A 72,089-nucleotide genomic window follows, 5' to 3' on the forward strand; every position below is an offset into this window, starting at 1 on the left:
TGATGAAGTAATAAGACAGACGTCTTGTTCTCGAAATTCTAAATACACCAGTGGAAATAATAGTTTTCCATGTGAGTAAGTGAAATTTCATCTAATTACTTTTCCCTGATTATATTGTGTAGTTTGTTTAAAGGAGATTGACAATGTTTCGTGATGAATTTCACTAGTTCGGACTTCCATTGTCTACTATATAAAATGATTTGAAATTTCTGAAACAACTAAAAAAGAAGAATTAAAAATGAATAGCTGAAAATAACAATTATATTGAGCAAAATAAACCTGAAATGGAATAATAGTGAAATAAAATACAAATAAAAATAGAACACTTGAATAAATAAAAAATAAAGAAATGGAAAAAGAAAATAAAAATGAAAAGTGGAGAGATTCCAAGTCACGTTAGTTCACGACGTTTCGATTGTTAGTATCTACAATCGTCTTCGTGTGATATCTGGACTGATTTCTTCAAGAGATCACTATTTATAGGTCGTTCGAGTACTTTCACTTATCCCCGCTTTCCATTTTCAGCTTCACTGGTTCCGTGGGAGATGACCGTTTGGCGGAAGTTGGCCATTTTTCGCTTGATGATGGGTTGGTGATGGTTTGATGACGTGTCATCGTTGGAAGACCTCGTGATTACAAGGACTAACTCCCAACTTCGTCACGGGTGCAGCTATAGCAACCTGCGTGACATCCGGGTCCAAGATAAATCAAACATGAAAGAAGGGATATTGAGTGGATATGGTATTATCAATGAAGAGGAATTTTTTGGACAAGCACTCATATGAAAGTGGGCAAACCGTAGACACGTGTTTCTGGCTATTTAGCCTTCGTCGGTACGGTACAGCCAAACCGCAGTTGCCCCCCTGATGGTGAATCCGCTTGTTTTGCAAGTGTCTTAAGGCGATGTTTCGCCTTAAGACACTTGCCCTAAGGCTCTTCAGTACCAAATCGGATAACATAGAAAATACACACACTTCATTCATGGATTACATGGATGTATACCAGTGAGGGTGACAGTGTTCCATGTAAGTGCAATTTATTACAATTCATTCAAAGTAGTAGATTTTTATTCCACAACGAATGTTTGAAATATAAACTGAGTAGAGAAAAGTATCTTCTGTATAATTCAGTGTTCATATAGAAGTATTTGTTTCGAAATATTTTTTTTCTTTCGTGTAATTCAATGTTTATATGAAAGTAGCTGTTTCAGGATGACTTTCTTTCAGTTTGTGTCTGAAAGTTACTTCTTTGCATGATCTATACATCCATGTATAGAGTTACTTATGTTCAAATTGATTACTTCCTTCCTTTTTTTGGAAGATTCTCTCATCCCTTTTTTGTATCAAGATGGAGTAGTAGAAAGCCAAAAACTTTCTTTCCCAAAAATTAATCACTCCTAAAAATATGACCCCTTCAATTCAAATAAGATTCCTCTTGGCTGGGATTAAATCAAATAGGTGAATGAATGTCATTACGATGTCATCGATGACATAAGCAGATCAAGCTTATTCCGTGACATTAAAAATTGTAATTCATAAATGAAGTGTGTGTATTTTCTATAATGTTATCCAATTTGGTACTGAAGAGCCTTACGGCAAGTGTCTTAAGGTGAAACATCAGTGTATACCAGTGAGGGTGACAGTGTTCCATGTAAGTGCAATTTATTACCATTCATTCAAAGTAGAACTCATGTGAATGATATCTGATTTTCATTCCACAACGAATGTTTGAAATACAAACTGAAAAAAGAAAAGTATCTTCTGTATAATTCAGTGTTCATATAGAAGTATTTGGTTTCGAGAGAATTTTTTTCTTGTGATTCAATGTTTATATGAAAGTAGCTGTTTCAGGAGGACATTCTTTCAGTTTGTGTCTGAAAGTTACTTATTTGCATGATCTACACATCCATGTATAGAGTTACTTATTTTCAAATTGATTACTTCTTTCCTTTCTTTGGAAGATTCCCTCATCCCTTTTTTTTGTATCAAGATGGAGTAGTAGAAAGCCAAAAACTTTCTTTTCCAAAAATTATTCACTCCTAAAAATGTAACCCCTTCAATTCGAAATAAAAATATAGTTCATTTCAATTGTTTGCGCGTTGCTTTTATCCAAAATGCACACAAATTCTGGTGTTTTTACCAAATCGCTTTCGTTTTGTCAAAAAGTCTATACGTGGGAAAAAATACTAACTCAACTTTGTACACATGCTGATAAATGGCAAGAACCGAAATCTATTGTGCGTATTTTAATCAAAACTGAAATTTTTGGACAATGATGGTAAAAAAAATCTTCTCCTGATATTACTTCATTCCGAAACGTACAAACTTGTTATTGTCAAACTATGTCACTCAGGTTGTACTCAACACCTTTATGAATCAAATGCCGAAATTCTTTCAATATCTTCACTATTTCTTCATTAGAAGTGCCACAAGACGAGGGACTGACGTAATTACACTAGGAATATTATATGCATCTTGCTTATATCTATTCCTTTCTTTATGGGTGATGTGATGACGCGGAACTCTTTTCTGTTGAAATTAGCGATTTATTCGGGCATTTTTGTCAAACAATGTTGTCAACAGTACATAGTATTCATAATGTTACTTCTGGAAAGCACTGTCAACAAAGGAGTGAACAAAGAATTTTTCATCAATTATATTCAGCTAGTACGGCCCTTTGAATGAAAACAGTAACAATTGCTTTCGGTGAACCCCAGGAATGGTCTCCCCAATGTATCGTGTAGGCACATTGTTAGACAGAAGGAAAACTAATTTGTCGCATTCGTCCCCAACTCCGGGAAGTGACATGATCCAGCTAGCCATGAAACTGGGAAGTCAAATTAGTGGGACACGTTAACTTAGGAATAAGGTTTGTTAAATTGAACCCGGAAGTTAACCCAATTGCTAAAGGTTCGGAATCGATATTCGATCTCATTCGAGTTGTTCGTTCAGTTAGAATATTTTATTGGCCCAATTCATGTTCGGGCTGGTTCAGTTTCTATGGCATTAAAATAATGTGTGAATTTCATGTGTACTAGGTTGACCACTTATTTTAACTAGAGAGAAATTCTCTCGTTATCAAATTTAGGAAGACAACGAGTAAGTAGATCAGAATGAACTGAAGAGTTCTGCATTGGCAGCATATTAGAATGAAACAATGCCCCAATGAAACCCAAATAATGGTTGAGATATCAATTTGAAAAAATCTGTATTTCCGTTTATCAGCTGTCGCCTCCATACGAACGACAACTCTCAGAAGTTGAGAAACTTGTGCGAGCTAAGAACTAACAAGGTCTTACACATTTTCATCATTTGGCCTTAGAGAGGTGAGGATTTCCATCACCATCCAGCACAAATACCTATCAGCGCTAGTCAACACCCTCATATCCAGATCTGAAGGTGTAACAGTTGAAGACACAGGAATTAGAAATGAAAAACATACAAGAAAATCATACCATTATAAAATAACACACCAAATACAACATTAAAACAGCTTACAAAACTACGAGAATGAATGAAAAACCCAAAAGACGAAATCAACAGCTGATTAATGGAAAAACAGATTTTAAACAGATTTGATATGTTGTCCAAACAAATAGGCGAATAATACATAATAAATGATTTGATATGAAGCGTAATTGTGAAAATAACGTCCTGAAACGAAGAAAAAACAAATATGCAATATATTTTGAACAGAAATGAGAAGTCATTATTTCACATTGCCTCGATGAAGTGAAACACATTTTTAATGAGGCTCTGAAGCAAGGCATTTTGCTGATTATTGGAGAATCTGTTCATCTACTTTCAAAATAGCTCTGCCTACCTGTTTGTTTCAGTAACTTACGCCCAATAAGTAGTTTAACGGCACTTACATTTTTTTTGAAAACATCACAACAAATCAATTTCTATTTGGTTATAGCATCTCGTTTCCAACAGAAACACGGCACCAACACACTAGTTTTAGGGACAAATAAGTGGTCTCAATCTCGGTTTGATTGATGAAAATATTGTATATCAACGACTTATTGGAAAACACCAAGGATCCAATATGTTGTTTTTCTGACGACAGCACACTTGTCTTGTTATTCCATCTGAATTCCAGGACATCGGTTGCGGATGCACATCTTCACCTCCAGCAGGAGGTTGGATATCTTAATGAGGATCTCGAGGTGATTTCGAATTGGAGTGAAAGTAACTAGGTTTGATTGAATGTCACGAAAACCCAGGCATTGGTTTCCTCCAAAAAGATAAATGTATTCGAACCGGAGATGAAATAATGTCAGGACAGACAATTCCGCTTTCTGCTTTGATAAGTTTGTTGGCGGTTAAAATGGACACCAATCTGTCTTGACATGATCATGTCCCTGGCATTGCAAAGGCTTGCTTCACAGAAGCTTGAAATACTGTTTCGAACCAGAAAACTGTACACACCTCAGCAACTTTTGATCAGACTTTCTTTGGAGTATTGTTCTCGTGTATGGAGCTTCGCCCTTAAGCATAACCTGAAGCTGCTGGATTCCATCCAGAAAAGGCCATTCGTCTGATAGAAGACACGAACATCACTTGTAACCTTGATAGTCTGGAACATTGTTACATCAGTGCAACGTACATTCATATGATGTCATGTCAATCTGATAATATCCTCTACAGTATCACCAATGTGAACTTGGATTTGAAAAATATACTTTTATTTTCCAAGAGTTATGGTCTACCAATAAATCTGCATATAAATTAGTTCTTTGCTTCAAGATTTTTGACTTTTTGAATTCATCTGGACCTAAAATAGCAGAATAATTATTGAAACGTCCGAAGAATCGAAAAACTTCACCAATTAAAACAAATTAACGACGTTTGGTTTGTCAGGTTATAAAAGTTGTCATGGTGCGCTCAAAAAACATTGAGGTTATGATATTTTGATTGTGCGCCCATGAATAACTCTTTTAATACCGATTAGAAAGTGACAGTATATCATGATTAATGCAGTGTATATCAATGAAAAATATTTTTTTCGGATTTTTGTATGAATCTACGGGCATTATCGACACTGTACGTGTTGATAAGGCCCGAATTTGTGCTTCACAAACACAATATTGGAAAGATGGTTTGAATCAGCTAATGGCATAAAACAACAATTCTGGGTCAGGTGGTATATATAATTTGTGAATCATTTCAATGTGGTTGTTCAGAACTATCTGCGGACGTCTTATGAAAACTATATGACTGATATTCTAAGAAAACAATGTTTACCGGGTAAGCACCTAGCAACTGAAGACAAAGCAAAACGAAAATGCAAACCTAGCCTGCTTGGCGCATCGGTTGGTCAAGCTGCTCGAATTTATTTTCTCGTGCGATAGTTTTAACTCTGCGATAACTCGTAAGATATTAATTTGAATTTTATAGTACAAAGGGCAAGTGTAATGTGTATGAAATGCTCACTCAATACAACTAACGTAATTATTTGCTAGTAATTAATATCGTTTTCGACTATACAGTTTTCCAATTAACACATAGGACTATTTTGTAGACCTATGAAAGAAAAGTTATGAGCAGTGATTTGCAAATGATTATGTCGCGTTTTCAATGAAAGTTCGTATGGAATAACACAATTCACACAAAAAATTAATGAATAACACACATAAATCTACCTCTTGAATCACTTTTTAGAATTGTTTGAAAATTTGTTGGTTAGTTCTCGAGTTTATCGGTTTCAGATATACAGAGAGGATGGCTTTAATTTATAATATTTATGTGTCCAAGTCTGTCATTTCAAAAAAGGAACGATATTATTGATGATTGATTGTTTAATGAAGTGTGATAGACCTGGTGAATGCATTGGCTTTTAATTTCTTTGGTTTTACTTTGTGGGATCTCTTTTGAAAATCTGTTTTGAAATCTGTTTTTCCGATAATCAGCTGTCGCTCCCATACGAACGACAACTCTCAGAAGTTGAGAAACTTGTGCGACCTAAGGACTAACGGGGCCTTACCTTTTAACGTGTGATTCCAAACACTGTTGCAGAATCATTCCAGCTTCAACTAGATAAATTCTCTCGAGAAAAATACGGTCTTCCGATCGTGAGTCGGGCGCACTACCACCGCGGCCAATTCCAGTTCTATATATTTCTCAAAAGAAAAAGTTACCCAATAAGTTACAATAAACTTCAACGAACTCTTTCCCTCTAACAAGAAAACTACGTTACGACAAAATACAATTCACTTCATAATTGAATTTTCATGCGGCACGGGAATATTCAGATTCAATAGAAATTAAGCGTTATGTCTTTATAAGGGTGCACCAGTGACGACATGTTCACTAATCAAATGAAACAATTTCGTTGAGCCCCATTCACGGCTTCAAATTCAATTTCGGAAATGTAATTAAATTCTCAGGTGATTCAAAAGACGATTCCAATGTCTTAAATTCGGTTCTGTGCTCGAAATCAGTATATTGTCAGATTTGCATTCTGTTAGTGAAGGTGAGTTTGCATGGTTTCTGGAAATGGAGGTACATAAATACTCAACCAAATAATAATGATAATAACGTTAATTTTTCAACAATTTACAAAGTGTATTAGAACAATAGATAGAAATGAAATAGAAAATAAACATGATAAATCACTGCAGCTTGAAGCTTGTGTGTGACAATACCTTGATAATAATAAACTAATACCTACTATATAAAGGAAAAAATGCATGTACACACATAATAATTCACTGAAGTGAATGCGCTTAGAAAGGTCCATTTTAGTTATACTGTTCTAATCTAGTTTGGTTAAATTTGACATATTCTAGCATTTGGGTTTCGTCGTTTCGGGTGGAGAAAAGTGTATATTCTTTCATGTGGGTAGTTTTCAATTTGGGTAATATTATTTGGGTAATATAGAGTTTATTACAAACATTTAAAGTCGATGAGATTATCAAAAAGTTTTCTCTCAGTGGTTGTTATCCACATTTCAACATGATGCTTGAATGTTTTGTAATTTTTGTGGTCTTGAAACTGACCGGTGGTAAATTGTATAAATTAGTTGCCAGAAATTCGACGGATCATTGACTGACGGTTTTTTATCGGTTTGGCACGATTGTGGATCATATGGGTATACAATTAGTTGCATTTTCATTTAATTTTTATGGATATTTCTCAATATTCGATGACAGAACAATTGCCTTATAACAAAAATAGTAATCTGAGTATAGCGAGAATCCATTTTTGTACAATATTCAAATTATACAGATTACTTTCCATCACACTTCCCCAACCCAAGATTCCATAACTCAGCTGTGATTGTACGAGAGCAAAATATACTGTTTTCAGATTTTTCCTTTTCAAGATTCAGCAAGATATCTGAACTTACTCAGTAGAGCCCTCAATTTATTTTTACATTCTCAATATGATGGCAGATACTTTGATCAATCTTTTTCTTGTATGCTCGTGTTATTGTCTATTATGAGAGGTCCCCTAGATTGGGTAAGTGATTGGAATGAGAGATGAAAGGAAGATGATACGTTTTTTGCTCGTTCATTGTGGGATTATTGAATTTTAACCAGTCACATATGTCTCTTGACTTTTGTTCTGCTATTGCCTTTGAGCCAACCCAGGTTTTCGCTCGTCCAAAATAATCTCCAGAAAATCAATGAGTTTGTTCCAAAATACCTATTTCATTTTGATGTTTTGTGATTTGATATAATTGAATATCAAGTTCTTGTTACGATATTGTATGATTTTGAGTAATTTTTGGTGTTAACAAAAAATAAAAATAACTTTGCACCAAAAACTTTGAAAATTATTTCACTCTTCAAAAAAATTTACCGTGGTTAACACTATAGTTGTGTAATTCGTAATATTATATCCTGTATACGACAGTATACATCCTGTATACTGTCGTATACAGGATGCTGTTTATTTATCGATTTATCATTTTTTTTTCGTAGTCCCCATTAATAAAAATGGGTCATGACTCAAAAGGTTATGACTTCAAATCTAGATGTATTTTTCAATGCTGAACAAATTTTCCAAATAACATTTCCCAAAATTTTCCAAAATAAGAGTACATTACTCCTATCTCAAAATCAAATATTTCAAGGATACTCGTATATTGAGTGTGTTTTAGGTACTATATTTTGTTAGTGCATGTTCAGTTTTAGGGAATGCACAAACTTTCATCAGAAATAACTTTTTGTCAAAAAACCCTTAATAATTAAGTTTCCAATATGGTGCATACTTTGGGAATGACACTCTATATAGTGGCGAATGTTCTGCAGTATATACAGGCCAAACCAGTAGAAATTTTGACAATGTATGAACATCTCCAAAAATCAAAAATTAAAAAAACAAAAGATAAAGATAACCTCAAAATCCTACACAGATGTAATAAAGGGCGTTTTGGATATATCCGACAAGTGTCAGTGCAGGATTCTCAACTGAAATTATTCCTGCATATGCTGTTGGCGATACAACTGCCGCAATAGATTTTCAATTATTAGAACATACGTGCAGAGCAGTTTCGGGCTGTTTATCCACTTGTCAGTGTCTATCATCAACATATAGGCGATGATGTCCGATAATTGAAAATCGAATTTATTCGGAGTATCATTCCTTGAACTAGGCTGAAGCGAACAATAAACAACAGCTTTGTCTTCGTCACATCTGCCTGTGAACGAGGTAACCAACCGCATATCCGAAATTTGCCCAATTCCTTGTAGGAAAGAAAACTTTTCACACAATAGCATACTTGAAGACTCGCTATGAATCAAATCATCTGAAGAAACAATTCGTTCAGGCCCGTTTCAACTATCTACACTGTAGGTTGATGAACTGACACCCATCAGAAAACAAATACTCCCCTGGCTAATTCCAATAATAGAAAATCTATTGCTGTAGTTGTATCGCCAACAGCATATGCAGGAATAACTTCAGTGAAGAATCCTGCACTGACATCTGTCGGATATAATCCAACGATCTTGATGATATTAGCTAGGGGAGTAGTTGTTAACCTACAGTGTAGGGAGTTGAGACTGGCCTGAAAGAATTGTTTTTTCAGATGATTTGATTTATAGCCAGTCTTCAAGTATGCCCCCTGACTATATGTGACCGTTGAAAAATACATTGATGAAGCATTATAAAAAATCTTGATCAATCCGTTCTTGTTCTCCTGTGTGTTGACATTTTTCAAATATATTTATTAATGTAAATCATCACTATGTAGCCTTTGGATTATCTCCATCCTTAATCGCACTCTTTCAGTCCTATCTACGGGATCGAAAACAATATGTTCAGCTCAATGGTTTCAAATATACCGACAATAGTGCTTCTTTCAAATCAGGGACCGTTGCTCTTCAATATATTCATTAACGATATTGCAGATGTTATAGATGTGTATTTCCTTTTATATACCAATGTTCTAAAACTATACTGTCTCGTTGAGAACATAGATGATTATGTGAATATCTCAGTAAACGTAGGACGGGTTGTAGAATGGTGTTATCGAAATAAATTGTCACTGAACCCGGATAAATGTCAGGTCATGTTCTACAGTTTGAAAACGAATATCTTGATCTTTGATTATTCAATAGAAAACGTTTCACTGGTGAGACCAGAAACATTTACTGATCTTGGCGTCACATTTGACACGGCACTATCATTTAATAGGCATATCGATAGCGTTGTAACCTCCTCCTGTCGTTTGTACGGATTAATTGCACGTAACAGTAGTGATTTCAAAGAAACTTCGACCTTAAAAACTTTATTCTATGCTTTCATAAGATCAAAGTTAAAATACACCTCAGTTGTATGGAGCCCCTTTTATCAATATCACATTGATAGAATAGAATCAATTCAACGACGATTTTTAAGACTGCTAAGCCTAAAAACCAATGGCATTTATCCTCCAATAGGAACAACCCACTCTGAATTGCTACAAAAGCATAACTTTTGCAGTCTCGAAAAAAGACGACAATATTATAGTGTTGCACTAACCTATAAAATTATCAAAAGCATAGCTGACCGCCCAACATTATTGTCCAACATTGCATTTCTAGAATCTGTTCCAGACACCCGAGTACTTTCTATATAAAAACATATCGCACAAATGTTCTGGAGAATTCTCCGATCCATACCATGTGTAAAGTGAAAAATTCTGTTAGCGATAATTTAGATATATTTAGTTGCAAATTGTCGAATATAAAATCCCACCTCCTAAAAAAATTGTTTTGTCACATATGATGAATATAAAATGTGTAGTCTTTATAGTCACTTGTTTGTATTGTTTGTAGTGTTTGTAGACTTTACAGTCACTTGGTTGTGATGTGTTTATTATACTCTGTTATTTCCTGCTTTGTAATTGGGCTATGTCCTGTAGATTATTGTATTACAAATAAATAAATAAATAAATATGGTATGATGTTAACATATTATAAATCATGTAACCGGCTATCATAACAAATTTTTAAATTGGGAATATTGATATTCGTGTTGAAAACTCTTGTAAGCTAATCCTAAAACTTTTACAGGAATTGATTTCAATTGGACGAATTTCAGATTTAACTAGAAAACAACAAAATTTCCCGTACTATAATCAACGTTATGGAAAGTGGATAACTCTATTACGTAATAGAGACAGTTCCATTTGCAATTATTCAAATCGAGAATTCTTGTTCGCATTTCCATGGTCACATTATGAGAAAATCCGGTTATGTTCAAAGCGAAAGTAATCGAAAAGTTATCAGTTCTGCAGATTATCAAGAGATATCGCTTTAATTTGAATATATGCATGTGAAATAAAATGGGGTTCTCTTATGACATAGTTACCCAACGTGTTGATAGAGTTTGAATTAGGAAAGAAAACCCGGGAGAAGTTCTCATAAATAAATATTTCACAACTGTGGTAGTGAGAGTATAGTACAAGAAAAATTATAAGTATGATCCGTTATGAATGCGATATAATTATTGTCATGAGAAATTCGACATAGAACTTGAAAGGATTTTTTGACAAGGTTATTTGAAAATGAATTTCAATCAACACTGTGACAAAAAACGAATACACAATCCATGAATATAATCTGAAAGCTCATTTTTTCAGTGTATGGAAATATATTTATATAAAAAATATCAGAAGAAAATTAAATTATTGAAACGTGGGAAATTAATTTACTAACAAAATACTCTACTCTTAACGGTATATCGTACTGGGAAATATATTGAAGTGTGTACCTGCCACATTTTTCGTATAATGTAGGAGAAATACAAAGATAAAACATTTTTGACAAAAATAAATGTGTTTGAAATTGTTCGACTTGGTAAATTTTTTTGTTATTACTCAAATTGTATGTGTATTAATATGATAATGTAAGGAAATGTTATTTATTAATGAAATCTTTAGTATGATGAATTTACTTTTTCATTATTACAATATGTTAAAACAACGATAAAAATAAAATAAATACAACAATAAAAATTAATTGGCGCTCCGGGGCGACTTCATTGATTCCAGTGGCGCATTTGCTTTTTCAGCTGCAGGAAAACCCGGAAAAACCTGCAGCACCACATCATCTGAAGATCTTGATCTAACAATGTCCTCTCTCTCATAAAACAAAATGTAGGGTGTATCCAGAGGCTCCAATAAATTCAATGCATCACCAGAACACTTCGTGACACGACTATCGTCAAACTTATACCAGGCCGTTTCTTCTTTGACCAAGGCGTAATAATGACCACATTCAACGCCAGAACCACAGTGAACAATGACTGCATGAATATTATAACAGTGGTCTGCTAGGTTGAAATGTTCATCTATTTCGAACCTTCCAAAGAGTTTCTTGCTTCCGTTAGAGGTTGAGTCTTGTTTGAAAATCATCAGTGTTATTATTAGATTGACTGGTGCCTCAGCTATATTTGTTTCCTTATAACAGTCAGTTAGTTTGGCGCATGTTTGACAATACAGTCGATCATCGCCTGTTAAAAATTCCATTTTCAGATGATTTAACAATAAGCTTTGCACGAACTGGTAATTAGTCGTATTAGGAAAAGCTAGATGAAGTTCCAGAAATTCACATAAGTTTTCAGTTCTTCTTGAACATTTACCACAAAGTAAACAACTGAGGATTTTTCCAGCAAAAGATTTACAAACACAAGACGAGATGGGTTGTACGGAATCATTCAGTCCAGAGCGGCTGGGAGTATTGATTTTGCTATTGTTTTGCTCACGAAGAGTATTCAACAAGAACCCCAAGAATTCGGAACAATCCTCTTGTTGTCCTAACGAGTATTTAGTGGACTTCAAAGACTCCAGGAAATCGGTTGGAGGGAAAGATGATATTTTCTTACGAAACTGCAGCTGCATGAACAGTTGTTTGAGTTTGATGAATAAGCAGGAAACATTCTTTTATTGATTATTTTGTATATGCACATATATATTATAGCTACAATGAGCCAATTGTTGCTTTCATAAGACTAAATAACGATACTAAAATGTACACACACAAAACTAGTATCATCATTTTCAAACCACGTTCCACATGCTGGTTAGATTTTTTAATACTGTCAACAACATATGTCTAACGCACATTAAACACTGAGAGTGTCCGGCGAGAGAGGAGGGATTGACAGCTGGTTAACGGAAAACAGTTGGATAAACTAATGAATATTTGTTCATTCAAGGGACTTCTGACGTGTGTGTGTGAGAGAGAGAAAGGGAAACGAGACAAACTAGGGCCGTTACGCGTTAGGTAACGAAGCGGGTTACCCTTCCATAAGGAGATACCACTTCAATAATCTCTTCTGAAATATTTCATCGTATTGAGAGTAAAATTGTCTTCTTTCTTGTCCTAGAGTCCAAACTTCATGGAAGAACTGAATGTTGAAGTTATTCAAAAAGTGATAATGAGGAGATGAAAACAAATATGTTTTAACAATACGTTGAAGTACACCAAGAGTTCAATCGTTTTCCAGGTATGTGACATTTTATTTGAACCACGTTGTGTAGCGTTCTTGTGAGTGATATCGTCAATAATCGAATTGAGAATATTTACAGTAACTAACGAAGACAAAGGGAGTGTTGTTTTATAATTTCCACGGTCCCGTTGAAGTATGAATATACTCATATGTACATGTTTTCAAAAAATTGCTTAATTAAAATTTGAATTGCGAAGGAAATACAGTGTTTCACAAAATTATGCTTTGAATACATTTTCTATAAATTACTGATAGTTTTGTCCTCCCAAATCAATCATTTGCCGGCAGAGTAAAAGTAACCATACATTGGTTGGGCATGTTAACTTTCCATGTATGAGTTTATGAAACTAAACAACATACGGAAATATAGAAAATATAGCACATGGTTTTGTTTCATGTGCTAAGAAGAACTATATTAGAATGAAATAATCGAATCAAACTGGCGAATTCACCAATTTTTAGAATAATATTTATTGATTAAATTTTCTTTCAATCTAGCTTCACTACACATTTCAATATTTTTGTTCGTTGCTCAAAAATTTCTGTTGCCTAAAGAAATGGAGACTAATGTTCCATTTTTAACATTTATAATCTTGAAACCGCTATCTTCACACGCACTGGCACCTTCGCCATTCATTCGCCATTTATTCAACATTCAGTTTGCAATGCTAATTGAAAAGAAGAATTTATTAAGTCAACCATCAACTGTAGCACTGAGTCATGAAAACATATACAAGTATTCTTTTCTCTGAAGTGAAGCAAGTGATGTCTCACTAGATTCCCATGTCATTGGCAATGAAACTTAGGTACAGAATTGCCAGTGATGTTGTAATTGTTTACATTTCTATTTGTTCGGAATCCTGATAACGATCGATATTCTTGTTATTCTGATGTGCTTAACGAGAATCAGTGATTAACGTTTCGAAAAATCTCGCAGCATGCAAAGTAGTACAAATATTGTTTGTGATAACTGTCCTTTCACAGGATCCACGAAAAAAATATTAATGAACAAGCGAAAAATTTGCTATTCTTCTGAGTCCATGATCCAACATCAAAGTCTGAACTTTTGTCAAAAATTTCAGTTGGTGTCATCCAACCACAAACTCATGAATGAATTTCTAATAAGCATTAAAAAAAGCAACGAATGTATGAAAAACTTGCAAATATGCCAAGTATAATGCAGAAATAGGAAGTATGTCAAATTTTGTTACAAATTTTATGATCCAACAAGTGGTTCTGAAGTAATGAAGGTCATTTTATCAAAATCATCATCGCTTTGTTTATTCTCAACTAATGTAAAATAGAAATAGATGAGGAAATACTCTACAACCAGACAGTTATAAATAAATTGGTGATCAATCCCAGGAGCTATAGATCTTCGTTGTCAGCTGCCAAAATCGCTAATGAAATTTTATCGAATTCAATAGCAAACTGAAGAAAAACCATTGAAGTTCAGTCTATACCCAAGCGATTTTTTTTCAATATTCAGAATGCATCAATACCTGAAATGACCATCACAAGCTGAGATCAGCAAAATGAACTTGGAACGAAGGCGAGCTGATCAAATTTTGATTTGTCAGATCGAAGCTGTTTATGGCTTTCCCAAAAAACGAATTCGATAGGTAGCTATTGATGAGTTTGTCTTGTTCACTTTTAACACTATCACCTTCGATATCTACATCGTCAACAACTCTATATCTAATGTGCATTATGACTTTTTGGAAAAGGTGAAAAACTAGTTTTGCTGATTTAATGCAGCATCCTTGACTTTCCAGTTGAATCTTCAACTTTCAGCCGCAAATACACATTCTCACAAAAATAAAAGTGTTTCATTCAAGCTTTCAAACATGACCTTCAATATTTTCCATTTAAACAAAAGCATGTTCACAAATATTAATTTCAATTTTGAAGTAGATGGGTATCTAATCCACCTAAGGACAACACAACAAAAATGTGATTTCATTTCCGGAATTGACATACTACGTGAAACAGAATAAACATAATTGCAAGCTTTCTTCAAAACGTGTGTCGCACCGGTGTATGAGGCTGCATGAATCCATTTTGTTCTGCGTTAGTTTTAATTTTGAAATAACTCATGAGATATTTCAAATTGTGCGGTGTAAAGGACAATCATAATGTGCATATAATGCTTGTCATTAATGAGGATTGATATTGTATTTGTCCAAATAGTTTTCCAATCACCAAACAATATTAATTCAACCTTTCTTGCTGATCATTTTCAGAATGTTTGCTTTAAATTAGCTACTGATTGAAATGTTATAGAATATGAATAATATCCGTATAGGGCAGTATCTAGTTCTAATCAGTCTCGTTCATTTGACATTTTTAGTATAGAAAGGTATTTTTTAGGTTAAGTGGAGGATCAACACAGTAGCATTTCCTGATTCTGAGTTGAATTTTGCCCTTAATCCAAAGTCTTACTGTTTTCCAAGTATGTCATGGGTAATAATGAATATTATTATCATAATTATTACATGTGATCCTATCTTCAAACTTCAGAATGTGTTCAGTTAGCTATTCTTGAAAGATAGAATATTTTGTAGACCTATAACAGAAAAATAAGTCAATTGTATTGTTACATCACAAACCGTATGAAAATCCATTCGATAGTTTTTGAGTTCATCTTGGAAAGACAGACAGAGAGTAAATGGTTATATATAGTGATGAAAAACATTCATCCCATCATGACAGTATTTAGAATTCGATACCAAGAAAACCCAGGTATCAGTGCATCTATCATTAAAAAAACGATGAACAAAAATTCCGAAAAACTATAGAGAATATACAAAGTTGTTTTCAAGTGCACTTTTGTGAAAAAAAAATGAAGAAATGGAACGAGATCAAATACATGAAAATTAGTATTGGATGATGAATGAAAGTAATTTTCTTGAAGAAAATCATCTATGGACGTTTCTTCGGTATTTTTACCTTCTATAATCTGGAAAAATATTGAAACTGTAATGAAGAAGTTCATGCAGTTTTTTTGAACGATTTTTTTGTGTTTATAACCTTCCACAATATGAAAAAATGAAAAATAATTCAATAGAGAATTTGCTTGAGTGTAGTAAAAGCCATACTGAAAAGTTCACCCCAAAAAGTTACTGCGTAATATAAACTACTAGGAATTCCAATTAGTCAGTAACTTGTCGTATTCATGAGTTTTAGCCACAAATTGAAAAAAATCAATTGAGAAAATTTAATATTTGATACTTAGCTTTCTTAAGTAGTTAACAATTTGGAAAACAACTCTTTGCTGTTTTTAAAACCTGTATTCACAATGAAAATCTCGCTTGAAACTGTGATATTTCTAATTTCTTCTAACAAAAGTCAAAAGAGAGACTTTCATAGTGAATACAGGTTTTGAAAACGGAAAAGGATTGTTTTCCGAAACGGTAACCACTTAAGAAAGCTATGTATCAATATTTAATTTTTTCAATGGATTTTTGCAATTTGTAGGCAAATTTATGAATACGAAACGTTACTGACTAATTGGACTTTCCAGTAGTTTATATTACGCAGTAACTTTTCGGGGTGAATTTTTCAGTTTACCCTTTACTATACAAGCAGATTCTCTGTTGATTCATCTTTCATTTTTCCAGATTGTGGAAGGTTATAAACCAAAAAAAAAACAGTATGAAATATTAGTCCTCCACAAAAATGTTGTTCAAAGAATATTCATGCAGGTATAGTCAGGCGAATTTTAAAACAGCTCAATATCAACAAGGCATCTGGTCCTGCGCAAAATACTGGTGCGCAAAAAAACTCGCACCAGTATTTTGCAGACTTTTCAACCTGTCTTACAGGAAAGAGGTTTTTCCTTCGTATTGGAAGATTGCTTGCTCCCCAAAAGGGGAATTGGCTGAACGCCAAATAACTATAGATCAGTCGCTTTTCTATCAGTGATATCAAAAATCATGGAGAAAGCCGTAAATCATCTTATCCTCAAATATTTGGAAGGCTCCAAAATCTTGGGCGATCATCAATGTGGCTTTAGGAAACAAAGAACAACAGGCGACCTTCTATCATATGTCACCCACATTTGGAATAACGCAATCGAGAAACATGGAGAGTCAAGAGCTGTTGCGCTCGACATTCCTAAGGCTTTTGACCGTGTGTGGCATGAGGGTTTGCTGGCCAAACTTCGATGCTATGGCTTGTGAGATCAGTTTTGTGTATGGCTCTTTAGCTTCCTGAAAGAACGTTCCCTGCAAGTGGCCGTCGATGGATATCTTTCGAATACTTTCACCATCAACGCTGGTGTTTCCCAGGGATCCATATTGTCGCCAACCTTTTTTTTTATTGTATATCAAGAAAAAAAATGAGAATCCAATAAATTGCTTTGCTGGCTACAGCACACTTGTCTCGTCATTACATTTGGATTTCAGGACATCGGCTGCGGATGCACATCAGGATGTTGAATAACTCAATGGGGATCTAGAAGTAATTTCGAATTGGGGTGAAAGCAACCAGGTTCAATTCAATACCACAAAAACTCAGGCATCGAATTTCTTCGAAAAGATACCCAAATGTATTCGAACCGGATATATTAATGTCAGGTCGAACGATTCTGCTTCCGCTCCGATAAGCTTGTTGGGGTTCAAAATAGATACCAATATATCTTGGCACAATCATTTCGCTGAAATTGCAAAGGCTGCTTCTCAGAAGTTTGCAACACTGTTCCGAACTAGAAATTTATACACACCTCAGCAACTTTTGATGCCTCATAAATCTCAAATCAGACCTTGTTTTTGATGTTGTTCTCATGTATGGGTATCAGCCCATACATGAGTACACCACGAACTTCACAGAGAACTTTTCCATTTGGAGAACGGCGTTTATGTCGAATAAACTTGCTGAGAACGTTTTTTCAAATGAATTTAATCTCCAGCGATTCAAATCCAATGTGAATCACTACTTTCGCACAGGCACCGCTCTAAGAGCACTTTTAGGATTTTTCTGTAGTGCTTCTATTTCGTCCTTGAAAAAACTAACTTCTCAGTTAACTCCAATAAGTTACTGCGTGAATTGTGAAAAATACTTTGAAATTACGCAGTAAGTTATCGGGGTGAACATGAATGTTTGCGTGTTTGAAGTTCTTCATTACAATTTTCATATTTTTCAGATTGTGGATGGTGAAAATTCCCAAAGAAGATCAATAGTATTGAAGGTAATTTGAACAGTCGATATTTCCGAAATGAATAGAAACATGTGATGGGATCGAACGTGTATCATAATCATGAAAATGAAATTAATTTTGAAACCTGATATGTTGAGGACAAAACTATACCTATAACAATTTGATCCAAACGTGGTTTCGATTTCACAAGAAATTAGATGTGCACTACAGTAATGGAATTATAAGTAAATAATTGATATTCATTCCTTTGTGTACCACGAAACAATTTGACAGGCTACAACGATTTATACTTACTTTGATTGCGAAAATGCATTTTGGTTCTTACTATCTTTCCATCTTGAATATTTGAGATATTCATTATATCGATTCAGTTTTTCGAATGAACTGAAATTAAATTGTTTCATTCTGAAAATAGATTGTGAGTAGATTTTTAAAATGAATTATTGAGGAGGGTGGATTTTTCATCAATTATTTGGATGTGCTTTCAACAATAATTCACAGTGAAAATTATGCAAACCTTTTGAAAACTATGGAGGAAAGTTATAACTGAAACAACTTCTCTTTATGGATATTGAATATGTAAATCACTTTATTTGTTTTTCTAAAAATTCATGTCGATATCAGGAACGAATATCATCAGTCGAATGTAAATATCACAAAACAATCTGTTTGAAATCTATTTTTCCGTTAACCAGCTGTCGCACCCCTACAAAAGACAACCCTCAGAAGTCGGAACTTGTGCGTGCTAAGAATTAACGAGGTTTTATCTTTAAACGTGTGATTTCTAACACGGGTTGGACGATGGCAAGTGAAAATCGATCGTTCAGACCAGGGCTTGAACCACCGACCAACACGGCAGTCAATTCGTATGAGTGAACAAAGCAACCACGTCGAATCGCTTTGCTACCGACCGACAAAACTCAAAAAAATCTGAGAAGATTTCGAGACAATTCTAACAACTGACAATATGGATATCAGAAGTGTATCTGTGGCGTGAAAACCATAGTCCGGAATTATTTTTGAGGGTAGCTGCTGACCTCGCAGGAGTGAAGTTTCATGTATAAAATAAAAATTGACGTGTTCTTTGAAATTTCTGATCATATTTTCATTTCTGACTCACAGGGGTGGGGTGAAGTTTCCGTTGAAACGTCCTGTACATTTAAATGATACAATTTACCTATTCTGAATTGAAGTGCATGTTCAACATTTGCATTCGATAGAGTCTATAATTTTATGATTGAAAAAGCAGAACTAGTTTTTTTGACATTGAATGAAGCCCCTACAAATCTCTTGACCATATTTCTGACTGGTCAGTCTCGTCAGAAATAAGATGTCTTGAGACAGGGTTCAAAAAGAAGAGAGTGGCTTAACTTTGACCTTTTTTTTTTCAGAGAGAGGATCGTTGTCAAAAATTGATGTATGTGATATTCTGATATTCTTTCACTATTGACACTACCTCGACCAAAATCATTTTAAATGTACAAATATAACAAAATAGAAGGCCTCATAATGGGTAATCCACTAAGCCCCCTCTTGAAAGAAATTTTCAAGGACAACTTTGAAAATTATACAGCGTACATTTTTCTAAAAATTCACCTACTGGTATGTTGACGAAGTGATAGCTTGCTTCACAGGAACCAGTCGATAATTACAGTAATTTTTTCAATACAACAATTCTACTCATGAAAAAACATTGAATTCATAAAAGAACTAAAAACCTATAAACTTTTTATACCTCACAATGACAAAAATCAATAAAAAACACGATTTCGCAATTTACCACAAACCAACCCATACGGGCACAACTATCAACAATCATTCTAATCACCCACAATAACATCAATTAGAATCTCACCTAGTTTAATACACAGACTCCTATACACAAACTCAGCATACCAATGTCTTCAATTAATGTAAATAAGGAATTAATGATGAAACAAATTGCAGTAAATAACAACTTCAACCCTCAACCCACTTCATCAGATACTTGGTATGAAACTTTTTGAAAAAGCCATTAACGGAGTATACTTTCACATTGAATATAATACTGGTACCTTATAAACACTCATATATACTGGAAAAACATCAGATAAAATAAGTATTAAGTAATTTAAATATTAACGTAGCATATAAGACCGGTAACTTCTTGAATAAACATATAAAAAAAACCAGTTACACATTTACAGTATAATAGATCAGGTGTTAAATGCGGATCCTATCCAAAAGTTTATACAGGAAAGATTTCAAGACATCTTTAAACAAGAATCTCCGAACATAAGAGTTTCGAACTGGCACCTATACGTGCCATTTTTTGAAGATAGATTACGATTTCAACATCAATGACGATAAACTCCATACAGAAAATGAAATATATATATCAAACGTGCTTTGAGCGATGAACCATGAAGTTAACCTTTTACCATTGTTAAACCCTTCTGTATCTGTATCTGTAGAGTAGGGAGGGTGAGTGTAGGCCCACATAACTTAGGCCACATGTGACCTATTGTACATACCCCCGAGGAGTTGTCCTCCTAGGTCATCGTCCTTCCTGTCCTTTTCAGGAAAGTGAACAGGTATCTGGGAGACATCTCCTTTATATCGGCAGGTGTAGGCCAAGACTCGTCGAACACACACTCTCTTATTGACGATAACTCCGGAAATTCGCATAGGACATGCTTGACAGTCTCATATTCCTGTTCACACATCCTGATGTGTCCACTTGCCCCATATTGTTGTGGTGTTTCCTTAGTTGACAGTGGCCAGTCAGAAATCCTAGTATTAAGCGTAGATTTTTTCCTGGTCATCGCCAGATATTTCTTCGGCGCCAGGGTGATCCTGGCGAGATTGCATCCTTTGATTTCATCCCATTCCTTTAGGGATTGAGCATGGGAATGATGTTTGGCCTGTTCCGCAATTGTCGAAGTCATCAGGCCGTAGGTGCTACTAGGTCCTGAAATTATTAGTCCAGCCGTTTCCTTGGCTAAAGAGTCGGCAATGCGATTACCTTTACTCCTGTCGTGCCCTTTAACCCACTTCAGGATAATGTTATTATCTACCGAGGCTTTGGCTAATTCTCGGTGGCACTCTAGTACTAGTCCTGAAGTAACACGTTGTCTGTTCAAGGCTAATAGGGTTTGTCGACTATCAGTACACATTGTTATGTTTTTGCCAGAAATTCCTTTTCTGGTTATTTCTTTTGTGGCGATTGAGATACCAGCCAGTTCTCTTGGTACCATGCTGGTATTTTTCCCATTCCCCACTTAATCCTTAGGCTTAGTGATCTGGAGTATACTACATATGGAATAGCTTTCATTTGTAACCACTCAGTAATATCTGCTTTCTTCCAACACGACGTCGGCAGCTTCTCGACTCGTCTACTGTGATAACTTGCGTTATCCATTACTATTACGGATCCCTGCGGAAGTTTTACAAGTATGTTTTTGATCCATTTTTCGAATACTGTGGCATCCATTCCTTGATGATAATCCCCATTTTTCTTCGATTTAATCCATCTTCGAATCCTTCACCTCTGCCCATGTGAGTGATGATAAGACGACGACCTTTGCCAACTGGAATTTTCAAACCAGTGGACCAACCTTCCATAAAGGCTTGTCTTTTACTTCTGATGTTCTGATCTTGCCAAACCTTTGAGACGGTATGACCCTCATTGACCCATGTTTCATTCAAATAAAAAATAGATTTACCTAGTGCTCTGACTTTCTTTATTTCTCTTAAATAGTTTCTTTTCCATTCTACAATCTCTGATTTTTCTGTTAACATGCTCTTTCTATCTTGCTTTCTGAAAGTGAAATTCAGCTCATGTAATATCTTCCATAATCAAGTTCTTCTTATATCAGGAAAAAGACTGTCTTCATGAATAACTGACAGAACTTTATTTAATGTTGGTATTTCGTTTTTTATGTAAAAAGAGTGTACTGTTCTCCTAATAAAATTCTTCACGTCTTCATCGATAACCAAACACTCTCTATTAGTGGATACTTTTGGCTCGAAAAAGTTGTTGTTTTTCTTGAGTTCCTTGGGAATTCTGAAAATTGTCGATCTATTGACACCGGTCATACTCGCGCATTTTTGCACTACTTCCTCCTTACTTTTCATTTCCGGCGGATATTGTATTCTTAAAGAATTATATACAAATGTTTTTTCATTTATATTTAATGTTGACAATTTCGGACGATTCACGAATCCCGAACAACTAGCTTTCATGTAGTATAACTGTTTATTCAACGCGCTCCCGAAGTAAACTGAAGAATATCACGAATAACCCCGCTAAATGGGTACGATGTGTCTGTTGACAGTATAATTCGAAGGAATATCTATTTATACCGCCTTCAAAAAAACAATGTTTTTTCAATCCCTTTCAACTGAATACCTCTATTTCTTGGAGAATGTCTTGGTTACTACTGGACATATTTTAACTTTTGTCATAGTACATTTGTTATTTTGTTTGTTATGTATGATATTGTTCAAGAATAAATATTGTATTTTCGTCGTATAAATTCATTTATTCAATTCGTTGAGAGCAAATAATTTGAATGCAGTACGCCTATGACACTAAAATATATACATAGATATACGGCTGTAGTCTCTCTCATTTCTGAACAGATTAATTGATTTTATTTTCATTATCATCTATTCTCAATAGGATTTATTTTTGTATTGTTACTCTATGTTACGTACGAGTTAATTGTAGTCTTACAGTAAGTATACTTGATTGTTACTGTACTAAGGAATTTGTGGTAGCCTCCGACTAACATTTCCCCTTTTGTGTACAATTCAAAGTGGGTGCCGCGCGAGCTCACTGATGATGATTGTGAGAAGTGTTTGGCCATGTTTAAACATTACAAACCTGAAATTTTGCGTCGATATGTGGCAATGGATCCATCATTTCACTCCAGAATCAAAACAAACGTCATCTTAGTGGAGAGCAACTGGTGAATCTCGTCTAAAGCTCCTAAACGCACAACAATCGGCTGGAAAGGTTATATCCTCGGTATTTTGGGATGTGCGTGGTGTATTATTCATCGACTGCCTTGAGAAAGGAAATACCATCAACAGTGAATATTATGTAGCGTTATCGTGGCGTTTGAAGGCCGAAATTGCAAAGAAACGACCGCCTATGGCAAAGAAAAATATTTGGTTTCATCAAGACAATGCTCCGTGTCACAAGTCAATCAAAACAATGGCAAAACTACATGAATTGAACTTCGAATTGCTCCCACATCCACCGTATTCGCCAGGTTTAGCTCCTCGCGACTACCGACTGTTCGCAGACCTCAAAAAAAATCCCACTGGTGAGAAATTTTGCTTGAATGAAGAGGTTATTGCCGAAACTGATGCCTATTTTGAGGCAAAAGATAAATCGTTTCTACAAAAGTGGTATGTATTGAAATGTAAGAGCGGCGCTGGAATGATTGTGTGGCTCTTGATGAAGATTAGGTTGATGAATAAAGATAATATTGAACAAAAAAGGCGTTTTCTTCCAGAGGCCCGGGACTTCTAAGCCCATGTTTTACAACTGTATAAGTCAACAATACCTTTTGTTTCACTGCCCAATCTGAACAAATTTGAGGTAACTTGTGATATATTCTTGGAATCAGCTCTGCAAGAATGCTAGTTTCTTATTAGTCACGGGGATATGCTTGAAGACTGGCAGTAAACAAATCTAAAGCAAATGAACTTTAAACGTTCAAGCCAGTCTCGATATACCTACACAGTAGTTCATTTGCTTTAGATTTGTTTACTGCCAGTCTTCAAGCATAGCCCACTGACTAATAAGAAAGTTTTTCTTCCTTATTCAGAAGAATCGGGCAAATTACGGATATGCAGTTGGTTAGTACCTCGTCCACTAGATGGAGTGACATTTTGTGATGTTCGCTCCAACTCCGGAAGAGGAATGAAATACTCTGAAAGAATTCCGATTTTTGGAATATTATTGACGTTAGGTCGATAATGGTCACTGATGAGTGGCTAATAAGCCCGAAACCTCCAGAATTGAAGGTCAACTCTTTCAGTTGTATTGCCAATTGCATATGCAGGACATTTTTGTAAAGATTCCTGCACTGACGCCTGTCGGATATAATTCAACGCCCTTCGTGGTATTAGCCAGGGGAGTAGTTGTTTTCTGATAGGCGTTAGTCCATTAAACCTACTGTGTAGGTATATCGAGACTGGCTTGAACGTTTAAAGTTCATTTGCTTTAGAAGAATGGTAGTATTCATTCATTGGGAATAGATAATACCTATGTATCCAATGAATTTCGGTATTATCTAAGGTGTTTTTCAATAATGAAAGATAATCGATCATTTTATTAACTTTCATCTTTTTATCACTTCAATATCCGTATAAGATTCACTGAGTTTTACTTCAGCAAAATAGTTCAGATGAATAAATGTGAAACTATAAAGTGGTTGTCACACCCAGAAAAATTGTAAAAACATTCCTTCCTATCGAATAAACCTCTTAGCAGATGGTCGGATCATTCAAACGATGAAAACGGTGCTTTGTTTTGTTGAAGTCAGAAACATGAATTATTGACAGGCGACGCCGGCAAAGGACATTTGTCTCCCTCAGAAATTGGCATAAAAAGTCGGAACATCTGGTTTGTCAAAACAAATCGCTCTAAGCATTTTTGGGAGAATCTCGATATATGTTCAGTGTATGGGCACGTTCTGAGTAATCCCACGTCTAACGATAATATTTACAGAAGTCGCACGTTTGTAACAAAGTATGTGTGATATTTCAACATGCGTTAGAAGAAATTTGAGAAAAATTTCAGTTATTCAGCTAGAGAAAACAAACACTCATTTTGTAACACAAGATATCATCCAAGAAACACACCCATTCCTGAATATCCTGTGTTAGAGAAGACATTATTTTTTGAAACATTGCAGGAGCGGATGCAATACCATACGGCAATCTTTGATATTGCAAAAGATCCTTATGAGTTGAAATAGAAACCAAAAAAGCAAGAAAATCAAATTGAAAATTTTGGTTGCTGGGCGAGCGGCATGTTTGAAATAGTAGGAGAGAAGTTTATTGTGAAAGATTATCGCGAAGTAAATGAATTTATTTGGATACCAGCGGTGGTGTAATAAATATAGTTCAAAAAACTAAAAAACACGCTTTTAAAGAACGTCGAACTGAAAAGTTATTTTTTTTTTTCAAATAAGCTCAAAACAATAATGAACGGAAAATACTAGTATTATTGTAAAAAAAGTGTGGGCGCTTTGTGCCATATTTTTTGTATATCAAGCGCCTGTCGCTTTTTTCACAATAATACTAGTATTTTTTGTTCTAAACCTATTTGAAAAAATATTTTCAACTTTTTAGTTCGATGTTCTTTAAAAGCATGTTTATAAGTTTTTCAAACTATATTTATTTTCCATTATTTAGTATCTTATGCTAAAAAGGGTGTTTTTTTGTCTTTTTGAACTATATTTATTTCATCTAAACTTTGGAATCAATCAGCAGTATATTGGTTAGAATAAATATAGTTTGAAAAACTAAAAAACACGCTTCTGAAGAACATCGAACTGAAAAGTTTAAAATATTTTGTCTTCAAATGAGCTAATTACAATTATGAACGAAAAATACTGGTATATTGTGGAAAAATCGACGGGCGCTTGATATACAAAAAATATGGCACAAAGCGCCCACGTTTTTTCACAATGATACTAGTATTTTTCGTTCGTTATTATTTTGAGCTTATTTAAAAAAAATTTTTGAATTTTCAGTTGAATGTTTTTTAAAAGCGTGTTTTTTAGTTTCGTAAACTATATAATTGTTTTCATTTTTCAGTTTCGTATGCTATGGAAGCGTGTTGTTTAGTCTTTATAAACGAAGTTTATTTAAAAAAAAAACTAATTAATTTAGTTTATTGTATGATTTTCGCGGTTTTCTAAAAGCCTTTTTAGTGACAATCATACAATAAACTGTATTAATTAGTTTTTCAATATGGATTTTCATCAAGTATCGATCAGTTCTATTCAATCATACCAATTTATTTTGTCCAAACTTTGGGATCAATCAGCCGTATATTGTTTAGAAAAATAACCATTGATATTTTCCGATTCCGGAGAGGGAGCCTGAAAATCAGCTATCAAGCCCAAGGCACCAGGCTTGCAAAGGAGGGTTCCAAATAAGGCAGCAGGCGCGCGTGTTAAATAACAAAATCCTTTTTTCAAATGAAGAAATACATGTAAAGTGAGTTCAAATTATATTAAGGAGGTTACGTTCGTACAGCATCATATGCCGCGAATAGATCAAACAATAATATTGATATATCAAGGAGTTTACATACAGCGCCATCTATCCGCGAATAGATCAAGCAATAATGCCGATAATTCTGTCAAATACAGATCCTGAGCTTGAGAGTTACAAACAAACAAACATACATACATACATACAGGTGAATCTAACAAAAGGGTGTTAAAAATGACCATTGATATTTTCCGATTCCGGAGAGGGAGCCTGAAAATCAGCTATCAAGTCCAAGGCAGCAGGCGCGCAAAGGAGTCTTACAAATGAGGAAACAGGCGCGGGTGTTGATAAAAAAAATATACTTTTTCCAAATGCAGAAATATATGTGAAGTGAGTTCGAATTTTATCAAGGAGGTTACGTACAGCGCCAACTGCCCGCGAATAGATCAAGCAATAATGTCCATAATTCTGTCAAATACAGATCCCGAGCTTGAGAGTTACGAACAAACAAACATACATACAGGTGAAGCTAATAAAAGCGTGTTGAAAAAAATTATAGGAAAGTGTACATACATTTTTAAAATTCCTGAACTTAATAAAACTTGGAAACGTCATACGAATTACATCGGAAAAATAAAAAGTCTTTCGCAGTTTCCACCGAGAATAACCCATCATTACTGATCGATCAACCATGTACTTTATCTGTTATTCCTGATATTTCTAATGATGTTGAGTCAAATATTTCAAGACATGTACCTAGACCTTAGAGAATTGTAAAACCCCCCGATCGTCTTACATATGATAAGTAGTTTTATGTATACAGTTATTGTAATATGATAGAGTACGTTATATTGTAATTGAGAATATTACTTTTTTTGTAATAGTATCAATTGGTGTCGGAGAATGTGATATATTCACGAGTTTTTTTAATTCAATAAAATCTCGCATACCGGAGTATAAAAAACCCGAATGCCATTCGAGGTCATGTTGCTAGCCACACAGAAATAAATGTTTAAAAAAAGCGGTCACCGTTTCATTTTTCCCAATCGGAGTATACGGCAGTCCATAAGTGCCAATTCACAACAGTTCAGTTCGGTTTCACATTTATTATGTTTGAGGTACTTTTGATTTGTGTTTCCATTAAGAGTGAAATCTTATTCGAGCCAATTTGCACAAACAAATGATTCTGAATTATCGATAAGTACTCAATGGGTGCTCATTTTTTGGAAATATCTCAAAAACTGTTGAAGGTATTGAAAATTTGGATAAAGATCTTCGAAGAGCAGATAATTTCAGAAAAATTAGTTTGAGCTTCTGGAACTGTAGCACCATAAATAATTTCAATTGAGCAGTAAAAGTAACGGTGAAAACGAGCGGTTTCTCTCATTCTCCAACATAAAAAAGTTCTTTTATCAAATATGATGAAATCAGGTACAAGGATAGTTCAATGAACAATATTACTTATGGCAATTTTCTTCTCGATAGAACTTTTGTTAATTAATATGTTATGACAAGTGGAAGGTTTACATAAAAACCTTGATAATTTTTGAAACCTAAGTATGACTTTTTCCTTAGCGGAAAAGTTGACACATTTTGATTTTCCATGACTTAATTGATTTGTAACCTCAGGGATAATTAGAATTATATACAATAAAAAAATTACTAATCCGAGTGACGCACTGTATAGAAAAAGTCAACTTTTCGAACCAAGACAACTCTTCTGTCTGAAAATTATAATCAGTATCCACCAAAAAAAAAGATACAGTTGATCCCATCAAACATGGTCATTGTACTCGAAGCAGTGAAAAGAAACTTTTATATAAAGAAATGGTAACGACATAGGGAAATATATGTAGGACACAATATAGTTAACAATAAAATATACAAGAAATCACTCTCAAGTACTGAATAAGTTCAACCGTTTTCTGAATTTTGTATGTTACTAGTTATTATAATGTGATATTTTTTTTCAAAGTGCTTATCTACATTTATAATTATCTTTGCTCGTATTTTATATGTTATTATGTAATATATATTTATCTCATATTCTTTCAACTTCTACATTTACATTCTTATAGTATCTTTTTTATCAGCTTTTATATTCTATACTCACGTTTTCTGACGTTTGTATTTTACTAGTAATTATTATATGATATTTTTTCAAAGTGCTCATTTATAATTAATTTTATATTATGGTATTATGTAATATCTAGATTTCATTTTCATTTAACTTTCACAATATTTTATATTAATATTTTATTTTATATTCCTTCAACTTCTATTTTTCCACTAAGTCTATTTACCTCTCAAGTTACTTCATACATTACATCAACATTACGCACAAGCTGTACCAAATTCAGCTTCAGTGATTACCTCGTTTATTCATTCATATGTATATGTATGTTATATGTGAGAAATATGTATAACTCCTTTTGTATTTGGTGAATGAACATTACATTACATTGATGAAAGCTTTCAGAATATGACATATTTTTAAATGTTTCATTCTCATTGTTAAAAAAATTAGTGGACAAGAAATCTAACATGAAATTTTGTATGTAGGTTCGTTTTATATTGTAGATGTGCAATTAGAAAGGCTTCTTGAATAGTCCAACTGGGGCTCCCCCTGGGTATAAAAGGGGGGCGTTTAGAAATGAAAATAACTTTTCCATCACTGTTTCTCCGTACCACTATATCATTTTTATATGTATGTAGGTTCGTTTTATGTTGTAGATGTGCAGAGAAAAATAGTGTTTTAATATTCCAACTGGGGCGCCAGCGGGGAAAAAGCCGAGTTTATAGAATGGAGTTATCTTTCATCACTGTTTCTCCATACCGGTATATTTTTTTAAAACTATTTTTTCACCACTTCTTCTCCATGCCCTTTAATTTCCGGTGCGTAAATTCATATTCAGTATCAGCATTGCACCCGTGCAGAGCCGGCGCGTGCCGGTAGTATAACATACAAGCCTTTTTGTGCGTATTCGAATAATTTGTTTTGAAGTGGTTGACAATGTTTCATGGTGAATTTTACTAGTTCGGACTTCCATTGTCTCATATGATTCTAAAATGATTTGAAATCTCTGAAATAATGAATAAATTTGAAATGAATAGAGCCAAAATATCAATTATATGAAGCACTGAAATGTGCAAATAAATAACAATGAAACGAATAAAATTTAATTAAAATGAAAGATGGAAATGACAACAGATTAAAAGGAAATAAACTTGAAAGGATCAAATGGAATTGAAAAATACTTCAAACCAAGTTACTGTACTTTTTTTGTGAAGTGTGAAGTGGAGTAACTTGGTTTGGAATCTATTTTAATTTTGATAATTTTTTGTTCATTTTTCATTCACTTTGTGGTAACTTTCATCTTTTTTCTTGTAATTTCATCCAACTTTCCAGTGCCTACTATAATATTCATTTATGATATGAGTTTTAAAAGCAAGGCTTTATTTTGTGAGTGAAAAAATTTCACGAAGGAAATAAAACTCAACAGTCAACAAATAAAACTCACTTTTAAGACAAATATTATACAAACTTTTTTGTACAACTGTCCTGGTTTCATAATAGAATAGATAAATTTAATATCTTCATAAAAACACATTTGACATCTCTTCTCAGTTAACTATTTTCATGTTATCGCATTTGCTGTGAAGTGGCCGTGTCAGGTGACGCCAAATCACCTGGTTACCAACAAACAGTATTGTTTACAGCTCACGCGTTTTATTTGAAGTCACATTTGAGTTCTTGCTGGTGTTCAATGTCTTGCATGATGAAGAACAATAGTGAGGAATTGTGTGTTCCTGACGATATTGAAGAGGCTGCAAGAATAGTTTCAAGTGAATTGTTACCAAAAAAATTGGGTCAGCAGCACGACATCGCATATTCTAATTTTCTTGAAAACGATGAAGGAAATTTCAGCAAAACCGTCTTCTTAGCCTATCTAGAAGAGAAATAAAAAATATGGAACTCGTCAACTTTGTGGACCAAGTTTTCAATGATAAAGTCGAGTGCGCTCGTCGAAAATGAATACAAGTAAATATTTCTAGGTAATAGTATTCTTAAAGCGTAAAAATGAAAGTTATAGACCAAAAAAATCAAAAACTCTTACGTTTGAACAAGTGCAGAGGTTTATAGTTTCTACTATTTTCGGAATATATGGAGCCTGCCTGCATGAAGAGGTGTGACATTTATTAATAAAAGACATTAAATTAATGGATAAATCATTGATTGTTCAAATTCCAAATACAAAAACAAAAATAGGTCGTTCTTTTTGCATTATTGGAAAAAACATTGACCATTTTAATAAATACGTTGCATTGCGTCCTCCTGTTATCAATCATCCCAGATAGCTCGCATATATTACAAGGCTCTTCAACATCGCAAAGTATTATTATCAGCAGTTGTTCTAATTGTACTTTCCACATTAATGTTCATAAATAATAATAATAATGTAATTAATGTGTATAGCACATTTGTAGCAGAATGTAATTGTATCTATATCTGTTCATAATAAAACTTTTTTGAATACTTTCAACACTAGTGTTAACAATATTTTTACAGCCTAACATCATCTTTTAATACTCTTGACAACCATTAAAAGTGTTAATTTAAATGACAGTTGTAGAAGAAAAACATTTTGATTTCATTTTTTTCCAGAGATTCCGAATCAAATCAAAATCACATTAGATAATGGAAGTCCGAACTAGTAGAATTCAAATTATTTGATCACGAAGTTACTGATGGTGTGTATTCACTTTCAATCAGGCTGTATAGTAGGTAAGAGAACTCCAAATCATCACCTAGAATATTTCAGAAAGGAAATTCAATCATATCAGATTTTGTACGTCTTTGAAATTCCACCTGACAATGTCATGCCACTGGAATAACTGAGGACAGACACCGTATTTCCCACCGGATTTGCATGGAGTAATATTATCAGCTTTTATCCAGACTCCGAGTTTTGCTACTCAGTCGTAATGGTTTTTCCGTTCGTAGAAAAACATTCAGTGAGGAGACACCTTTTCTCGTAAAACTTAATCTGTTGCAAGAGCAGCATGCAATTTTCTGCAATTCAGTTTCATATTATTACGTACTGTCGTTTGGAAAATTTTACTTAGTTTTGATGGTGAACTCATGATGAATATCAGCAGTCAACGAACTCTGTTCAGTAATCTTGGGCTGTTCCAGATAGGCATGTTCTCGAGAAAACAATCGATCAAATTAGAGAAAGGGCTATTTACTAGCCTATGTATTATCCATCAATACAAATAAAACGAAATACAATATTTTTCAAGCATAGAAGTAGAATAAAAATGTTCTCGACTCAACATAAAAAATAATAGGTTGCTACGAACAAATGAAATGAAATATTTCTTATTCCTTAGCTGAAATAAGCAAGTTGTGTACTTAATATGACTGGAGATGTTCACCAACACCAAACCGTTATTTCAACACGTATTTCGATCACCAAATGATCATCTTCTAGAGGACAATTAATCTTCCTCTTGAAGATGACCGAAGGTGGCCAAACAGTGTATCACAAGTTGAGTACTTGACGGAGAAATTTTCTCCTTCAAAAGTCTCAAATCAATAAAAAAAAACAATGCACACATATTCATCTGTACGTTGAATAACTTCGACAGGATATACACTAGGTATGCAGTACATTGCAGTTAGAAAGAGCTACTCTATTTGAGTCATTTTATGTTGAATGTAGGGCAACTTGCGGAAGAAACATAACACTGTATCGATAGTCAAACTCGATTCTGAAACCCGGAGAGCTTCAGCCGAAGAATAACATGGTCAAGGAAAGGACATTTGTTACGAATAGATAATGTTGCACGAGAATGCACTGTTCTATTCAAGTTATTGAAATCTATGACACATGAGATTTGTTACGATCTATTTTGTGAATATATTTCCACTGAAATTAGTTTTACAATATGTTAATTACTAGCTGTTCCGCCTTAGAGGCAATAAAAAGGCACATATTTTATTTTATTTTATTAATTTAATTTTTTTATCAATCAAGTATTTCAATTATTCTTTATTAGGTTGCACCCTTCAGTTGAGTACCTTGTGATACAAGACATTTTTTTGTTTTATTATCAGGCGCAAGTATAAACGACGCGTATGGTCTTCCGATCCGTGAACATGCCACATATAATTGAACATGTGAAAAAAATTGATTTTCCAGATTCAGACCACAAACTTTTAAGAATTGGCTTCGTGATTTGTTAATGGTCATGGCGAATGCAAGACGAATTGGAAATTGAAGTCTTTCAAACTAAAACGGCATTTCGGTTGCGATCCTCGGAATGAGAACTTCCTTACCCTCGAATTTTCCTTAGAGTATCGTCGCGTAAATCACATTGTTCATCAATTTACATACCACCAAACGTGTACCTTTGCAAAGTTCTGTTGGGTTTATGTTTCGAAGCATGATTACTACGAAGCCAACCTTCAGGCGTAAATTGTACGGTGGTAAGCCAGGCACATCCAAGGAGCTTAAAAATTCAAATGGCTAGTGGGTGGCTTCATCTTCATTTGTTACACAGTCAATTGATTTGAATGAATGCATTGTTTCACTGATGTCATTCTGTATTAGGTAGTTTAGGTCATCTACATCTTTATTCTTAGCCGCTAAAACTGCTCGCTCACTCAATCATTCATTATTTCTGTAGTTAGTAATTATGTTTGAGAATACTCTGCTGATAAAATCGTCTTTCGTTGAGACAAAGTTACAGAAATTCTGAGGAAATGAAGTCAATCCGCTCGATTCGTCGACCGGTACTCGACCATTACCGATAGTCAGCAATTGCTCAGAGAAATCTTCAGCAGATGTACCAATAAGCAATGCAACTCTCATGTTTGTTGTCAGCTGAAGTTTCTTCATATAGCGCCATAGATTCGATGATTTTAGGCAAGCGTTTATTTCGTCGGCAGCCGTTGATCTTGGCAATACTGGCAGTGTTTGGCGGAAATCGCCAGACAGTAAAATCATTGCACCTCCAAAACATCTCGAGTAATTGCGTAGATCTTGCAATGTTCGGTTGAGTGCTTCTAATGCACGTTTGTGTGCCATTGTGCATTCGTCCCTTATGATGATTTTCTATGCTGATAAAAATTTGGCCATTGCGGAATTTTTTGAAATATTACATGTTGGTTCTTCAATAGTTTAAAGATTTACCGGCAATTTTAATGCTGAATGAGCCGTACGGCATCCTTCTAACAATGTGGCTGCTATTCCAGAAGAAGCAACTGCAAGCGCAACCAGCTGTCGCACTCCTACAAACGACAACCCTCGAGCTAAAGAATAACGAGGTCTTACCTTTTAGCGTGTGATTCCTAACACAGATTGGACGATAGCAAGTGAAAATCGATCGTTCAGCCTGCGGCTTGAACCACCGACTCACACATCGGTCGATTGAGAAAGTGAACAAAGCATCCAGGTCGAACCGCCCAGCTACCGACCGAGAGGAACCAAAAAAAGGAAAAGCAGAAGTATTATAGAATTATGAATTCTATTTTTTTCTTTTTTCCTTTCTTTTACATTTACATCGCTTTCATCATTTTCAACTCTTATTAATGTGTTTTACTATTCGATAGTTTAAAAATGAACAGAATTACAACAAATCCGTGGTATATACCCACCGGGAAAACCACTTTAAAGAAATGCACCTATGGATACACGTATCATGACGACTACAACTCTTCCAACTTTTTGAATCGTTATATCTCAGAAACGGTGGCTCTTAAGATAAAAAGTATACGATAATTTTTCATAGATAATTCTCTGATCTACAATATTTTATCTGAACTCATTTCATGATGAAACTCACCGTTTCGCTAAAAATCGCGAAAACCTCAGACCTTGAGTAAATTTTTTCCAGGTATGGGATTGATGAGGAGTTTTTAGATTTCATTTATGATAGTGTTTTGGATAATCCTACCAAGTTTGAGCTGATAAGAATTTTTGTACCTTCACTTCTGTTTTTTTAGTCTAATTTGACCGGATTATCTACAGTACACTACATTATCTTATGTTCGTGTTGTTGTTCCAATGGAGTCTAAACTTTTGACTGTTAAGGCAAATTCAGATAAAAGTCTTATATTTTTTCAAAATAACTAGAAATTCTAATAAATATCTTAGACACATCCTTATAATTATTTGGATTTCATGAGCTTGTCGCACGAATTGATAATGAAATGAATATTTGAATACCTACTTTTGCAAATTTTGTAAAATTAACCAGTACTGATATATCTGAATATACCAGGTGTCAAGGAATATATATGACAAGTTAAGACTTTTAGAATAATTGGTAAATCCAGGAGTTTTTTTAAAATATTTTTCACTACTTTTTACAGCCGGTTTCAACCAAAATAGTTCGTGTTTTGAAGTTTCAAATGAAACACCTTTCTGATTTTTAACGATTTTGGATCAGAATCCGCCATTTCTGAATATTTTACGCCTTCAATTGATTCAACAAAATCAGCGAAAAGTTTATTTCGTCAACTAGTAGGTACTGTTTTTTCCGAAGTCCTCAAATTGATTATTCACGTCGAATCGTGATAGCCACATAGATGCAGAATAAAAACGATTCTCGAAAAAAATAAAGTAGACATGAAAACTTTCGGAAATAACACATTCTGATCCACAATTGTTTCAGAAATACAAAAATGGTAAAATATACAGGGCGTTTATTTAGAAAATTTAAAACAAGTCATTTCTCGTGAAATGAAAGAAGTGGCAAAAATGAAAAACTTCTCTATTCGCATATTATCCATCACATATTATCCATCAGTAAAACAACAAATGATATACAGTGTCACACATAAAGTCCGCATCAAATGGGATTTTTGTTTTGTTCATCTCTTCAAGCAACTTTTGATATCTCCATAAGGTTGTGCTTTAAAAATGATGGCAAATGACATGCATATGACCGATCAAGTGATTTTTCTTCCCAGAAAAGCAGATATTGCTCGAAATTTCGAAAATCGGTAAGGAGAAAAGATGATTGTTTTTTCATTTTTTACCCATATACCAATTTTTGACTCTATAGTACAAATTTAGTTTTTTTACAGTTTTTCGAAAGTTTGACATTTGCCGATTTCTCAAATTCAGCCAAACTTCAACAAAGTTAGTGCTTTATGCCTAACACCAGAAAAAATTATGCCAAAAATGATGCAAAGTTGATACAGTTTTTAAAAACAGATAAATATTTCACTTTATTTCTACTTTTTGCGAAATAGCTTGATACATAAGCATAATTAAAAAACAATATCAATGAAAAGTCAATAATTTATTCTTTACTGCACTTTTCAAACAGATAAACTTTGATTTACTAATTACGAAAAATCACAACGCAATTAAACTAAGAAAAGGAATTATACGAAAGTAATTCACATTTACTAAATATCTTTTATGAGGTATGAATGAACAAAATTACTTCAGAAATCAGTTTAGATTTTGTTGCCTAGAAAACTAATCCGTAAGAAATTTTAACAAACATCTGTTAAAATAAAGTTATAATTTAAATTAAGAACACTAAATCAAATCGAAACATATGCCTAAACCATGTAAATACCAATAGAAATACAAAATAAAAAGTCACATTTCGGTGTGCCCTCCACTACGTTCAATGTAATCAATTGTCCTTTTTAAAACATCTTCAACTGCATTCTTTATACTACGGGTTTTGCGATTACAACACATTCTCGAATAACTGCCTCTAAATGGTTTATATCTCGAAAAGGTCTTTGCTTATACACCTTTTGTTTTAAGTAACCCCACAAGAAGAAATCTAGTGGGGTTATATCAGGAGATCTAGGTGGCCAAAAGTGTTCCATATTGCGACTGATTACTTTGCCCCTAAATATTTCCAAAAGACGCTCTTTAACCACCCTTGTAGTATGAATAGGTGCACCATCACACTGATACCACACAACATTTCTTACTTGAAGGGGCATATTATCCAAAACTTCGGTATTCACAAAGTGTAGGTAGTCCGCAGAATTTAAATTATGTCTAAAAAAGTATGGTCCTATAATTTGATCGTTTAATATGCCACACCATACATTCGTCTTAAACGAATATTGATCTCGACATTCGATTACGAAATGTGGGTTTTCTTTTGCCCACCACCTGCAGTTTTGCGAGCTCACAACGCCATTTGAAGAGAAGGGCGCTTCATCTGTCCAAAAAATTTGATAAGGAAAATGATAATTTTTTTCTTTTTCCCTTGAAACGAAAAAGAAAAATATAAGCGCATATCGAAGTCCCTTTCTTTTAATGTATTGATAAATTTCGGTTCATAAGGCGTAAATTTATTTTTGTGTAAATACGTCGTACACTCTATCGGTTAACATCTGTTCTATCTGCAATATCTTGAATACTTGTTTTTTTATGTTTTACGACATCCAAACATATTTCAAATTCCACTTCTTCAGTATGTCTAGAAGGCTGATGTGCTTTTCTAAAATTACTCTCAACCGAGCCAATAGATTTAAACTTAGCTATTATCCTACTAACTGTTGACTGATGAATATTTCTTGCAGGATGTCTGGCATTGAAAATATCAGCTACTTGTCGGTGACCGGTATTCTCGCCGCATATTAAAACGATTTCAGTTTTCTTTTGAAAATTCAGCATTTTTAATAACACACTAGACAACGAATAAACTATTTTGAATCTAAAACTGATAAACACTATTTTGAGTTATTCAACAAATGTCATATGACAATAAAATATTTTGCTCATTCAGTTCAGTTCAATTGTTTCCACAGTACCCTTAGTTTAATTCCGTTGTAATTTTTCGTAATTAGTAAATCAAAGTTTAACTGTTTGAAAAGTGCAGTAAAGAATAAATTATTGAATTTTCATTGATATTGTTTTTTAATTATGCTTATGTATCAAGCTATTTCGCAAAAAGTAGAAATAAAGTGAAATATTTATCTGTTTTTAAAAACTGTATCAACTTTGCAACATTTTTGGCATAATTTTTTCTGGTGTTTTAAATTTTTGCGAAATAAGTTGTATTTAAAATTGCAATTGGTAATAAAAATGCATTGAAAGAATAAATTAGGCATAAAGCACTAACTTTGTTGAGGTTTGGCTAAATTTGAGAAATCGGCAAATGTCAAATTTTCGAAAAACTGTAAAAAAACTAAATTTGTACTAGAGAGCTAAAAATTGGTGTATGGGTAAAAAATGAAAAAACAATCATCTTTTTCTCTTTACCGATTTTCGAAATTTCGAGCAATAACTGCTTTTCTGAACATTTTTTGGAAATAATGTCAAATTGGGCAGGGAAGGAAAATCACTTGATCGGTCATATGCATGTCATTTGGCATCATTTTCAAAGAACAACCTAATGGAGATATCAAAAGTTGCTTGAAAAGATGAACAAAAAAAATCCCATTTGATGCGGAATTTATGTGTGACACTGTATATCTGAAGAATATCTGAAGAGAAACAATAAACCGGGTAGGTATGATTTTTTTGCACTAAAAACCTCTTCACTGGATTAGCTTATTACGCATTGATAAAATTCGTTTTTGAAATATTTTTACTGTAATTTTATAACTTGTAATTCTTATTTGGAGACACTACAGTTATTGTTCCGTTTGACTGATTTCAGTTGACCTAATCATTCAACACAAATGCAGCTCAGCTCAACATGAGCCACACCGTATATTGATATCACAATCTTGTTTCAATAACGTTTATATTGTTTCAAAACGACTGGTGTTCATTGCCCAGAACGTTGCTGTCTGAATGGAAAGGGCACACGCGTAATTCTCATGTGCAAAAGAAAATGACAGACTCATGCATCCGTAACACCACCAAAGCTATTGACTTTTAACGCTTCCCTGTCTTTTGTTGTCGAGTACAAAGCTAAATACCGGACAAAATACTGAAATTTGGCTTTGTTGGTCCCATATATATGGCTTGTCAAGACTTTTCACCTCTCCCGATTGATAAATGGTTGCGGAGACACTGTGTTTATGGATTGAATTTGGGTTTATAGTAGCTTTTGTGGAAGATACTGAAATGCTTTTGTTGTGACAACTGGAAGAAGAAAATATCACAAAGAAAGTTTGAAGAATTATGTGGGATTGTGGTTTATTGTGGTGACCACCTGCGAGAGATGATATATGAGTGGAGTAGGACTCGGAACAAGATTTATTAAAGAAGGTTGCATAATTTTGTTTCACGCAATCTCATTATTGAGCACAAAGTTACATAAATATTCATTAATAACACCAAAAAATTTTGAACTTCGGTTCAAATATTTAAACAATAATAGGAACAGGCACATGAATATAATTTTGGAATGAAATAAACTGTTTGAAGAAATATAATTAATATTTTCAAGAAGAAACCTTTGACTTCACAGCTATTTTTTGAGCACGGTATGTTTTAAGTACAGTCGTTGATTTCAGGAGTACATGTACCATAAAAACTTAATAGAAACATAAGTTCAAAGTACTGACATTTCTAGTGATGCTAGTGATATTCATTCAATGAAAAGTTTTTAGGAAACATGAAATTTCGAAAAATGTTAAAGATTGTTTGCAAGTGCTTGTGGGTGTTTCCAATTGTTTGCAAACAGATATTCTTGATAATTTTCGTTAATAATAATAATAACAATGATCAGTTAGTTTTTATACTCGATAATGGGATAAAAAACCGGCCGTTAATGAAATAACTAGTTGAAATTAGACAAAAGTGTTTTCATTCATTACAAAGATCATGAATTTTCACAAAATAAAGAAGTCATCAATTGCACAAGTCATATCTTTTCCTAAGGGGGATAATCCTAATGATCCATGAAACCTAAGACCAATATCTGTACCAGCAACTTTTGCAAAGTTGATTGAAAACTTAGTTGAAATAAGACTTAATGATGATTTGAATATAAACAAAATATTCACTCCTTATCATTTTGGGTTTCAGGAAAACAGAAGTACTAATGACGCAATACTTAGTTTTCTCCATAAAGCATACGGCAACTTGAATGTTGTTGTTGCATCATTATGGAATTGCTGGAAACTGCCTGAAATGATTTGAATCTCATCTTGCAGGACGTAGATAATCAGTAGTTGTTCGAGTGAGAAAAATGTGAAAGCAGGAGTGCCCCAAGGATCGATCTTAAGACCTGTACTTGTTGTACTGTATATAAATAACCTGGCGTATCTATGGTTGTTTCACCATTTCTGCAGATGATACCTCACTTTTGTGGCATAATCAAAATCAACAAAACTTATACTAAAGCATCAGTAATCTCTTCAATCTGTACAAGATTCTTGAGAATTAATATCGATGGGTGTCTTAAATTCGAGAAGCCTATAGGAATTATGAATGAGAAACTCTCTTCCGGATGTTTGGCACTCGGAACAGTTTTAAAAGAACTACCTTACCATAGCATCTAACTCTCTGCGGAGAAAAGTGGAATAACCCATGCAATCCACTATTTATAATGCATGGAATTTTAACTGTGACTTCATTGTTTATTCTTGAATCAGCATGTCTAAAACACAAAAACAAAAGTACCTCTACTTCTCAGCCTTACCACAATACTAGACAGGCTTGCCAATTGAAGGTTACTATTCCAACAACTAGTCAAATCAAGAACTGAATTATATACTGGAGTCAAACTATACAAGTTATAGTTGAAGTAAACGATATTATGCATACTTAAAGTTGTTGGCACTCTCAAAGGCAAAAAAAACAATACATAAAAATGAACCGGTTGCGAAGTAGTCCACATGCACCGTAGAATTGACGGTTCGTATTGGATAAAATTTTTACTAACCGAGTTTTATGATTAGCTGAAGAGTTATAAAATTAAATTTGAAATCATGTTACGGTGACGAATAGAAATTGGGAAAGCGGGGATGGTTATCGCCGTCATGTTCAGTTCAAGAACTTATCACGACTTCAGTGTTGAAATTTGATATTGGTGCAGTTATAATTACCTAAAATTTTTGTTTATAATGTAGCGTTCTTGGACAAGAACTAATAGTAATAACGAGTGTGATAACAACGCCAGACTTTGCAGTGATTCCAATAGAGATGGTGAACAATGCGAAAAAGAGATACGAGTGAATAAGATTCGGATGCATTTGAATATTGAAACACAGAGAGTATGTTTCGATGTTTCGAATCTACATCTCAAGTTTGGTTTCGAGGGAAACAAACTAGTTCAACAAACAATAAATTTGACCAAAATTCCTTTCTCAACTGTACGTAAAATAGTCAAAAACAAACCTTATGAACGCAAGACGAGTTGTTATACAGGACTACCAAAACTTTTAGATAAACATCTAATAAAATTATTTAAAAAAAAATACAACTGTTACAAAAGCAATGAGATTCCTACAACTGAAATCATAAGGAAGAAATTGAATACTTCCGGCCATAAAGTGAGCTGCTGCGTCAAATTTCTTCAGAATTGGATAAAGAAACTAAAACACAGATTTAAAATAATAAACAAACGTCAAGCAGTTATGGAAAGCAGAAGGATAGTGGAATTGCGTAACAAATAACTAAGGCAAGAACAAGGCAAATTTTCTATTTGGACGAAACTTGGAATGACACTCACGACACAGTTACGAAAAGGTGGACTGATGGTTCGAGAATGTTTACGCCTAACATGCCTGCAAACAAAATTTGATAAGAAGATAAGACTGACAGAAAAGGAATAAAAAAGTAATTTCAGTTAAAAAAAACTATATGGAGATTGGACACTTCCTAATCAATGGTGGCAATAAATTCATTATAGATTTAAATGACGACAGTGATAGTGAAACAGAGCATATGGAAGGGGTTGCACTATATCGTTTGAACTACACCTAAAACGCTACTATCCTCTAGGAGAAACTTTATTTCATTTTCACCCATGTAAAAGCTTACATTTTACCAAACATACTGTTTGAGTATGTGCTCATGTGTGTATATATGTGTGTACATATATATGTACTTGTTAATTTATCAATATTATATAGTTATGTTTGTCGACAAGATTTATTTCGTATGACATTAAACTATATCTCTCCTAATTCGTTGGGTTGTCCATGAATTGTTTGCCTTTCTTTGTTCCAATGGCTCACATTCGCATATAATATGAAGAGATGTCCTTTGTTGTAAGCCTATTTCGTTCAGGTGTCCTCTTGATGGACAGTGTCCAGTGATAAGCCCTGAATTTGTTCTAGACCAATCCTTCCCGGTTTGATTCCGTACCAAAGCCTTTGGTAGTCCCACAGCTGGTTCAGGGACTATATATGAAGTTGATGTGTGTCTGTGTCTGGCATACTCATCAGGTTTTTCGTTGCCTACGATGCGCGAGTGTTCTATCCGCTAGTTTCCTTGGTACTTTGCGGCATTTCTAGGCTAGCAGCCTAGCTGTACGTTGAAGCCTCAAATTGATGTTCCTTTCGCATTGCAGGATTGCATATATTTCAGCCTGAACGACTGATGTGCACTTATCAAGTGGCTAAATGAAATGAAGATTTCTTTCCTAACAGAAAATTCCAGCTACCGTTTCACGTTTGGTTTTCGACCTGGCTTCATACCAGGTGTTCCTGTTGAACATGTTCCAGTCTGAACTAGGACACATTGGTCTCTCCCACTGTTACAAGATGTGAAGGAGAAAGGTTCAAGAGTGTCTCCAATGCAGCTGTGTGAGTAGTTTCTATTGCTTCCATTATTCCTAAACATGCAAGTCTTTGCACCATGCTCAGTTAGTTAATAGCAGTCGTTTGTTCCATATTTGGGACCATCATTGCTACTTTCGACATTCTATTAATTCTTTCTAGATGTTGGTTCCCGGTTAGTTCACTAGTTCTTAATGAACTTTTTTGTTCAGATAATGATGAGTAGACGCGTCATTTTCTAGAATCACTTTATTATTCTGAACTCTAACTTCAAAAATATAACCAAAACTGAAGGTAATTCAATTCTGCAGCTTGGTTTGATACATTTCTGATAAGTATCCTATGAACAAAATGAAAATGAAATTGCATTCAAGACGGGTGAATCGGTTGGAAACCGAATTTAATCTGTCTGGCATTCTTGTCGTTTGCAACCGGGATGCTTATCAAAGTTCAGGAATATGCCATATCAACGTTCACCCAGATGATTAAAGCACTCATATCGAGGTCACATGTGATGTCAGGAAGATGTTAAAGTGAAGAAGTTGGCTAACGAGAGCCCCCGTCGACCAATCCTGATCCTGTCAACCGATAGTGAGATTACCAACACGTTTGACTGTCTGGGTTTTGATTTCCGGTACTCGTAAACTGGACTCAGCTTGAGATATTTCAAAGGATAAGTACGGTACACCCAAAAATTTCACACTAAATTATCAAACCATTCATTAGGACTCTGTTTTTTTAATATTCCTAGAGAAAGGTCATAGGATAAGAGAGAATGTATAGTAGGTATGGCGTCTACTTTCTATTAGAAGTTCAAGGTGAAATTAAGTTATCAAAAATGTTTCACATTAATTTTGTTTTATATTTTCTGACTTTATTCAAGAAGATACTGGAAAACAAAAAAAAACATTGTCATCGCTAGATGTACAAATTGCTTTTCCATATTCGGAATCAGATGTTTCGTCCTGAAAATATCATGGATTATAATTTTTCATGTAGACTGGAAAAGAGAGTCACCCAGTATAATTTAAGGTTTCTGGTGGAAACTCAAATCGGAATTTTCTAAATTTCGAAAGTTGAATATAAATAAACTCTGAAATGCGCAACTTCTTTCTAACTCAAACGACTTTGTATTACTTGCAGTGTCAGACTTTCCAATTTTGAATAGTACATTTTATTATGAGCTTATTCTGGAAAGTGTGGAATTTTCATTATTGAATGAATATTTTTCTAATACCTGGTTTACCAAAAGCCGAAAATGTTTTTTTCTCAACATAAATATTGCATAAACAATACTAGAGCATAATCAACTCACGAAGACAAATCTCCCATATATTCAACATATTTCAATTAAAAAACTACATTTTTTCTTGTGAAAATTATTTTTATCACATGAAATATTCACAGTTCAAAAAGAATTTTTTTCCCATTTTTCAGAGGATCGTTCAATTATGTTATTTTGTAGACTCTAAGTTGTGCTTTCATAAGAAATTAGTTAAACTAATTACCTACTAATTACCTACATAATACCAGTATGGTTGGTCATCTAAAAATCTTTTGAATTCCCTCAAATTCATAACCCCCAGAAATTGGTATATAGGCTGGAAAAGTTTGATGTAATAAAATAATTTTTGATACAATTTTTGTTATAATCAATGAACCTTTTTCCTGAAGTACGTAAAATCACTCATTAGCAGCACTAGTAGTTCGGTAGGGACAAACACTGCCTAATCCTCATATAAACATATGGTAACGTACAATTAAAAAATAATGTTTTTAACAGAAGAAAATGTTCCTGGAGTAAAACTAAAATTTGCAATTGTGAAGGATAACAATGTTGTAACAATAAAACGTTGGCTTGCATGCCGTAATTTAAAAGTAACTGAAAAGAAAGTGAATTAATAGACAGGTTAGTATGCAGACTCTAGTAAAAGAGTAGCGGTAGATTCAAACTGTGATAAAAGAAATTTGAAATAATTATGAATTTCAGATTTATTTCCGAGTGAAATATGAATCAAAAATAGATGGTAATGAAATGAATTCAATTAAATATAATAAATGAATATAATTTAATGAACGATTGAGGTTATATCTCTTTCTAATCAATGGTGATTAACTAAGAAAAATTTACTATTCATTTCATGTTTAGAGCAGACATATGAATATTTATTTATTTTTTGCACTGTTAAATCATCCACTCTCTATCATGTATCCATTTCTTACATCTAACTTCATTGACATGAGGTTTTATAAAATGGTATAAAAACACTTCTTCTTCCGGATATCGATTATCCGACGTACAATTCGCAAAACAGCAATGCTTTTTTGGCATTATACTAGCACAAAATAATTTTTTATAGCAGATTTATATTTTTAAATAATAAAATAAACTAATATTTCGTAAATAAAACTGTTTTACATGTGAATAGTTTATGTTTGTCCCTACTACTAGTGCTGCCTCTCGTGACACTATTCTCAAGAAAAAGGCTCAATAATTGTTTATATCCAGCATACCAGATATTCTCAAGAAGTCCTCTTCGAAAGTTCACGCAAAAAAGGAATTAAGGTTTGTTTCATTTGATTTATCACTCATATGAAAATAAGTATTTGCCAGACTGTTCCTATGGACATGTCGAAGGATTTTTGGTTGAACTTGGGGTTTACGGCTCAAACAAATCCATTGAACTTATGTGATGATTGCCAGACCAATGATCACTTATGGTGCAATTGCCTGTAGGCCGAAGGTTTCACAGAAAACGGCAAAGGTGAAGCTCTCTGGCTTACCGAGACATGCTTGTCCGGCCATTAGTGGTGTTATCAGTACCACACCGTAAGCGGCCATGGAGATCCTTCTAGATTCTAGATCTACCTCCTCTCTTTATTTTTCTGGAGGGAGAGGCTAGATGGACTTCATATAGACTTATGCACATTACCAATTGCACAATCAATTTAATGCAGAGTGCAACAGAGTACTGTTCCCGAGTAGAAAACGCTAAATCCATTGGTAGGAGCAAATATCAAGAGCAGATATTTGTTGGTTCACAAATGAATCAAAAACACCTTCAGGTTCTGGTGCAGATTTTTCAGTCGTAGACCCAAGACAGATCAACCTGCCTAGGAACCTATGCAACTGTAGTTCAATTCGTGCTATCGAATTGTGTGCAGAGAGATTGCAAGAATTCAACACCATAAACAAGTCAATTGAAATATTCTCGGACAGTCAAGATGCGTTGGAAGCTCTTGGTTCCTACAGAGCAACGTCTAAATTGGTAGCAAATTCCCAAAAACGACAACAGATTGTCTCTGGTTTGGATTCCTGGCCATACTGGCCTGGAAGGCAATGAGGCTGCTGACTGCTTTGCGGAGGAGGGTACTGGAAGCAGCTTCATCGGACCAGAACCTGTCATTGGCATCACTTCAGGCTTTGCCAAAGAAATATTGAACACCTCGATGGCAAGAATATTTTTGGACAACTGGCAAAATCTTCCAGGATTGGCTCACTCCAAAGCGTTTATTCACCCTTTGAAGCTTGATACCAAACAGTTGTTGGACTACAGTAGGATGAACTATGAAGAGACTATGCATATGTAGAGACTCTGTGAGGAAAATGATGATCAGGTTTTCAGAGTTTGGCAGAGCCCTACTTTTACCATCTGACCTGAAAGACCACTAACCATACAAAATAATCGGCTTCTTTAAGAAGCTGGGTTTATTTGGTCGTCACTTCTATGATTTCGAATGCAGCAATAATAGCTGTGGAAAAGTATTCCTGCTTTTAAGGGAGAAAGAACTGTGTAGCTGAATGAAAGTCTTGTAACTCGCTTCGAGTACATTTCATTATGAAATGAAGAGATTAATACTATTTCTATTTGAATTGAAGGAGTTATATTTTTAGGAGTGATTAATTTTTTGGGAAAGAAAGTTTTTGTCTTTTTGCTACTCCATCTTGATACAAAAATAGGATGAGAGAATCTTCCAAAGAAAGGAAGAAAATAATCAATTTGAAAATAAGTAACTCTACATGGATATGTAGATCATGCAAAGAAGTAACTTTCAGACACAAACTGAAAGAAAGTCCTCCTGAAACAGCTACTTTCATATAAAGATTGAATTACACGAAAGAAAAAATATATGAAAGTAGTTGTTTCAGGAGGACTTTCTTTCAGTTTATGTCTGAAAGTTACTTCTTTGCGTGATCTACACATCCATGTATAGAGTTACTTATTTTCAAATTGATTACTTCCTTCCTTTCTTTGAAAGATTTCCTCATCCTTTTTTTGTATCAAGATTTGTATCAAGAGTAGTAGTACGTAAAACAACAAAATTTTCAATTCTGCATTGAGTTCTGTCCACTCTTCAAAAAACAATTAACGGTCTCTCATCGAAGTACTATACATATCGATTTCTTATACTGCAGTGATAAAATCAGTATGCAAAGAAGCAGCTATGACCCCAATAAGTAAGTAAGATAACACCCATTTTCATTATGAAAGTTACAGAATTCTTTTGAAAATTAATCAAAACTTGCAATTCAACTTTGAAGTCATTTTGTCTTTCCTCATTACACGTGTGCGAAATTTTTTCAATTATGAACAGAACAAAAAAAAGAACAGAATGATATTCCTCTTGCTTCCCTTTAATTTAGTTTTTTAATTTCAAACTTGGTGGTGTTTTCAAAGTTCAATTGTCCATTGTTTCGGCAATTCTCTTAATTGGTTGTTGGAGTTCTCTGCACTTTTGCGTTTTTTTGACATATGGCAAGTCGCTTAGTGTTAATAACAGACTTTCGGTTCCTAACATCTGCGAAATGTTCACATAGTTATGGAGACTCGTTGTTTTCACCCTCTTATTGGATTATGTAATTGACTTTACTTATACCTATAATGGGTTTTCGATATGACGACGATTATATAATTTTTTGAGTCCATTAGCGTAAAACTGGTTCCGGTACCTACACAACAAATATAAGGGTGATCATTATGCCTGAAAAAACCGCAAGGGTGGCTTATTTGGAGGGGAAGAGAGTCAACTGTAAATATGTTTCAGCAAAGGAGTTTCTGGATAACAAGAAATGATTTCAACTCTGAAACTTTTTGGAATCTAAATCAATTTCTAAGTGATCGTTACAATATATTTCTTCAAAACAAGCACTATTCCCAATAATCAGAAGTGCAATAATATTCTCGATGTGCCTTTCACCAATCGAGGTTTTGTGTGTTTTAGTCTAGTTCACATGTACTTTTTTTTGTAACATTTTTCAGCCCTGTCCAAAAATTACGACCAAGGTGTCATTCGATTCGTATTTTTGCCTAGAAAGTTTAAGGAAAGGTCCGAAAACGCGCCGATAAAAATTACAAAAGTTATAAACAATTAAGTGAAAAAAGGGGCTTTAGTTTTTTCTTAATATTTCGGAAAATTCTCAAAATTATGGAAATTTGAAAAAATATTTGAAAAGACCAATGAATTTGCGTAAAAAAAGTTTCGACACCCGAAACTGTATCTCGATTATTTATAATTTTTACAAAGCCCTGAAAATAGAGCCAAAAGCGGGTAGTCTGGCTTCCGCGCGCCTTTTGTCACTCTGACATGAAAACAAAAAAAATTATTCAAACATATTTAATGTAAATATTAAGAAATGAAAAAATTCATGTAATGTTGGGATACATCAATAAAAAAATATTCCGCAGTCAAAAAATTTTTTACCCAAAAAAATTATTATTTTCTATTTTTTTATTGACAATTGAAAATTATAATTTTATAAAAAATATATTACAAAATTTTTTGTCCTAATTTTTTATTGTTTCAATGTCTCATGACTAACTAATAATTTTTTTTTAAATTTTTTACAGCTATTGTTAATACATTTACTATAGAGATAGCTGTAAACCGATATTTGTCAGAATGAAACTATTATCGGCACCATCAATTTATCTGTTCAAATGTGTTAATTTTGCGAGAAAAAATCTGTCCACTTTTGCAACCAATGTATCATCCCACAATCATAACACGCGGCATGGTAGCTTATTGAGAATACCAGCCCACACCACATCTAAATTTAAAAATTCTCCCCAGTATAGTGCTATTACGTTTTATAATAAACTACCCAACTTTTTAAAAAACTCCAAATCAGACAATATTTTTTATAAAAGTACTAAGGAATTTTTTATTGAAAAATGTTTTTATACTGTACAAGAGTATCTGGATGGCAACTTCAGCTGAGTTTTATTGTATTTCGTTTAGTATACTAACAAACTCTCATTGAGATTTTAAACTTTATATCTTACTTACTTGCTATATTTTAAATGTATATGTTTAGTATAAATAGTACCTGTGACATACCATATGTACATATTGTACCTCAGTGGCTAAATAAATTATTATTATTATTATTTTTTTTTTTTTCACCGTAGTGTGCGCTGGTCAGGCCCTATCCCCCGAAGCCCCGACACATTCGGGAGGGCGCGCCAGCATAATCAACCAATGACCACTCCCCACACCGTGGGGTAAGTGATCATTGGGTCCGAGAATCATGTGCCCTGAGCAAACGCAGTGAGCCAAGAATGACAGCCTTCTGCATCTGTGCGGCTAAGATTTCTGCCTTAGTGCGGCAAGCCGGTATGATTTTTAGATTCGAGAGTAGAGAAGACATCATTCCACCAAGGACTTCAACAATCAGAACGACCATCTTGACAGAGTGATCTGGATAGAGTCTGCGGAGTTCGAAGAGAAAATCTCGATATTTTATCCGTTTTTCCTCCTCTTTTCTGACGATATTCGTCTCGCCAGGAGCTGAAAACTCCACGACAAATATCGTTATGTCGATGGATATAGGCCGAGACCGCATATGCTGGACATGCTGATAGCAAGTGCATTAGGGTCTCAGGCGCCTCGCGGCAGGCCCTGCACCTTGTGTCAGGAACCTCTATACCCATCACGCGACTGCGGTAGACTAAGGTGTTATTATTATTATTATTATTATTATTATTATTATTATTATAAACAAATACATTGTTTATAAGCAATTCGAATTTTTTTTGCATTATTTTGATGGAAAAAAATCATAAATTTTAGAAAAGAAATGCTTTTTAAAAAAATTTCTTTGTTGCTAAAAAATGCGTCTGTTCGTTAACAATCGTTTTTTGCAACTAAATATTAAAATCAAGGAACCGTTTTTTTTTTAAACAAATTTCATATATTTTTTTTCATGCCGATGAAAACAGCGGAAAAACTGGCGCCTGACGACTTACTTAAGCTGGTTAATTGTGCCTGCATAAAAGAGTGTAATAATCGATGTGGATGTGAAAAAGCTGGGCTTCCTTGCTCATCTTTATGCAAAAATTGTAAAGGTGAAACATGTTCTAACAGTACAAGGCCATCACTTGATGATGACAATGATGATACTGATATCATGATCGGTCGATTAAATGCTATCGATAGTTATCCCGATGGAAATGAAGACGACCTGAATGATTATCAAGATTTTCCAGTAGGAGTTCAAGACTACTGTGAATCGATATTTGAAGAAGTCGAAGAGAAGGAGGTTCAAGGAACATCACGACAAGAAAATACAGAAGAAACCATAGATGATGAGCCGCCGCCACTAAAACGATCTAAAAGATTACAAAAAAAATTATAAATATTATAATATGTTTTAAAAATAACTTTCAGTATGTTTTTGATTTAGTAAATTCCCTGAAAACTCGAAATTTTTCTTTTTTTAATAAATAACGATCAATAATTGAATAACTAATAGGACTTGAAGCATATTTATCAAAACTGCAATAGTTTGAAAGTTATTATAATTATAAAAGCGAAGGAGCGAATGAAAAAGACAAGTATCATCACGATATTAAAAGTTTTATAAAAAAAAGAAGAAATAAAAAAACACATTGTTAATTTTATTATAGAACAAAGTATTGAAAACAATTTAGAAAAAAAATTGTTTATAACAAAAATTGTTTATAACATTTTTTTTCAAATAAACAATAAAAAAAAATAGTTTTTTCAAAACCTTAAAGAACAATAGAATTTATGATTTAAAAAAACGGTTCCTTAATTTCAATATTTAGTTGCAAAAAACGATTGTTGATTAACAAACGCATTTTTTAGCAACAAAGAAATTTTTTTAAGAAACCATTCCTTTTCTGAAAATCATGATTTTTTTTCAATTAACATAATGCAAAAAAAATTTTCAAATCGCTTATAAATAATGTATTTGTAAAAAATAAATTTATTAACAATAGCTGTAAAAAATTTAAAAAAAAATATTAATAATTAGTTTTAAGCCATGAGACATTTTAACAATGAAAAATTTAAAGAAAAAATTTTGTAATGTATTTTTTATAAAATTATAATTTTCAATTGTCAATAAAAAAATAGAAAATAACAACTTTTTTATTTCGGCAACGGTAATCCATTTTGTTGCCTATTAAGGATAACTTCATCAAAGGAAAAAGATGCCAGGGTTTTAGTTTAATAATTATAGGGATTTTTATAATAACTTTCAATTCAGGAAAAGTTATTAATTATCAAATTTATAATTGACGTTAAAATTGGCATAAATATTTTTTGACTACGGATTATTGTTCATTGATGTATCCCAACATCACATGAATTTTTTCACTCCTAAATATTTACATTTGATATGTTTGAATATTTTTTTTTGTTTTTATGTCAGAGTGACGAAAGGCGCGCGGAAGCCAGACTACCCGCTTTTGGCTCTATTTTCAGGGCTCTGTAAAAATTATAAATAATCGAGATACGGTTTCGGGAGTTAATTGTTTATAACTTTTGTAATTTTCATCGGCACGTTTTCGGACCTTTCCTTGAACTTTCTAGGCAAAAATACGAATCGAATGACACCTTGGTCGTAATTTTTGGACAGGGCTGAAAAATGTCACCAAAAAGAGCTAAATCGAGTACATGTGAACCATACTATTTCGGATTCATTATACGCCAGAAGATTTGAGTCTTCCTTTCGAAATGTCTCCCGTATAAATTCTTGTTATTCAATAATCGCTAAAAGATTCGTCAAATTTAAATAAAATCATGCCCTGTAAGAAGTATCATCATGAATTTATAATATTAGATTTCTCAGCATTTACGCTCACATGGAATCAAGAAGATGGTTTGGAAATTTGATGGAAACCTGCCCTTTGAAAGTGAATTGGAGAGTAATGCTTTGGGGAACTTCCAGGTCCCATTCCCGACCATATTAAACCAGATTCTATTTTTCAATCATCACATTTATTAAGAAATCGTTTCTATAACAACAAACGTATGGATTCATGAACAGAAGCAAATGATTGCATACAAATACATTTTGAATGTTTCATAGCCATTTTTCATTTCTTTAAAACCATCACTGTTCATCAATAGTGATTTCTGCTCTTCATTTAATATTTGGGAACCATATGAATATTATGAGTTATCTATTTTTTTTAAGTCTTAAAAATTATTGCATTCTCATGGACTCATTGTATTTTTCTCGTGTTTTCCTGATGCTTACTTCAACAATATTTTTTTAAGTGTACTAATTTGAATAGATTGATTCTTTGTTAGTTTCAAAGTGTCAGATAATGTTTCCTACTGAATTTCATAAGTCGGACGTTCATTGTCTAATATGATTCTACAATGACTTGAAATCTATGAAAGAACAAATGTAATTAGAATGAATAGCTGAAATTTCAATTGAATTAAACGAAAAAACGTAAGATGAAAATACACTGAAATGAATAAAATATTGAAGAAACAAAATGACTATGACCACAGTATAAAAAAGAACTGAGAAATGAAAATGATAAAATTAAAAATAGGGGAAAAATAAAAAAAAATACTTCATGACGTTTAGATTGCTAGTATCTACAATCGTCTTCAGGTGATGCCTGGATTATTCCACTATTCCACTATTTATTGGTTATTCAAGCGCTTTCTCCTATATCCTTTTTTCTCTCTTCACTTCACCGGTTTAGCGTGAGTTGACCGTTATCTGCTTGATTACAGGATTTCATGTGTTGCGTTTTTCTACGCTAGCTTGGCTGTATGTGTCGTAAGGCAACAAATAAGCAGCTTCTTTGAACATCCACTCAGCAAGGGACCACTTGATATTATGTTGATGAGTCCAAACATGCTCTGCTATTCCCGATTTGCTGTTTTTTTCTCGCTGAATGCTTGTGGATTTTTTTAATTCACCGATATTGGATTTCCGCACTCACAGGGTATCCGGTAAATGCAATTCATGGAATCGCAGTCCGAGTTTGGTAGCCTGGTTTTCGTGAGACTGCTACAAATGATGTTTCCGGATCTGAAGCAGTTCTTGGATCCATTTCTTTTTATTTTTTCCGATAATCCTCTGCGTAGGAAACTACAAGCACGATCCACTAGAGTTTAGATGATTCCTCTTTTGGTAGATTGATGGTAGTTGAAGTCGTGATCCAGATACTGTCTCATTTGAGTGGGTTTCTTCACCAATACATCTGAGAATGGCAATTCGTTGTTGATTTCCTTCTCCATTGTTGAGGTGATGGAAGGTCTGAAGCTGTTGAACAGAAAGATATCTAGTTCTATATTCCCATGGTTCCATACCATGAAAGTGCTGCCAACGTATCTGCACCAGACTCGGGGCTTCTTGTGATCTTCTTCAATTGCCAGAGTTCCAAACCAACTAATTTTACTTGTTCTGTGACTTTGATTGCTACTATTAATTCGACAAAATGCCTTATATTCTTCAAAAAAAATGAAGTTTTTTCTTGTAGTGAGTGTATAATTGAAAGTGAAAATCTGGGCTAATTTTGAATAGCTGAATCTCTGGAACTGATGATCTGTCTAAGCGGAACATGTTTTTGGGGATTTTGGGTAGTCCACATAGGTGAGGGGGCTTACTGTGGTGTGTAGTTAGCGATGATCTTTCCTTTTCCGAAAAATATACTTTGGTGTTTTTTCAAAGTCTGGTACCACTTTTTTTCAATTGATGCAGTAGGGAACCGTGTCCTCGTGTATTGCTCTTTTCGAAGATCATATCGATCTTCTGTTCGTCACAACAGTAGCATTTCCCTTATCGGCAGGTAAGATTTTGATGGTGTTATCTCTTCGCAGGCAGTTCAGATCTCTTCGGTCTTCATCATTGATGTTGGATGTTAAAATTGGTTGTCGATTCAGGTGTTCTCTGATTTTCTCTCTAAATTCTTCCGCCTCGGTCTGATCCATAACTAAATTGGTGGATTCCACTGCAATGATTATTTCTAAGGTGGGCACAGATATTGGCGTAATGCCGATGCTTAAACCTTTCGTTAACAAGATTTCCTCTATATTCCTCAGCGGGCGGGAACTCATGTTGACATTGGCGGCTTGGTGATGATATCTTCGGTTTGGTAGTCCTATTTTTGGTCTAAATTTACCCACTTTCTGTTGTGGAAATCCTTCATGTCTTCGTGGATCTTGAAGCACGTGCTTTCAATATTGGCAAAGATTGGTCCATGATCCTCTTTCATGGTCTCTCTTCTTATTTCTTCAAATCATTCTGTGGCATCCTGCATCAGAGTTGACCTCTTTTGTAGTAGTTGTAGTAGTTTTGGTGGTAGTTGATTTGAGACCTTATTAGTGCTCCTCTGCCACGTTCCACCAGAAAAACTTTGGAGATGATGTTGTTGTGTTGTCTCTCGCTCTGCACAAGAAACTGAGTTGACTTATTTCCTTGGTAAGCTTGACCATTTTGTTCACGTATCCTCGAAATAAGTCGCTGGTACTGGGTGTTCAACGTTTGTTTGAAAGTGGGTAACAATGTTTTATGGTGAATTTTATTAGTTCGGACTTCCGTTGTCCAATATGATTCCACTATGATTTGAAATATATGAAAGAACACATATTCAACACATATTGACGAACAGTGTGAAGTACTTTGTAAAATATATAATTTACTCCCGCTCCCCTCACTCAATGCATGCATTATTGAAAGAAACAAAATATTCAATAGTCTGATTTGAGTGGTTGAGAAAATTAGTCTCTACCTGTTTGAGTAGTTTCTAATGATACATTTTTCAAAGGATCTAATTATCAACTTCATAATTAGTAATGGTCCTGGATACTTGATATCTTTTCAAGGTCGAGTTAGCCTTAAAAAATCGCCGTCCGGCGAAAACTCACATAAATCATCTACAAGTAAGATGATTGCTGTTTGCGATGCTGCCATCCGAAAATAATATATCAATTCCGAAACGACTCATGATAAAGGTATAATTTGGAGAACGTCGTGTTCCGAATAATAAATGTGCAGGTAAACAGGAACCCGTAATTATCGGGTTTAATACCGAGCGGGCATGGCACACCGCGACCAAACATTCAATTACACGGACCACCCACCTGAGTAAATCACTATACATTCACGATGTCCCTTATTTTGCTCTGTTCGTGCTCGCTCTTAGGTCAGTACATCCCGACTTGAGCAGGAGAGTCCACGATTTGTTGAGCGGTGGATAACTTTTTTGAAATAATATTAATAAACCAGAGGAGTAGAAGAGACAAAGTATAACCCAGTTGTTCCATTGGACTCATTGAAATGAGGAAATTTACAAGAAAATCAACCCGTAATCACTAGAGAAAACTTTTTGGGTTCTTGATCTTCTTCATAATAATAGGTACAAAAAATATGAAGAAACCTTTTGAATAAAGGAATTTTGTTAGATAAACTTCTGTGCAGGATCTACACATATTTGCAAAAAAAAATTTATTGAAATAATCTAACTCATTTCTTTCTACAAAACAGCGGATCTTATTTCGGGCACTACGCTTCATTGTAGTTATCAACATATATCACAAAAAACTAGAAGATCCCAAAAACATCACTCCCTTGAAAATACTTCCTTTCTACTTTCAATTTACATCACAAAAAATTGACACTACTGTCGAATGGAATTTCAAGAACTGCTGTAGCAAAATCAATATGCTTCTCAAACAGAAATGGTATTATGAAACGAAATTATCAGAAAATCGAAATAACTCTAGGAATTGAGAGGAGTATACTATTAGGAGTGATCCATTTTTAGTAAAGGAAGGTTTTGGCTTTGTACTTCTCCATCTCCATACAAGAAATGTGTGAATCTTCCAAGGGTAGAAAAAAGCAATTGATTTTACAAAGATGTGTAGATCATGCAGAAAAGTAATTTTCAGACACGAACTGAAAATTGAATTTCACGAAACTTCCGAAACGATCATATATGAACATTGACTCATACAGAAAACACTTTTTTCTTTTCAGTCTGTACTGAAACAACGCAAACAACGCGATATGGAATTGAATCAGATATCATTCACACGACTGCTACACAATAACGTATATGAAAGAAGGAACATTTCACTTACTGGCATAGATGACATGAGTGGATTTGACTCATCCATGTAATGTTAACCAGAGTGGTGTTGAAAAGGCAAGTGTTTTATTCCGAAATAGAGGATGTTCGCCAGTAAAGATGTCAGTTTTTCATGTAAGTGAAATTTTACCCCTTTCATAAACTATCTGTGCTGAAAAGATGGTGCTAGTCTTATTTTATTACCGTTTTTTCAGTTAGTACTAATTTTTATAAGGAAGCTATTGACATTTCATGATATTCTATGCATAAGTTTGTGAGTTATTGTGCTAAGAGTGACACTAATTTTGTTATTTTCGAAACAATGGATCAAAAACAATTTCGTGTTTTGATTTTACACTGTTTCTTGATGGGAAGAAATAAGGACTCCGCTCCCTGAGAAGCAACAATTAAACGTTGGTTTGCTGACTTTGAACGTGGTCGTAGAAACACCGATGATGCAGAACGCAGTGGACGTCCTAATGAGGCAGTAACACCAGAAAACAAAATAAAATTCACAAAATCGTTCTGAATGATCAAAAAGTGAAGTTGCGTGAGTTGGCTGACATTGCTAGGATATCAAAAAACGTGTTTGCTCTATTTTGCATGATCATTTGACATGAGAGAGATCTGTTCAAAGTGAGTGCCGTGCGAGCTCACTGTTGACCAAAAACAAGAACATCTTCATGATTAAGAAAGAAAGAAATAAGAAAACGATTTTTTTTTGTCGATATGTGTCGAAATTATCAAAACGATCGTTATATGAGTAGAGAGCAGCTGGTAAACGTCGTCCAAAGCGCCCGAAAGCACAACAATCGGCTGAAAAGATCAAGGCCTTGGTATTTTGCGATGTGCGAGGTGTAGTATCCATCGAGTATCTTGATAACGGAAATATCATAAACAGTGAATATTACATAACTTTATTGGGAAATTAACCGGCCGAAATTACAAAGAAACGACCGCATTTGGCAAAGAAAAAAATTGTTTTATCAAGACAACGCACCGTGCCACATGTTATTCAAATTAATGGCAAAACTAAATGAATTGAACTTCAAATTACTTCCACATCCACCATATTCGCCAGATCTGGCTCTCAGCGTCTACTGGCTGTTCGCAGACCTCGAAAACATACTCACCGGTAAGGAATTCTATGCCAATGAAGAGGCTTTTGCTAAAAATCAGGTCTATTTTGAGGCAAAACATAATTCGTTTTACAGAAGTGTTATTGGAATGTTGAAGGGGCGCTGAAATGATTGTGTGGCTCTTGATGGAAATTACGTTGATGTATAAAACTAATTTTGAACAATGAAAACGCGTTTCCTTTCTTAGACTCGGAAATCTCAGCCAATGTGTTATTGTGTAGCAATCCTGTGAATGATACCTGATAACGTATGCTTGCAGTACCGACTGAAAAGTGTTTTTAATATAATTCTTCAATGTTCGTGATAGCAAATGTTGCTCCTTTAACGCAATTTTTTTCAGGAACTACCAAATTACTTTGAATTTTTCTGTCTGAGGGATACCGAATTAAAATTCAATAAAAAATATTTACTATTGGTGCGGAATCGACTTTTTCAACGAATATTTTTCGATCCACATTGAAAGTTTCAATTTATAAAACTCGTTCATTATCTCGTAGATAACATTTGCTAGACACGGGTTAATTCAAAACTGACATCACCTTTCTCTAGGCGGAGCCGAGTGAAAAGATTAATGACAATTTCTATTTCAGTCTACCCCCAATATGTCGGAGAGTGGTAATTAATAGTAAAAATATTTGTTTTTGAAATTACGGACATCTGCTCAGTGGATACATTTTCACAACCCCAAACCATTTGTATGTTGAAAATTCCGAATTCCTACTCAATTAACTAGAATTATATGGAAGGATACGTAAGAAGATTACCGACGGCGATGTGATTATATAATGAACTAACGAGCCCACCTGGACATCAAGAGCAGGTTAGTTATATTAAATTATAAGATAAGAGAGCGGAAAAATTACTGCTGATTTATTTTTTATGGTGAAGCCCTCATAGCTCATCGAGTGAACTGTTTCAAGATATACACCACATTTTGTTGTTTTGTGATAAAATATTCTTCGTCTGCATCCTCAAATAGAACTTTGAAAATATGAGGTAAATATAGTGGGAGTTATCGGTCTATGTAGGTAATAATCTGTATCTCTGTATCTGTAGAGTAGCGAGGGTGAGTGTAAGCCCACAGCACTTACGCCACATGTGACCCATCCTACATCCTTCCGAGGAGTTGTCCTCCTAGGTCGTCGTCCATCCTGTCCTTTCCAGGAAGGTAGACAGGTCACTGGGAGACATCTCCTTCATATCGGCAAGTGTAGGCCAAGACTAGTCGAACACACACTCTCTTATTAAGCGTAGATTTTTCCTGGTCATCGCCAGATATTTCTTTAGTGTCAGCTTCCCAGGGTCACCCAAGGTGATCCTGGCAAGACTGCATCCTTTGATTCCATCCCATCTCTTTAAGGATTGACCATGAAAAGTAACATTTGGCTAGTTCCGCAATTGTCAAAGTTATCAAGCCGTAGGTGCCACTTGGTCCTAAAATTCTTAGTCCAGCCGCTTCCCTGGCTTTAGAGCCGGTAATGCGATTACCTTTACATCTGTCGTGGCCTTTAACTCACATCAGGATGATGTGAGTTAAATGATGATGTACCAAGGCTTTGACTAAATCTTGGTGACACTCTAGTACTAGCCACGAGGTTATACGTTGTCTGTTCAAGGATAATAGGGCTTGTCTGCTGTCAGTGCAGATTGTTATGTTTTTGCCAGAGATTCCTGTCCTGGTTATTTATTTCGTGGCGATTGAGATACCGCCCAGTTCTGTTTGGACCACGCTAGTTTTTCTTCCCATTCCCTACTTGATCCTTAGACTTAGTGATCTGGAGTACACTTCACATCCTGAGCCTTCTTTGGTTTTTGGGCCGTCTGTATTTATAGCATCTTACTCTGTGTTCTGCTTAATTTGTATTTTGTAGGGTTTATTAAACACAAACCTGGGTTCAATTGCATCACTGGTTGCCTACAGCAGAGGTTGCGCAGTAAGCGCTTCCTGCCATAGGCCCAGCCTCAATTGACCCATTCCTACTTCGAGGTTTACACCAGCCGTGCGCAATCGTACTATGGCCATCAACGCAACCTCCTCAACGTACAGGTCCAGAGGGGTCAGACCCGTAATTAATTCCATTGCCGCGGTTGGTGATGTTCTCATGGCTCCTGTGATGTTTAAACAAGCGAGTCGCTGTATTTGATACAATTTTTAGTTGGCCGTTGCTTTTAGAACTTTCGGCCCCCATGCAATGGTTCCATACGTTAACATTGATCTTATTATTGTAGTGTAGATCCAGGTGATCACACGGGGTGAAAGACCCCATGCGCGTCCCACTGTCCTCCGACATTGCTCATAAGCCACATATGCTCTTTTTGCTCTGGTCCATGTTAGCTTCCTGTCGAGGACAGTACCAATGTATTTCACCTCTTCGGAGAAGTTTAGTTTGCTTTTGAAGATTTCAGGAGGTTTTAAGCCCGATGAACTTCTTTTTCTGGTGAAAAAGACCATCTCAGTCTTCTTGGGATTGATCGACAGTGAGTGTCAAGAACGGGTCACTCAGGTCACATTCAAATTTATATAATCTCTTTTCCTCAATGAGCTAATATATCATATATCTGAATGTCACCAAGTCATTGAAACAACTTCCTTCGACGATAACGAATATTTGCGTTTCAGGATGTTTTTTGTTCACTATTAGTTACCGCTTAGTATTTTTTTGAACGTTACATGTCAATGAAATTTATATTTCTCAAGGGCGGCGTGGCATAACAAACTTGTCTTCCCTAGTGATGGACGTGATATTGTGTTCGGTGGCGTATCATTCAACGGAGGTGTCCTAGGTGCATCACAGAAAAACTCATTTGATAATTTGAAATATGTTGTTTGGATCACTATGAGGTCACAAACAAAATAAAATGTGAAAAACAGTTTAATTCATAATATTATACGCAAAAAAATAGAAAAAGCTTGATGACTTCGACAATTGCGGAACTAGCCAAACGTCAAACCCATGCTCAATCCCTAAAGAGATGGGATGGTCTTTAGTAAATCCCGAAATCGCCGCTTGGGCTTCCCTATTACAAAGGATGCAATCTTGCCAGGATTACCCTGGGCGACCCTGGGAAGCTGTTGCCAAAGAAATATCTGGCGATGACCAGGAAAAATTTACGCGTAACAGTAGGATTTCTGACTAGCCAAACCTCTGTGCAGGATGTGTGAACATGAAGATAAAACTGTCAGGCATATCCTATGCGAATGTCCAGAGTTATCGTCAATAAAAGAGTGTGTGTTCGGTGAATCTTGGCCTTCACATGCTGATATAAAGGAGATGTCTCCCAGAGACCTGTCCACCTTCCTGGAAAAGAAAACATTGACGATGACGTAGGAGGACAACTCCTTGGAAGGATGTACAATGGGTCACATGTAGCCTAAGTGCTGTCGGCTTACACTCACATTCCCTTACCAAAGACTTGCTGTCGGATTTCTTCTTCAGTTGAGATAATGAAAGAATACACATACATCATCAGTTTGTTTTGTTATACAGTTTAGTAAAAATCTCACAATGAAGTGAATTGAAGAATTTGTTTTGGTATCGAATGGAAGTCAATTATTGAGGAGGAAATGAGAGTTTTTATCAATTATTTTGGGAAATTTCACCTTCCACAATCTGAAAAAAATATGAAAATTGTAATGGAAAACTTTATAGAGGTGTGGAAAGGATAGGTCGATGAAAAAGTAACTAATCTTCTCAAAAACTCATCAGGCGTAAAACTTTACCTTGAGAAAGCTATTGTATAGCGAAACAAGTGTCGCGGTTTTTGTAAAATCCTCTATAGTGAAAATCATAAAATAAACGGTATTAATGATTTTTTAATATTACACAGTCACTAATTAATCTCTTGACTGCATTTGATTTGACCGTGCATGTAAAATCGGATACCAGAATATCACAATACAATAGTACTACTATAGATTATATTTGTAGTAACTCAGATACAGAGCAAGTCACATGTTCGGTTGTATCTGCAGATCTTTTTGACCATGATGCTATTTTCTGTACACTAGGTAACATCGATTCGAAATGTAAAAATGAGAAATTAAGATATGGTAGGCTATTTACTGCATCCAACTGTAATAGGTTCTATTTGAAATGTCAGCAAACAAATTGGGAACCAACTACAATAGTAGAAGAAAGATTTCAAGTCTTTCACAATAAACTCCTTAACATTTTCAATGACAGTTTTTCCATTCAAAAGATAACAAATGAAAGAAGCAATGGCCAACAAAAGGATTGAAAAATTCTGCGAGAAATTAGAGATCTCTTATTATATAAGAAAATATACAAATGCAGATTTTTTCATAATTACTACAATAAGTACAGATCAATATATCGAAAGATTATAAAGTTAGCAAAGGAAAATTATTATAAAAATAGCATAGATTGTTCTACCAACAAAAAGGAGAGTTGGAAGATAGTCAATGATCTTTTAGGAAAGAATTCCAAAAAGAAAGTAGATTTGGAGTTGAATCCGGATATATTAAATGAGTACTATTCTTCAGTTGCACATGAATTGACAAAAAGAATAACCGTAGCCTATGACCTACTAATAAATCTAGCAAACATGAGTGTTAACGGAAACTTAATCTCCTATGAGACTAATATTGATGAATGGAAAGAAACGTTACATGATACATATTAAAAATAAAACCGCAACTGGATTTGATGACATTTCTAATAGGATTTTTAAAAATCTTAATCTTCCCTCATTCCCACGTTAGCGAAAATTATCTAATAACTCGTTAAGAGGAGAATCTTTGACTTTTTACAGTCGCGTGATATATTGAGCATGAGATAATTTGGATTTCAGTGCAATAAGAACACAAAGTATGCAATATTTTCACTGTTATATGAACTGTATACTGGGATCAACGATGGGGGAGTTGCCGCGGCTGTATTTTGTGATTTATCGAAGGCTTTTGACTGCGTTACGGATTTCGAAATGAAACACATATTATGTTCACGACATATTATCCGGCCACACACAAGTAGTTGGGACAAAATCATTCTCAAGTTTAGGTAATACACATTGTGGTGTTCCGCAAAGATCCAATGGGTCCAATTTTGTTTTTACTATATGTTAATGACCTGACGACGCTTGACATTACAGTAAATTCTACCATGTTCGCCGATGAGCAAGCCGATCTTCATCATATTATCAATTCAGATATAATAAAGGTCAAAGAGTGGTGCGACTCCAAACTTTTATCCTTCAACATAAGATAGTGTCCTTCAAGTATGCAGTTCCTGATATTTTTTTTAACCACCAGATTATTTAAAACAGTGTTTCTTTCTAAATATATAGGACTATACATCGACAACGGTCTCAAATTCAATGAACATGTCAAAAACTTGAATAAAAAATTGTCCTCTGGTTGTTATGCTGTAAATATGGCTGCAAACGAACTAGGATACCCAACCCCAAAGACAGTATACTACTCCTTGATCTGTTTAAAAAAAACTGTTTTGAAATCTGTTTTTCCGTTAACCAGTTGTCGCACCCCTACGAACGACAATCCTCAGAAGTTGAAACTCGTGCGAGGTAAGGATTAACGAGGTATTACCTTTTAACGTGGGATTCCTAACATGGGTTGGACGATAGCAAGTGAAAATCGATCATTCAGACTAGGGCTTGAACCAGCGACCAATACGGCAGTCAATTCGAGTGAGTGAACAAAGAACCCACGTCGAACCGCCTGGCTACCGACCGACCGAGTGACCGAGTCACATTTGCGATACAGTATCACATTATAGGGAGTGTGCAGTGGTAATGTTCTTCAAAGTGTTTTTGTCTTACAAAAAAGAGCCATGAGATACCTCTGAAAACCAAAATTTCGCGATTCGTGCAGGTTTCACTTCAAGTAACACAACATACTCACTGTAGTGTCTATATTTATACTTGAAAGAGTGTGTCTCATAAATAAACACAAACACAATTTCATTACAGGGAATAGATACGCCACCCGTCAAAATAACCATCTCAGACTCCCATTACCATCTTCCACTCTCGTTAACGATTCAATTATATATAACGTCTGCAAAATGTACACTCACCTTCCAAATAATATTAAAGATATACCGTCCAACGCCAGCTTCAGAAAAGCAGTAAAAAAAAATTCTTTCCGATAGAACCTATTATAGTTTGGAAGAATATTATGTGGATAGAATAGAATTTATAAGTAGACCAAAACTATACACTTTCTATACACTTATATGCACTTTGTATATACTATACATCTTCTATTGTTTGTTATATTTTGAATTTCAAATAAGTCACTAATTGTTTTCATTTAATTCAATTTTATATGATAGTGACTATTTTCATACATTTATCAAATGGCAACAAGATGTTATTATTTGATATCAAAGCATATTTTGATTGATTGATTGAATAATATGGATATTCATCAAGTATCTGTCAGTTCTATTCACTTCTCAAAAACATTCAAAAAGTTCTTACGAAAAGGTAGTGGTGCCTGAAGAAAAGATTAATAATCTTACAGGGGATGGTTGAAAACTGCCTCTATCTGTCTACATAAGGTAGGTACAAGAGGGCTGTCCCACGAGTTTATATCCAAAGGAAAAATGAAGAAGATCATTCTCAGTTGAAATAACCATAAGTTAATGAAAAATTCTGAACATAATTATTGTTTTCAGTTGGAACAATTGATTTTTCAACATGTATAAGTTCGACATTGAATATTTATAGTATCAGGTATCTCTGGTACAGTACACACACAGTAAAATGGATTAACGAGGTCTTTCAGTCAAAAAATCAAATCAAAACTCTTACAAGAAGGTGGTTGACAATGTTTCGTGGTGTATTTCATCAGTTCGGACTTCCATTGTCTGATATAATATAAATTGATTTAAAATCACCGAAAAAAATTAAAAAGATTACCCGAAAATAAAAATTTTATTAAACAAAAATTGTAATTACAAAGAAATAACATACAAGCAACAACCAGAAACATAAAAAATTGAAATATTAATAAAAGCTGAAAATTAAAAAAATATTATTAACAAAAATGAAAAATTAAAATTAAAAGATTCCAAACCAAGTTATGTCACGACGTTTCGATTGTTAGTATCCACAATAGCCTTCGGGTTATCACCCGAAGACGATTGTGAATACAGTGATTTCAAATCACTGTTGAAGAAGCTACTATGTTAGCGAAACATGTCGCGATATATTATTCAAATAAAGTTTGTGGAGATCAAATCGTAAGTTGTAGTTTAAGAAAAAGTCTTACAAAAGTTTCAGTGTCTTGAGTATCATTTTGTTCGATTCGATAGTTTAAAATGTGAAAAGAAGAAAATGAAAAATTGAAACATCGCTGTTATTTTCATGAAATTTCCACACGTGTATACTTTGCAAGGCAATAACCTTTTTTATATCAAATGATGATTTCCTTTCTAGTCATGTACTTTGGTAACAGCTGCATAATACTTGACAAGACTGAAAACGTAAAGCGGAATTTTCTTTCAAACTCGATTTTATGTGCAGGGAGAGTTCGGGACACGAGGCACTCGGAGTCATTGAACTTTTGCGTTTTGAGTGGTATGAAAATTATTTGTAGGTAAGCAGATATTCAATTCAGCTTTGAAAGTGTATGAAAATCAAAATACTCAAATTCATGAATTGCAACTGCCAAATTATTGGACGGCAGTTGGCAATAATGATCTCTGTAGGAGAAAAATCAGGGCAGGTTTAGTGAAAGAATATTTCAAATTGAAAATTGGTTGGTAAAATCTGGATGAATGATCTAGTTATAACAGTGGCTGATATAAAAAAGGTTTTCTCTCTCTCTCTCTATTTTGAATGGTCGTTGCTTCCTATCTTCAGGCGCATTTGACCAACGGTCCTCCTGTTACGTATAACTGGCTGTTACATAACAAAAGTTTCGTCGGGGGACAAAGACTGTCTTGCAGTTTGCAAGTCTGTGTCCGAAATGAGGTCTACTGTTCTTGGAAATAAAACTATTGTTTTCTTCATAAAATAGTATTGTTGCGATCCCACTCCCACGTGGACATCCGGTCCACCAAGGCCTCCAACCGGCGTGAATGGGAGCAGGTATTATAAATATTTTACACAAACAATATTTATTAACACTATTATTTTAACGATTGCAGGCTCATTATAAAACGGCGGACATCACAACACAAACTGAATTCCGTCTCCAAAAATGGCGTCCGCGTACCTTCTTTGTGGACGGTCGCTATCGGCACGTCCGTCCACCACCACATCGGAAACGGAACTCATAAAAAAGGTTCATTCAGATTGAATTTATTCTGATATTGTGGAACGGAGTACTAAATACTCTGGAAAAATACTACTTTATTCTCAAATACGTCCGTTTTTTGAATTGATCTATATTGCATCAATTACTTCGAACGTTTGCAATGTGGAGTCATCAAACAAATTAAAGAATAAAGCTCATAATGATTTACAACTTAACCGTTTGACAAATTCAAAAAATAATGAAATGATGAGAAGGCAGTATTTTGAAGGACATTACTATTGATAACATTTAGAAAAATATTAAACTGAGAGCTATATGAAAACGTATTCTAAAAACCAATTAGGAAACAGTCAAAAAACATTTCCCCTGCTTGAGAAAATCTGAATAACTGACTCGAAGTATGGTTTAAGTTTCTTCTTGAAATCAAAAATAGAAAAGCGTCTGAACTTACATGGTAGAGAGTTATATCATCTGATTGAATTATTAATAAAACTGGGAGTGAATAGTGGAGAGGAGTGTCTAGGTATAATTAAAGTATTTCGGTTACGAGTAGGAGTTTTATTCTGGGATGAAAATTTTTTATACCTCCTCAGTATATAATCTGGTTTTTCTTTCAGCAAAATTTTTTGAGGAGAAGATGTAAGCAATGAATTCAGTTGATTTTCAACAAGCAAGATTCTGTGAATTTTTCCGAAATTTGGTCGAATTTACAAATCCCATTGACAATACTCTGTATTTTTTAGACGCATTGCATCACTTTATATTTATGCCAAACCATAATACAATCACAGATACTTTTGACATAATCAATGAGTCTCACAGTTGAAGTTTAGGTCTAGATGACATTATATCTCTACTTTGATACAGTTAACAAAATACTGAAAGAGTATTAAGAATGAAAATTGATATGTTTATGAAATCAGAGTTAGCCAATGGCCAATATTCTTACTCTCCGAAGCTACAGATGATTTACTTCTGACTATTTTCATAACTATGGATTACCTGGTTTTAGTGCACTTTCGGATGAATCTAAAAAGAATTAATTGAAATTCTATTTGAGATTGTGTGTTGCAGATATATCTGATAGGTTCTGAAGACAGACTTTGACTTTTTCTGCTGATGTTTGCCAGTTGTAATAAAGAAAGGAAAAATATGAGTGAGTATCATCAGCATAGTGGTGAGTATAGCATTTACTTATCAATTGATGAAAGTCTGAAATGTATAGAGAAAATAATAGAGGTCTAAGAATGGAGCCTTGTAGAACTCCATGAGTTACAGGAAAAGTATTTAAAAACAATTAAAACAGTTTATTGTAATATATACACCCTACAAAGGGTTTTACAAAAAACTGCGACGTAGTTTCGCTATACAATAGCATCCTCAAGCGTAAAATGATAAGTTACTACTAAATTAGAATTATTTTATACTCTAACATATTACCTACTTGTACACCTACTTTCTATTGAAAAATTTACCTGGAAAAGTCAAGTATCAATTCATTACCTATATGAATAAATTAAATTTTTCAAAAGTACCTCTCACCCTGAAGCGGCATAAGCCTATAGCAGGGCCCTACACAAACACATACACTCACAAAATTGTAACAACAACTGTAAATTTGTAAATATACGATTTTCATTTTCATTCATTTTTTTTTCAAAAGTACCGTAAATATACTTAACTATTCATACCTGGATATGAACAGATTCAATAATGGCGAATTATTCAGTTCAGTTTAATCGTTCATGAGATATTGAGAGTTTTTGATATGTTCATTTCCTTACTCTTCAACAGGTTAAGTTTCAAACATTTCTTCTGGAAATGAAGGGGCTTGAATTCATGGTTAAACTCATGTCCCTCTGTGATTGAATGAGTTGCATAAGTTGAATTTATTTTCCATTCTGGAAAAATATTTGGGTCACTTTATACGGGCTTTCAATGTTCTTCCAGTTTGACCCATATAAAACATCGGACATGGTCCACATGATAATTTATACGCTCCCAATTTTTTTGAAACTGAACTTTTATCTTTGGTATTCTCCATGTGCAATGCCTAAGTTATTGTTGGTTTTGAAAGCAATATTTGCACTGTTGTGCAGAAAATCTGAATAGGTCGAACTGGAAGAAAGTTCAAAGCCCGCATAACGTAACACAAAAATGGAAAAAGAAATTCCACATATGCCACTCATATAATCACAGAGGCACATAAGTTCAACGATGAATTTAAGCCCCTTAATTTCCAGAAGAAAGATTTGAAACTTTTGACCCATCAAACTGAATTCGCCATTATTAAATCTGTTTATTCCCAGGTAAGAAAAATGAAGTATAATTACAGTACTTTCAGAAATTTAATTTATTCATATAGTTGATGAATTTATAACTGACCTTTTCATGTAGATTCATTCATTAGAAAGTAGTCATACAAGCAAGTAATATGTTAGAGAGCATAAAATAGTTGTGATTCAGAAGTAACTTATTATTTTACGCTTGGTGAAGCTATTGTATAGAAAAATACGTGTGGCGGTTTTTTGTAAAACCCTTTATGGTCAAAATCATAAAATAAACAATAATAATTAGTTTCAATATGGGTTTTCATGAAGTATCGACCAGTTCTATTCAATTAGCAAAATATTTGAGTATTCTTCATCTGAACATATGGTTTTGCTTCGATTATTGCGGTAGCTTTCCAAAACCTCACCAAGCTGAATTCATAATATGCCAATTTGTTACATATAATATGACGATCTAGGGTATGAAATGCTTTTCTGTGATGCAAAAGCACCAGAACTGTTGAATTATTTCCATAAGTGACCATAAGTAAATTCCTGATTAACGGTTATGTTTACAGTGTTGCTGAATATCTAAGTCGATGAGAGGGCTTTATATTATGTTGTCCTTATATTTTAATTTTTTTTGTGTTCGTGTGACAATTTTATATAAAATTTTGTTATATCTTTTTGTGACGATTTTTTAATTTTTGTCGTATAGGTACTATATCACCTTGTGATCGAAAAGGGTTCAATAATTTTTTTTACCGTAGTTTGCGCTGGTCAGGCCCTATTCCCCGAAGCCCCAATACATTCGAGAGGGCGCACCAGCATTATCATCTAACGACCACTCCGTGGGGTAAGTGATCATTGGTTCCATGTGCCCTGAGCAAGCTCAGTCAAATCAAATCAAATCAAAATATACTTTATTGTCCAAGAATAACAATTCTCATGACAAAGCATACAGTCACCATGATAACATCACAAATATACAGTTAGCAAGGAGATCATAAATACACATAAATTCACACTTACAATAAGCGGACATAATTACATATACAAAAGCAACAAGATGTACACCACTAAGCCAAATAACATTGAACAACAAAACTACGATGTGCCAATTAAATGAATAAAGTAACATGCCGGAAAAACAAACATTTTGTACATGAAATTACAAGGACTACCTCTAAATATATAAAGAATTAGGCATACGTTATATGACCGCCGCCAAAGCTAGAGATCTTAGCAAAAAGAATCCTGAAAGTATTCTTCCAGGGTATAGTAGGCCCTCCCAACTTTGAGCGTTTTTACAGATTTTCTGAACTTGACTTCGCTTTTGATGACACGCAAGGTTAGGGGAAGGTGATTGAAAATTTTCTTGCCCTCAAAAATTAGAGAGTTGCGAATTAAGGTTGAGAAGGGAATTGGAAGCGAGATCAAGTGAGAGGAGCGAGTGTTATAGGTTGACTCAGAAGTAATTATAGCTTGGTATTTCTTGTGCATGAGGCAAGCCATTTCCAAAATGTAGATACAAACCAATGTCAGAACTCCATGTTGCATAAACAAGGGACGACAGGATTCACGGTAATCAGAACTATATAGGTATCTAATTGCCCTTTTTTGGAGAGAGAATACTCTTTGAAATAAATACTGAGCACAATGGGCCCCAGAAGCAGATTCCATAACGAAGATGAGATTCTATTAGTGCGTGGTATACGTTCTTCGCTATACCCAAATTCAACTCATTAGCAACGACACGAACCGCAAAGCAACCTGAAGCTAATCGATTGAATAGTTTTATAATATGGTTACCAAACTTCAATTTATTATCAATCGGAAGCCCCAGAAATTTATTATCCGTAGAAATGGAGATTTGTTCCTTGTCCAAATAAACATCATCTAAATCGCCTTTGAATGTTATGATATTTGTTTTGCTTGTATTGAAAGTTAGAAGATTGGAATCACACCAATTCTTAACTTTTTCTATATCTATGCTTATGTGGTAGTTAAGCTCTGAGGAGCTTTTGTTGTGCCATAGAATCGATGTATCATCTGCAAAAATAGTAATTTCACCATTGATGTCTAAGTTGGTGGGGTCGTTAATATAAATGAGAAATAGAGTCGGGCCCAAAACTGATCCTTGAGATACTCCACTCTCGATTACTTGCTTTCCAGACTTACTACCATTAAATGATACAATTTGGCCACGCTCCGATAAGTACGACCTGAGCCAGGACAGTACCGTGCCTCAAAACCCATAAACTTCAAGGTTGCGGAGCAGTATTCCATGATTTACGCAGTCGAATGCCTTTGATAAATCACAGAATATCGCCGCCACAGCCTCTCGTTCATTTAAATTAATATAAAGAGATTCTAAGAAAGTGAAAATGGCGTCCTGAGTGTTCTTAGAACATTAAAATCCATATTGGCGGTTACTTAAAATATTAAATTTTTTGAGAAACGCTGTCATTCTCCTATTCATAATTTTCTCGACAATTTTTGACAGAACAGGTAGTATAGAAATCGGTCTGTAGCTGGAAGGCCACTCGAAATCACCACCCTTGTGAAAGGGAATGATAGTTGCCAATTTGAGGCATGACGGAAATGTCCCACGGGACATTTCCGTCATGCCGGACAATTGCTTCAGCTAGTACATTCAGAGCCATATCAGGTAATTTGAGAAGGATATTCACTGAAATATCGTCCCATCCCGAGGAGGATTTGTTTTTCATTTCACTTGGCAGTGAGCCAAGAATGACTGTCCGGCTAAGATTTCTGCCTTAGTGCGGCAAACCGGTATAGTTATAAGATTCGAGAGTAGAGAGGGCATCATTCCACCAAGGACTCTAATAATCAGAACAACCATCTCGACAGAGTGATCTGGATAGAGCCTGCGGAGTTCGAATAGAAAATCCAGATATTTTATCCGTTTTTCCTTTTTTTTTCGGACGATATTCGTCTCGCCAGGAACTGAAAACCACGACAAATATCGTTCTGGTGGTCGAGAAAGACTACATCAGGCTTATTAGCTTGTATGAGTCCGAGGGTTGGGAAATAATATTATCATTATTATAATTATTGATAACACTATTCATGATAATAATTGAGAAATTTCCATGTAGATTTCTACCCTTGAATATTCGCATATCATTGAGGAACACCCTGTTTAAATTTCACTAGTTCGGACTTCCATTGTCTACTATATAAAATGATTTGAAATCCCTGAAACAAGTAAAAAAGAATAATTGAAAAGAATAGTTGAAAATAACAATTATATTAAGCAACAATAAACCTGAAATGAAATGATAGTGAAATAACCTACAAGTAAAAATAAAATAATTGAATAAATAAAAATTAAAGGAATGCAAAAAAGAAAATAATAAAAAATAAAAAAGTGTAGAGATTCCAAGTCACGTTAGTTCACGACGTTTCGATTGTTGCTATCTACAATCGTCTTCGGGTGATGACTGGACTGATTCCTCCGAGAGATGACTATTTTATAGGTCGTTGAAATACTTTCACTTTCTCTACTTTCCATTTTCCGCTTCACTGATTTCGTGAGAGATGACCGATTTGGCGATTTGGCCTATATTGGTGAAACTAAGAGGCCATTGAATGTTGGCATTGCTGAGCACAAGAAGCACACACAGCGAGAAGAAACCAGCAAATCAGGAATAGCAGACCATGTTTGGACCCATCAACACAACATCGAGTGGTCCCAAGCTGAGATCTTGCACAGAGAGGAACATTGGTTCAGGAGAAAATTTAAGGAAGCCGCATACATGTTGTCCAACAACGTATTCAGCCAGGCCAGCGTAGATATACGAAACATATGGAAACCCATCATCAAACGGAAAATGACCAACTCCCGCCAAATCGGTCATCTCTCACGGAATCAGTGAAGCGGAAAATGGAAAGTAGAGAAAGTGAAAGTAATTCAACGACCTATAAAATAGTCATCTCTCGGAGGAATCAGTCCAGTCATCACCCGAAGACGATTGTAGACACCAACAATCGAAACGTCGTGAACTAACGTGACTTGGAATCTCTACACTTTTTTATTTTTTATTATTTTCTTTTTTGCATTCCTTTAATTTTTATTTAATCAATTATTATATTTTTACTTGTAGGTTATTTCACTATCATTTCATTTCAGGTTTATTGTTGCTTAATATAATTGTTATTTTCAACTATTCTTTTTAATTATTCTTTTTTACTTGTTTCAGGGATTTCAAATCATTTTATATAGTAGACAATGGAAGTCCGGACTAGTGAAATTCATCACAAAACATTGTCTATCACCTTCAAACCCTGTTTAAATATCTGGTACGAAAATGGTCTTGCAGAATTTGAAAAGAGAATGAAAAATGGAACATCATACATCCGTTTTCGATGCAATTTTAAATGGTGCAAATTTGGCAACGATTCCAAAAAATCTTCTGAAATAATCTGCCAATGGAATGTTGCAAGTCTATCAATTACCTCCTGGAGAAAATCAACTGTAGAACTTCGAAAATATAAAGGATTCCATATTCCGTTCAGTTGCCATTTTAAATGACTTTCCTTAATCAACAATCTTCGTTAGAAATTCTATATGAACTTATGTAATGCGAGTGCAATATTGGCTCTACCTGAGACCTAGACTCCATTATTGGTTATCTCAGGGTTGCCTATATCCACTATTGTATGAGAGCAAACAGAAATGATAAACACCTTTGTTAAACATTAGACAATGGAAGCAGTTTCATTATGGGTTTACGTTCACTGCTACAAGGAATGTATGTGTTTGAGTTTGCGGCTTTAGATATCGATTATATTTCGTATGTCGATGGGAGCTTAATTGCCTGAACTTGTAAATATATTACATGTTCAGGATTAGCTGACCTCGACCGTTATCAGTTGAGTTACGACATCACTAGTAGGAGAGCCAAACGGAGTTTAAGAAATGGTTATTTCTAGAAGGACTTCAAACTCGAGTATTATACTTTCATTATCAAAACTCAAATAAATATTTTCTACATTTCAAATGACACCAGTGCTATTTGTTAATTATCATTTTCAAGTATGGTATCGGTTTTTGTTATGGTTTGCTATTGGCCA

Source organism: Leptinotarsa decemlineata, unplaced genomic scaffold (genome assembly GCF_025532065.1).
Source record: "Leptinotarsa decemlineata unplaced genomic scaffold, Ldec_3_MD MMD2_tig00000576_RagTag_RagTag, whole genome shotgun sequence".
NCBI lineage: Eukaryota > Metazoa > Arthropoda > Insecta > Coleoptera > Chrysomelidae > Leptinotarsa > Leptinotarsa decemlineata.